The 71,929-nt window shown below is 45.1% G+C and overlaps 2 protein-coding genes across 2 annotated transcripts; one reads left to right on the top strand and one right to left on the bottom strand.

Annotated features, from left to right (window-relative positions):
* Window positions 1-17,364: 17,364 nt before the first annotated feature.
* LOC133818598 (uncharacterized) lies at window positions 17,365-45,007 on the top strand. The gene is made up of 6 exons (XM_062251567.1): window positions 17,365-17,825; window positions 24,278-24,573; window positions 42,616-42,826; window positions 42,944-43,409; window positions 44,436-44,527; window positions 44,642-45,007. Exons 1-5 carry the CDS (start codon window positions 17,510-17,512, stop codon window positions 44,491-44,493), a joined length of 1,347 nt encoding a protein of 448 aa, XP_062107551.1. The 5' UTR covers window positions 17,365-17,509; the 3' UTR covers window positions 44,494-44,527; window positions 44,642-45,007.
* Window positions 45,008-45,785: 778 nt separating this feature from the next.
* Window positions 45,786-47,421, bottom strand: LOC133814815 (benzyl alcohol O-benzoyltransferase-like). Its single transcript, XM_062247727.1, has 2 exons — window positions 46,972-47,421; window positions 45,786-46,712 (listed from the first exon to the last, which is right to left on the bottom strand). The coding sequence occupies exons 1-2, from the start codon at window positions 47,419-47,421 to the stop codon at window positions 45,786-45,788; spliced, it is 1,377 nt and encodes a 458-aa protein (XP_062103711.1).
* Between the last annotated feature and the right edge of the window lie 24,508 nt (window positions 47,422-71,929).

Below are 71,929 nucleotides of genomic sequence, written 5' to 3'. Positions count from 1 at the left end.
GGAAAAGAAAGAGAATTTCTTCTGTTTGAGATCAAGTACTCAAGTGCGGCAAGGACCACGTGTCATTCTGGGAATGGTTCTGCGACCAAGACGTGTGCGTGAGGCGACTGGTTGAGTATGCGTGCGTCAGTCATCTAACTAATGATTTGACGGTTTTTAATGGTACTCCGGGCCCGAGGTGGTGTAATGATGGGAAATAAATACTTTATTCCCATCCGAGGAGTCATAAATAGGATCGTCGCTTCCTCTCCAGCCGTTGGATCTGATGCACACGGAATGGGAAGATCGGGACCGTCCACTTGAGGAATTCGAAACGGCCTCTTCCCTGCTATAAAAACGAGGGAAAGGACCTTTCTTCCTCTTTACGCTTTTAGATTCTCCATCTTTAGGATTTTCAGATTTCCAAACCTTCGAACTCTCAGGCTTCCCAGCTTACGTTCCCCCGAACTTGCCATTTCTTTTGGTAAGTATCTGGAAACTTTTCTTTTTGATTTGGCAGTGGGTTTACTCCCGAAGTTCCTGGTTTGAATCGCCGTTCGTCTTTGCAGCTTTTACTTCTCGCGATCGTGCTGTGCAGTGATCCAGTTACTCCCTCAACCTCCAACTACCTGAACATCAGTAAGTATTTCTACTTTGCTCTTTCCTCCCAAACCTTAGGTTGTTGGTAGTTGTTAGAGTAGAGGTTTCTGCCATTATTGCTTATGTGCATTTGTGAATAGGGCTTTGGTAGGCATGTGATTGATTGTGAGTCGATAAGTAGCCTTTTCTGCATGTTTTGGCGATTTGCGTTTGGAAAGTCGTCCCGTGTTTTGCTGTTTTAGGGCATAAGCATGAACGCCTTTAGGGTGTCTTTCTCTGGAAAAACACTTCTTTTGGTGGGCTTAGGCTCGGGGTCTGAGTCTGGTTCCTTGCTGTCCTTCGGGTGGCATGGTGCCAACCCCTCGGTAAGCTCGGTGGGAGCCTCTCCAAGCAGTTTTCGAGGAGGGTCTCCCCGACGCCTTTGATACCACTAGGGTATGACAAGGGTGCTGACTGCTTAGAGTGTTTTCTTCTTTCTTTTCTTTTGTCCAGTGACGAACATCGCGAAGGAACAACTCCTTGCTGCGGGGGAGGCTGATTCTGCCCAAGAGAAAGGCTCTCCTGTCGCGGGTGGAAAGGGGAAAGGAAAAGCGAAAGCGGTCGCGGCTAGCCCACCAACCTCCAATAGTTCCATCTGGGAGATGGACCAAAAACCGAACCTTTTCAGGAATTATGGCATGCTAGAGCTGTATTCCTCTGAGGCAGGCCTGAAGAACATCCCAGGTCTGATGTGGCACCGTCTGTCGGTGCTGGGCGAGTCAGCTAGCCAGAGCCACGAAGGCTTTGGTGCCTGGAGTTGGGCACACATAGTGTGCGGAGCGCACTTGCCCCTAAGGAGTTACTTCGCCAATTTCTGTGTGAAGGCGGGGATTGCCCCCTTCCAGTTAATTCCTCCCAGTTACAAGCTCTTAGCGGGGTGGTTCATCTTTTGCAAGTCCCGGAGGCTGGAAGCTCCTACCCCGGAGGAGGTGCTGTACTTTTATGGGTTGAAGTCTCAGCCTATGAGGGCTCATTCAGACAAGGTGGGGTTTTATAGGCTAGAAAGGCACCCGGATGTGATGTGCCCCACTTGTCATACCGCGAGGGTTCCAGACCTCCGGGAATACTGGTTCCTGACGACTGGCTTCCCGCTGAAGAGGGTGCCAGCTCTATCTTTGGATTTCAAAATCCCTGGTAAGTGTTTCCTCTTTTCCTTTTCAACTTTGTTTCTTTGTGTTTGATTTGCCTTTTGGGAGGATCTCTAACGCTTGTATTTGATTTTTGCAGAAGTCGTTCCGCGGACACCTCGCTGCGCGGAGATGATAAGGAGGTCCAAGTTCTACGAAGGGCTTTCCGAGGAAGAGTTGAGAGTGGAGGGACTTGTGACCTCCGAATCGTTGAGGGAGTATGGGTTACTCGCCTCCTTCCAGAATATTGAGCCAGTAAGTGGTAGGGGGCAGACTCAGGTGTCGGCTGACATCCGGGAGCAGATTGCCCTGGAGCTGTCTAAGGTGATCACCCAAGCCGCTCGGGACGAAAATACTTTATCTCCTAGTTGGGAGGAGAGGTTCCCCGACCCCCAGCCGGAGGGAGAGGAGATCGAGGCTCGCCACGCCGCGGCTTACCCTAACGAAGGGGCTCCGGGGGCTAGTTCCTCCGGGAGAGGTAAGACTAGTTTTCGATTGATCCACACCCCCAGCCTGTCTGAAGTTTCCCAAACCTCTCAGATGGGGTTTGATCCTCGTTTCCTTAGGCTAGATCCGCGTAGGATACCTTTCGACAGGTACTGTGATAGGGTAGATGAGCTCCTCTGGTGTCTGAGTGATGGTAGTCTGCCAGAAGGTGTCATCATGGTTGACCCTTCTTCTCTCAGCATGTTCTTCCCGGACTTCAAGGAGTACGGGAGCTTCCTGGAGCAGGAAGCGATGTTTTGTTTTGCTCGGGGAAGGCCATCCACGTTTCTCGTGCATGGTCGTCCCTTTCAAACTTTTCTTTTTCTTGTTTCTTGTTCCCTGCTGGCGGGCTTGCTTGTACTTTTGTGTTGTTGATTGTCTTGTCTTCCGCTTATCTTCTTTCTCATTTCTTGTTGGTTCGCTAACCTTGCTTTGTACGTTTCTTGCAGAGTATCCCGAAGCCAAGATGTTGGGGAGGGTTACTTTGCTTATTAAGAAGGCTGCCACCAGCCAGGACCCGCCCACGGGGAAAGGACGGAAGCCCAAGGCTGGTAGGGGAGGTAAGGCTGCCTCCCCCAAGAAGACAAGTGGCGAGGCGCAAGCGTCCCCGAGGGTAGAGAAGTCCCCTGCTGAAGGGCCTTCCGAGACTATGATGGTCTCGAGTAGCAGTAGCGACGGGGAAGGGCTTGTGTTCCCCGTGAGGACAACTGGGGTGAGCAAGCGTCCCGGAGGAGATGCTGAGGGTGCTAAGAACAAACGCCTTAGACACTCTTCTCCCGGTCGAAGGCAACAACAACAGCAACGACAGCAATCACAACTACAACAACAGCAGCAACAGGAACAAGAGAGACAATCACCAACGCCGCAGCAGCAGCAACAGCAACATCCAAACCAGCAGCAGCAACAAGGGCAATTACTTCTGCTACCGCAGCAGCAAAAGCAACAGACCGGGGCCTTAATATCCCGGCTGCCTCCTCCTCCAGTCCAAAGGGGGTCCACCCTTCCGGGGTCTCCGTCTTCACAGACAACCAATCTTCCCCTGCCTGGCCTGAAGTTCCACTTTCCGCGGAAGCCGACCAGTTTTCCCGCTGCCCTCCTGGAGGGTGTAAGACGGGCCGATAGTTTTTTGAAGAGGCGGCTAGAGGCGGAGAAGGCCGTTACTCAGGGAAGGGCAGATAACTTGTCTGCCGTGAAGAGGGCTGAGCTGGCCGAGGGGGTGAGATCTCCTCACCCGGCCGGAGCGGTTCTGGATGGTCCAGCCTTGGAGAAGAGGCTGGTGCCTAGGCTTGGACGTGCATTGGCGCCGTTCGGAGCTGAGATGATGGAGGACATGGCCTTGAGCTTATGCGAGCTCAATTCTGAGAAATGGGCCATCAGTAGCAGCAAGGATCCGCTGTTGCTGACACACGCTGTGAAGCAGCAACTGTCCGGGGTAAGCCGTCGGTTGTTATTTTTTTTTTTTTTTTTTTTTTTTTTTTGGGATCACCTCTCTTTTGGTCCGGCTTTAGCTCATTCGGTTGTCTTTCCTTGCAGGCCTCTATGATCGCGGAACGCTCGTTCCGGGAGGTTGGTGCTGCTCTGGTTCAGCTGGAGGAGAGCCAGCTGGCTCGCCAGGCCTTGGAGGCGGAGAAACAGAAGCTGACCCAACAGGCCTTGGGGGCTTCGGAGAAGATTGATCAGGCCCGGCGCACGGCTGAAGAAGAGGCGGAGAAGAAATATCTTGCCAAATATCAAGAGTACCGGGCCAAGGCAGAGAATGAGTTTAGACAGCGGTCGGATGGGATTAAGACCGAAAACTCCAAGCTCCGGGAAGAGCTGTCCCAAGCCAAGGTGGAGAAAGATACCCTGGAAGCCCGCTTGCAATCAAAGAACGATCTCCTCCTTAAGCGGCAAGAGGAATATTCCACTCTTCAGAGTAAGCTGCACGACGAGGAGCAACTCCATAAGAGGAGCAGGGATCTCGTGTCTATGCTTCAGTTGGGGCTCGCCGAGAAGGATAAAGAGATCGGGGCTTTGCAATTCACTGCCAGGGGGCATGTGACCGAGAAGCAATCCGTGCTGAACCAAAATAGGGAGCAGCGCAAGGCGATAGATTCTCTTAAGGGGGAGCGGGATGCCTCCAAGGCCGAAATGGAAAAATTGAGGGCCCAACTAACTGCCGCGGAAGCACAGCTGGCAACCTCCGAGGCGGAGCGGTTGAAGGAGAAGGAGGATGCTGAGGTGATACTGAACAGGACTATTAATATATCGCATGTGGTCCTCATGCATCAACTCTGGAAAGTGAACCCGGAGGTGTTAGGCTATCTGGGAGATGATGCCGAAGCCATGAGGGAGAAGCTACTCGTGTGGGATCAGGGCCCAGAGGCGTATGTCCAAACTTATAACATTGACGATCGTGCTGAAGCTCCTGAGGCGGGATATCCCGGAGAGGCGGGGACTTCTGAACCTTCTCATGACCAAATTCCTCCTTCCAATGAGCCGACTCCGCCAGCCTCAGCTGAAACAGATGCCCCCGAAGCTGCGGTCGTGGACGCTGTAGTTACCCCCAATGTTTGAAGGGGTTTTATCTTTACTTATTTTTCATTTTGAGTTTTTCGTTGCGGACATTTTTACCATAATCATAGCATTCTCCTTTCTTTTCTGCCGAGTTCTTTATTTATCCTTGCGCTTAGGGTAGACATTTATACGGTAGAAACTGTTGTAGGGGCGTATGGGGTTTTGGTTCCAACGGCCAAAACCTATGCACCCCCCACTTGAAGCTTTAACGGATGATGTCTTGTTCCCATGTAGTTTCTAGGTTACGAAGGTTTCCTGGTTCCAACGGCCAGGCTCCTTTCACCGCACTTTATCTTTCCTGAGGCAAATAGTCAATCCAGGGACTTGTAGTTATACTGTTCGCTGGGATTGCTAAGGTGAGTCATTCCATTGTTTGGAACGGGAGTTCTTTTGGTGAGCGTCGCTAGACTTAAGGTTAGATCTTTGCGAAGCAAAACTAACTGTTGTTGCGAACCTTATTGTGGCTGACTTCAGGGACCTGGCATGGAGCCCTGCGAGGCAAGGCTTATTGCTGTTGGGGAAATCGCCACGCCCACCAGGTGTGATCCTGGAGCAGGGGCTTTGCGAAGCAAAGCCGGCTGTGAGTGGGGGGATCAAGTATGTCTGCTTCTGGGGCTGAAACTTGCAATGGCCATGGAGCTTGCCATGCATTATTTTGTGAGATCCGGAGTTGGAGCCTGCGAAGCAAGGCTTACAACCGTCGCGGATCTTGCCATCTTTCGCCTCGCTGGACCCGGAGCTGGAGCTTGCGAAGCAACGCTCTACAGCGCTCGCGGATCTTGCCATCTTTCGCCTTGCGGGATCCGGAGCTGGAGCTTGCGAAGCAAAGCTCTACAGCGCTCGCGGATCTTGCCATCTTTCGCCTTGCGGGACCCGGAGCTGGAGCTTGCGAAGCAAAGCTCTACAGCGATCGCGGAGAATTCTGCAAAGGACTTGTCAGGGAGTTGGGGGTGTTTTGGCGTAGCTCTATGAACGTGCCTCGACCCCCAGTCCCGTCCATCGCTGGGCTACACAGGAGATAATACTTATGATACATAATGGCAGGCATTTCCATGGCAATTTTCACATAAGCACATATGACACGTAATGCAAGCATGTTCATGGCAACAAATAACCCTAAGCTCAACAATTTAAACATTTCAAACAATTTAAAAATTTCAAACACAATGCTAGCACATAAGTGGTGTTCTGTGTACGTTTTGTTCAAGGGGCGTATGGTTATGCCTTAGCCATGTATACCCCCCAAGTGAGCGTGGGGTCCGGACGTCTCCGGACCGCGTGGTCACTTGTTAAAACGCAGCTTTGAACACAGGGATAAAAAGTGCAGTAAAAGCGGAGTGAATCTCTCCGTGTTTCATTGAATTAGCCTGCTAGGCGTGAGTTTTACAACAGGGAGGATTATTTCCACATTTTTCGCTTTTGTTATTTTCACCAAGGACTTCCGACTGGATGGTCCGGGGCCTACTGGTAGTAACGGCGGAGGTGCTCCGCGTTCCAGGCGCGCGGGACGTTAGATCCGTCGAGTCTCTTTAAGTGATACGTCCCATGGCCCACTTTTTGTTGGACTTCGTAGGGGCCTTCCCAGTTGGGTCCGAGGACTCCTACTCCCGGGTCCTGCGTAGCAGGAAATACTCTCCGTAGGACAAGATCTCCAACTTCGAATGTACGGCTCTGGACTCTCATGTTAAAGTGTCGGGCTATCTTGCCTTGGTACATTTTTAGTTGGACCTGCGACTGCTCCCGGAGCTCCTCGATCATGTCCAAGGACTCCTGGAGGAGGGCATGGTTCCGGGTAGGATCGTAGGTGTCTTGCCTGTGAGAGGGGATCATAGCTTCTACTGGGATGACGGCCTCGCAACCGAAGGTCATGGAATAAGGCGTGTGCCCCGTCGAAGTTCTCTCTGTTGTGCGATAAGCCCAAAGTACTCGCGGAAGTTCTTCCGGCCAGTGAGCCTTGCAGGCTTGGAGTTTTTTCTTCAACGTGGTCTTTAATATTTTGTTTACAGCTTCCACTTGTCCATTAGCCTGTGGTCTGGCGACTGCGGAAAAGCTTTTGATAATTCCATGCGAAGCACAGAAGTTCGTGAAGTGTTCACTGTCAAACTGCTTTCCGTTGTCGGACACAATTTTCCGTGGAAGCCCAAAACGACACACTATATTCCTGATGACAAAATCCAGTGCTTTTTTAGATGTGACCGTGTTCATAGGTTCAGCTTCAGCCCATTTGGTGAAGTAGTCTACCGCGACTATGGCGTACTTCACTCCACCCTTTCCAGTGGGGAGGGAACCTACTAGGTCAATGCCCCAAACGGCGAACGGCCAGGGGCTGGTCATTAGGGTAATTTCCGTAGGCGGCGCTCGCGGAACCTTGGCGTACCTCTGGCACTGCTCACACTTCCTGACATAATCCACACAATCCTTCTTCATGGTGGGCCAGAAGTATCCTTGTCGAAGGATTTTTTTGGAGAGGCTCAGCCCGGAGGTATGATCGCCACAGAAGCCTCCGTGAATCTCATGGATGATGGTGCTGACTTCGGTTCCGGCAACACACCTAAGGAAGGGTATGGACAACCCCCTGCGGTAAAGCTTTCCATCCATAACCACGTATCGGGGAGCTTGATACTGGAGCTTCCTTGCGTCCGCTTTATCGGTGGGGAGTTCTCCGGTGGTGAGAAATCTGAGGATGGGTCCTATCCAGGAGTGGGAATGGTCGATGATGGCGTTTATCCTTCGCGTCTCAGTACTGGGGGCTTCTAAGTGCCCGATGGGGACTAAGCCATACTGTTCAATCTCCGGGTCCGTTGCAAGCTTGGCCAGCGTGTCCGCAAGTGAGTTCTGGTCCCGGGGGACCTGGCGGATTTTGTAGCCTTTGAAATGCTGCAGTAGGCCGCGGGAGAGAGACACGTAGGCAGCCATCCTTTCGCCTTTCGTCTGGTATTCCCCGGATATTTGGTTTACCACAAGCAGGGAGTCGCTGTACACTTCGATTTTTTGGGCTCCGACTTCTCTGGCCAGTCGTAACCCAGCTAACATGGCTTCGTGTTCTGCCTCGTTGTTGGATGCTGGGAATGCGAAACGGAGGGCGCTTTGGAGCTGATGCCCTTGGGGAGATATTAGGATAACCCCCGCTCCAGCTCCTTTTTCATTTGAGGCTCCGTCTACGTAGACCTTCCAGGTGGGAAGTTCCGGGACAGGATCTTCTGGGAGGTCATTCATTCCCGAGCACTCCACAATAAAGTCCGCGAGAGCTTGACCTTTTATGGAAACACGCGGTTGGTAGTGGACGTCGAACTGGCTTAGTTCCATGGCCCACTTAAGCAATCTGCCAGAAGACTCGGGCTTCTGCAGGACTTGTCGGAGAGGGTGGTTGGTGAGTACTTTGATGGTGTGCGCCTGGAAATATGGCCTCAGCTTCCGTGAAGCGATCAGCAAGCAGAGGGAGAGTTTCTCGATCATCGAATATTTGGACTCAGCGTCCAATAACCTCTTGCTTACGTAATACACAGGGAGCTGGATACGGCCATCTTCCCGGACGAGAGCGGCACTTACTGCGTGCTCAGTCACAGCTAGGTACAAGAACAACGCCTCTCCTTCGACCGGTTTGGACAAAATGGGGGCTCGGGTTAAATGTTCTTTGAGGTTTTGGAAGGCCGCTTCGCATTCGGGGGTCCACTCGAACTTCTTGTTCCCTCGCAGAACATTGAAGAAGGGGATACACTTGTCGGTGGCCTTGGATACGAAGCGACTGAGAGCAGCTATCCTTCCGGTAACGCTCTGGACATCCTTATGCTTCCGGGGGGAAGGCATATCTATGAACGCCTTTATTTTTTCAGGGTTGGCTTCCACGCCGCGGGAGCTGACAATAAAACCGAGGAACTTTCCAGACGAGACCCCGAAAGTACATTTCTTTGGATTTAGCTTCATCCCGTACTTTCGGATCACGGCGAAAGCTTCCTCAAGGTCGTTACTGTGGTCCCCGGAGGTCTTGGACTTTACCAACATGTCGTCCACGTACACCTCCATGTTCCTCCCCAGTTGGTCCTTGAACATTCTGTTTACCAGACGCTGGTAAGTCGCCCCAGCATTCTTCAAACCGAAAGGCATGACCACGTAACAGTAGACACCCTTATCCGTGAGGAAGCTGGTGTGTTCCTGGTCCGCGACATGCATCTTGATCTGATTGTATCCGGAATACGCATCCATGAAGGATAAGAGTTCGTACCCGGAAGTAGCGTCCACCATCTGATCGATTCGCGGGAGAGGGAAACAATCTTTCGGGCAGGCCCTGTTTAGGTCCGTGAAGTCAATGCACATTCTCCAGGACCCATCGGGTTTCGGGACCAGAACTGGGTTGGCCAACCACACGGGATAGTGCGACTCCTGGAGAAAGCCTATGGACATCAATTTGTCCACTTCAGCTTTGACGGCTTCGGCTCTCACTGGGTCCAGCGGCCTCCTCTTTTGGCGAATTGGAGTTGCAGCTGGGTCTATGTTGAGTGCGTGGCACGCAACATTGGGATTAATCCCTGTCATATCAGCGTGGCACCATGCTAGGATATCCTGATTATCCTTCACAGTGGCCACGATCTTATCTCGAACGGCCGACGGCAGGTTTTTCCCCACCTGAATGACCTTGGTGGGTTCCTCCGGATTGAGGATCACCTCTTCGACTTCCTCCATCGGCTCTATTGCTTTCTCGATTCCCACTCTTGGGTCTAGTTCGTCAAAGTATGCCTCCTGAGCATCCCTAGTTCCTGGCAATACTTCCGCCAAAGGAATGGCAGCAAACGTCTCTCGGACCGTGTAGACGGCTCGGACGGAGACGTTATAACAGCTCCGTGCACTTCTCTGGTCTCCTCGGAGGGTGCCAATACGCCCATCGTCGCAGGGAAACTTCAAGCATAAGTGACGTATCGAGGTTATGGCCCCACAATCGATCAGGACCGGTCGGCCTAAGATGGCATTATACGCCGTGGGGCAGTCGACCACCACGAATGTGCTATGCTTGAAGGCACAAGCGTCGCTTTCTCCTCTGAGGGTGACCGGAAGTTGAATTTTGCCTAATGGCATGAGTGCGTCCCCATTGAAACCTTGAAGCTGGATGGGGCATGGGGCCAGGTCCGTCTCGGTCAATCCGATCGCGTGGAAGGCCGCTTTGAAGAGGATGTTCACGGAGCTTCCGTTATCGATCAAGATCCGTGAGACCTTCTTATTGGCAATCTGGGCTTCCACTACGAGGGGATCGTTGTGGGGGAAGTGCACATGTCGAGCATCGTCCTCCGTGAAGGTGATGGGAAGATCCATCATTCGGGGACGTTGAGCAGGTGATTGGACCAAAGCGCACATCTCCTCGGCGTGCTCTAACTCCTTCAAGTACCTCTTCTGGGAGTTGCGGGTACTTCCGGCAAGGTGTGGTCCTCCGGAAATGGTGGCGACGTGTCCGTCAACGGGTGGCGGAGCAAGGCCGGGTGGATATGGGTTGCCTGGTCCTGGAGCCAACAAGGCAATGGGCGCCGGAGCGGGTGGAGCAGGAAGTGCTGGGAACTGAGACCCGGGAGCTTGGGGGTGACCGGCTCCAGGTGCGCTAGCGGCCCCCCTCTGTCCCGGGGAATATGCAGCTCCGTGAACCACCCCCTGTCCGGGATAGATTATGGGTATTCTCACCCACTGACCGAGGTGTCCCGCTCTTGCCAGGGACTCGATCTCATCCTTCAGCTGAAGGCACTCATTCGTGGTGTGCCCCACGTCTCCGTGGAACTCACACCTCTTATTGGAGTCTCGCGGACGCCTTCCTCCGTGAGACACTTTCGGGGGCTTCCTGTAGTTGACCATATTACAGGTCGCCCGATAGACATTCTCTCGCGAGTCTATCAAACTGGTATATTCCGTGAACTTGGGCTCATAATCCTTTCGGGGTTTCTTTGAATGGTCTCCCCGGTTGGAGTTTTTTCCGCTTCGTTTGCTCCGCGATTGGCTCAAACTTCGTTCCGGGGCTTCCGCTTGCGGCTGCGGCATGCTAGGAGCGATACTACATCCGGTTTGTACTGCTCCATACCCAGAGAAATGTGTTTGACCCGGCGTCTGAACAGACGCGGAAGGCCCATACACACTCGGAGTGAATCGGGCTCCTGGAAGCGTGAGGACTGGTGCGGGAGCTTGCGAAGCAAAGCTCGGCGCAGTCACGGAAGGGGTTGGAGCCGGGGGAACTCCAAAGGCTTGCTGGTAGGCATCCTCAAGGTTGATGATTCCCTGAGCTTTTGACATGAATTCGGACAGGGTTTCTGCCCGTCTCCTTTGCATTTCTCCCCATAGCAGGGAGCCGACAGTAAGGCCCGATTGAAGGGCGATCAGCTTCATGTCATCGCTGACCTTGGTTTTTGCAGCAGCTTCCATCATTCTCTGAATGAAAGCTTTGAGGTTCTCAGTGGGTTGCTGTTTGATGTTGGTTAAGGAACCAACCTCCATGTCGTGGTCGCGGGCAGCAATAAACTGCCTCCTAAACGCGGACTGTAGCTCCTTCCAACTGTGGATTGATCCGGGAGCTAATCTTTTCCACCAGTCCTCCGCAGACTTGGTAAGGGTGAGTGAGAAGCACATGCATTTGGCGTCCTCACTGACGCGCGCCACTTGCATCATTTTATTGTATTTAGCTAGGTGGGTACGCGGGTCTGTCCTCCCATCATATAATTCTATGTGAGGCATTTTGAAGTTATCCGGGAGGGACGTTTCCGCGATCCTCCTAATACATGGTTCCGGGTCTTCCTCCTCAGAATCTGACAGGGCCCCACTTTGCTTCCGGACCAGCTTGGTCAAGGCAGCAATCTGTTCCTCGAGCCTCTTCGTATCACTTTCCGGGAGGTCACGTCCCCGGAGCTTGTCATTAATATGATTTCGGAGGTCATCTCCGCGAGGCCGGGCTTTTTCCCCTTTGGCCTTCTCATACTTGGCCTCCAACCTTCTTCTTAGGTCCACCGTGGACCAGCTATCTTCGGAGTGCGAGTTCGCAGCCCGACCGTCCTGATTGACGGAATCACTGGGGCGGTTGTTCCTTCCCCTAGGCCTGGGTGCCTTAGCACCGGGCCCTTTAGGCACAGAGTGCCCCCTTGGGGCTGAAGGGCGTCTGGGCTTAGGAGCGCCAGAGACCTTCTGCGCGCGGGGGGGGCAGTCGGCCTGGTGATTCTTGCCTTTAGGAGGTGCAGGGGCGTCAGCGCGCACAGGCTCTCCCACTTTTTCTTTGCCCTTGTTAGGGGCGGCTTTGGATGGTCCAGCAGCGGCTGGATCCGGCATGGGGGCATCAGCACCACCTCGAACAGAGGTATCCTCGTCCGAGTCGCCTAGATCTCCGAACCTACTTTGGAGGCGTTCCATCATGCGTTGCATTCTTTCGGAGACGCGCTCCTGCTCAGCAAGCTTGGCCTTAGTGGCCACCAGTTCTTCGGCTACTTGGACCAGTTCTGGGTCCTTCTCATAGTAGCAGCCGTCCTTGTAATAACCGTCTTGGACATACTCTTCTTCGTCTTCTAAGTATGTTGTATCTTCGGTACTGACCTGATCCTGGCGGGATGTCGGGTCTTCACCTTGGTAGTCTAAGGGTTCACTTTGCACCACATCTTCCATCACGGTATCGGGGTTGACCGTAGCATTTTTGTCAACAGCGGATTTTCTCGTAGTCACCATCTCTTTAGCACGAAGTGAATACAAAAACGTACACAGAAAAAGAGCTGACTAACAACTTCCTACAGCTCTCAATGAAAGCACCAAAATGTTTACCGAGTTTTTCGGAAACGAATAACTAACAGAATAATAAAAAGATAAGAACTGTAGAAATACTGAAATGTAACTAAACAAACAGTGTTTTTACGTGGTTCAGGCGTTAACAAGCCCTAGTCCACGAGTCGATGTTATTATACTTGGAAAAGATTACAGTAAGATGGCTGGTGCATAAGAACTTCACACGCTCACAATGTTTCTCTCGGGTGCTCTTGAAGAAGATGAAGCTAGAGAGATTTTAGTAGAGTTTTTTGCTATATCATTTGTTCGTCCCTCCTCTTGTAAAATGAAGGGGTCTTTATAGCTAGGGTTTTGGATTAGGGTTTTTCTCTACGTACATGAGTTTTAATTACACCAGCCATAAATAGGGATACAATTACTATAGTAGCATGGCTACAAGACTCTATGTGGGTATATTTACGTGAAAGTATGGGGAACACACAAAGTCAGCCGTCTTTTCCAAGTTGCCAGCGGAACAGTAGGCGAAAAGGTACCCTTAGGCGTGCTGGGATGTGTGCGGCTTTGACCTGACGGGCGTGTCAGGCGGGATCCTGTGTCAGGCGGATATCATTCCAAATATGCCTCCTCCAGGACTCGACCGTTTGGCTTTGTTCCGTGCGAGGCACGGAACTGCTTCCGCGGAGACCACTCGAAGAGCTTCTCCTGGAAGGAGCTTCCCCGATGGATACTCCTTCGGGAGCTCCGGGAGAGTTGACGAGTTTCCGTATGGTGTTTGCTTGGAGGAGTAATCCGGACACCAAGCGGGAGAGGTGAAGCCTTTCTGTATATCCGCGAGCTCTGGTCATCTATCGTGAAGGACATCGATAATTCTGTTTCCCCGAGGCCATCAATCTAAACGCTATTCGGAAATCTGGATAACAAGGGTAATATTTGGAAGTTACAAATTTGTAACACCAAATATGTTACATTATTTGGATATATCTAAATATTGTAACTCTCTATTATATGTTACAATATGTGACACTCTTTGTCATATTTATTTAATCTAAACCATTATAATATAATATAATATTACATTATATTATAAAATAATATAACAGTTTCTGATGCGACATTTTCTATAGGAGGTCGAATTTTAGATCCTTTTAGAAGCTTACTAAGCCTAATGATGGTCGAAGAATTAATTTGTCTCAATAATTGGTGGAGCAGATCACATCAACCCATCATCGTTCGAGACTATATGGATGAAGAAGAAACGCTTCAAACATCAGAGTATCTTGAGTAAGGTAATTTATTACATTTTATTTGGATTTTCATGGTCTAACTTGCAGCTTATAACTTATAAATATTTTTATTTTAAGTGTGTGAATGTTTTATAATCTAATATTTATCTTTTATATTAATAATATTTGTAGAGATGATCGATGATCCTACTAGTGTTGGGCCAGCCTCATCCTCTGTCAATGTTCAGTCTTCAGCGCCATCAATTGCACAACAATCTACTAATTGAAAGAATTGCTTGTAAGAATTTATTCGTGCCTTATTTTACTTAGTGTGTTGTTATTTATTATCCATGCTTTTTTTTCTTTAATTTTTTTTATTTGAACATTTGACTATTGAAAGGAAGGAAGGAAAGGAAGGAAGGAGTGGTTATATTTTCATGAACTTTATGTTTATGGTTGTAGAGTTATGAACTTTATTATGGTTGTAGTTAACTAGTTATGGACTTTATGGTTGTATGTTCGGACTTTTGACATTTTTATGTTTGTAATTTGGACTTTGGACGTTAGATAGTAGATAATAGATAAGTGATTGGACTTTGGACTTTATGTTTAAGTGTTTTAGTATATTACTTTTGTAGTTTGTTTCTTGAAATGCATTAAAATCACATTTCTTTTCTAATTTCTAATTTTTTATAAACTTATGTTTCATGATTATATTTTTTTCAAATTTTTTACTAAGACCCAATTTGTAAAAAAAATCAATTGAACCAAACTAACAACAAACTTTAAAAATTAAAAAAGTGTAAAAAAATGATATTTATGAAAAATTTGTAACAATGCCCATTTTCAGCCCAAAGCCCAAGGCTATTGCATTTTTTATCCCCCAGCGCCGCAACCACCATCAACGACGGAGAAGCCCTACAACCAAACCCCCTGCCTTTAACCGAGCTTGGCCCCAACCCAAATGAAGTCCCACCTCTCGATTGTTTTCTCGAGGAACCTATCTTCTTCTCCGAAATCGGTACATGGATCCAAACCCCATACTTCATACTATCATTACTTCCCACTCCTTTAGGCTTCAAGAGGCACTCTTTGAGTGGGTGCCCAAATATACCACAAATGTAGCATAGCTCTGGTAACCTTTCATACAACAACGACATGATAACAACAGGTTTGTCCAAAGCCAATCTACGTTTGATCACCCGGGAAAGTGGTTTAGAGATATCTAGCACAACACGAACTCTCATATATGACCCCACACATTCGCCTGAGGCCTTACAATCCACATCAACAACTTCTCCTACCGATTTACCCAACTCATACCCCCATCTCTTGGACATACAAAAAACATGGGCCTTATGGATTTAGATCCAAAAAGGTATCGCATCAAAGATCATGTCGGAGGGAACGCAGAATTCATCGAGCTCTTTGAGGGCTAAGAGACAATTCTCAAAGATACATGATCCTCCCTCCAAGACTCTCTTATGATTCGTGATCAAATCAAAGCGAAAAAGAAACGTGTTTTTGCCTTTCGATTCTACCATGAATGAACCCCGAATTTTCCAATAGAGTTTCACCGCATAAACCAGATTATCCCGATCTATAGTAATCACTCTTCCAACAATTGTCTTGGCAATGGACTCTGCACCAATATCCAAAAACGATTGATCGACAACATCACAGAACTCATCATCCTCTTCACCCTCAAGAGTAAGGGAGTAATAGAAAGAGACCAAATCATCGTTATTCATCACTTTCATGATGGAATGTGTTATTGGCGAAACAAATAATTTAGATATTAAAGTGCAATATTTTTTTTTGAGTATTATCACGGTCAATATTTGGAATTTTTATTATTATTGTTACTATTATACACACTTATCTAGTGGGCGAGGTTCTTAAATCCCTTTCACATAATATCTCTTGTAGGGGAAATTTAAGGGTCTGTTTGACATTGTTTTCTGTTTTTTGTTTTCAAAATTGTGTTATCAGAAATGAGAACAGAAAACTGTTTTTGTAGTTTTCAAAAAACAAGAGGTGTTCGGTTAATGTTTTCTAAAAATAATTTTTTAGTTTTTTTTTTAAATCTTAAATAAAAAATTAACAAATATATTTACACAAAGAAAAATATTTTAAAAGTTTGTAATAAATAATGAGATAAAATAATTTGAAAGAAAAATGATGAAAAATAAGGAGTGAGAAAGTAAGGAGATAAAATTTGAATAAATAGAAATTGAGAGGAGAGAAATTGATCCAAGAAAAAATGAGAGAGAAGGTGATGAGAAAGAAAGTGAAGAGAAAGAAGTGAGTAGAGAAAAAGTGATGAGAGAGGAATGATGAAAGAGAAAAAATGATGAGAGAGAAAATGAGGATATATTAAGTGATAAGAGAGAAAGTAATGATATAATAAGTGATGAAAGAGAAAATGATGACATAATAAGTGATGCAAGAGAAATAAGAAGATATAAAATGATGAAAGAGAAAATGAAATGATAAAAAGTGAGAATAGAAAAAATAGCGAGAGAGAAAGCAATGGGAGAGAAAATAAGGAAATAGAAAGTGATGAGAGAAAAAGTGATATGAGAGAAAGTGAAGAGAGACAAATTAATGAGAGATAAAATGATGTGACAATAAATGATGTTAGATAATAATAATTAGAAAAATAATGTGAGAAAACAAATAGATAAAATAATTTGAAAACTACTAGAAAATAATTTTTTATTGTTATCAAATTTTTTTGTTTTTTGTAACTTTGTTTTTATAAATTGTTTTCTAAAAACAACGCCAAATACAGCAACTTGTTCACAAAAAATTGTTTTTAACTTTTAAAAACAAAAAATAATTTTTTAATTAAGAGCAAACACTCTCTAAATCACTTTGACACAGATATTTTATTTGTGTTAATAAATCTAGGCTATTTAGGATTTTTATCCCCCGAACTATTACCACTACCGTATCATGCCCCCTAATTTTTTCAGGTCGTTAAAAATTCTCCCCGAAATATTCACAGTAATGTAAAGAATGACTTCCGTTAACTTTCAACACATGTGGCTAACAGAAGGCTGACATGACTCTTTATATGCTGAGGTGTCTTGGCCATGTGTGTAATTTTAAAATTAAAAAATCTATAATCATATTAAAAATTAATGAATTAAACACTAAAAAATAGAATTAATAAATTAAACCATTTTTTATACATTAAAAAAAATAAAAACCATATTTAAAAACAATAAAATTACACAGCGCTGACATGACCAAGACATATCAGTATGTAAAGAGCCATGTCAGCATTCTGTGTTGAAAGTTAACGGAAGTCCTTCTTTACATTACATTTCAGGGGAATTTTTAACGGTCTGAAAAAATTAGGGGGCACGATACGGTAGTGGTAATAGTTCGGGGGTAAAAATCCTAAATAGCCATAAATCTATTATGTAGTATATATAAATTTTGAAAAAATAAATGTTTATATTTTTCTTTTGGGAAGAAAATAAATGTTCAAAATTTCTTTTGATGAAAAATATTGATCAGTACGTTTTCTTTTGTAATGTTCTATGATTTACAAACACCGCATTGAACAATTTTTCATTTTTTTTTATTGATTTTATTTACAGATCTGAGGTGTACGGTTTTGGTCGGAGTGCTATTAGTTTGGGTAAATAAAGTCAATTTGAGAAGAGAGGTGTAGATAGAATAGAACCCTAGGCCTGATTGGCCACATAACCTGAGGTTGTTCCCAGTGTCGCTCCCTCTAACTCTTTGGTAACAACAATGGCCCAACCTCCAGCTCCGGCTCCGGCTCTTGCTACGGATTCGGTTCCTGTTACGGCTTCGGCGCTATCAGAATCTTTGGCGGTCGTGAAAGAAGAAACTCTTGTAGGAAATGCCTTCTTTGCAATTGAATCAACGCAGACTCACACCACGGCTCCAGCACCAGCTGTTTCTTCAGCTTATTTTCAACCTCCACCTGTGCTTCCTCAAGTTTCCAGCTCTTCTCGTGCGGGTGAGGCTCAACCTCCAGCTCCAGCTCCTGCTACGGCTTCGGTTTCTATTACGGCCTCGCTCCCTCAAGTTTCCAGCTCTCCTCGTGAGCATTTATTGCATTTATACGAATGTATTTATATTAAAGTTTTGGTTTTTAGACTTGTAGATGTAGCCACTGTTTCTTTAAATTCAGTTTATCATTATTTTTGTTTTTATCTTAATTCTGTTTGTGCTTATTCATATGAATTGATCAACTATTGAACAACTTGATTGAACCAAGTTGTAGTTAGACTACCATTGAACCAAGTTGTAGTTAGACTACCATTGAACCAAGAATCTTTTCCCCTAATTCTACTGTGAAACTAGTTTTACTCAGCTCACTAGTTTAAGACCAAAGAACGATACTATGATAGACTTTTCTTAGATTAGAAATAGTCCAAATAGAAAATACTCAAAGTAGTTGAATTCCCTCACAGATTTCTTAATAAAATCAGCGAAAGTTACAATTCCCAAGCTTTCGATACTTTTTCTCTCCTACTCCAAACTTTTAAGAAGTTTGGTCTCTCCAAATGAGCATTCTCCAGTAATTTTCCAGATCCCCTAAATGGAAAACCCTACCCTCTATTTAAAGGCATCAGTCGATAAAAGACTTAAGCCACCTAGGATTACAACTCAGCCAATAGAATTAAAACAAGTAAGAAAACAAAGAGAACCTAGTTACAAGTCAGACTAAATTTTTATTGCCTAGCTGTCAAACAAACTATTTTTCTATTTTGTGAGACCTGATAAGTCCTAGACCTATCAATACCCCCCTCCCCCCAAATAAAAAAAAACCTTCACCTTGACCTGAAGGTGGAACAAGGGAAATTGTTCATTGATGGTAGAGAAGGGTTCCCATGTAGCTTTGTACTCGGGCAAGGACTTCCATTTAATGAGGACTTCTGACGGCTGAGAGCATCAGGAGTGGCAAAGCGCTGATTCAAAACTGTTTCCAGTTCCACATGAAGCTTTAATTCCGATGTCAACTACAGAGGAATGGTCAGGGTGGCTGGAGCAGTACCGATGGCACGTCGTAGCTAAGAAATATGGAAGACGGGGTGAATTTTGGCATGGTTCAAAAGCTGTAACTTATAGGCTACTGAACCGATGCATTGGAGGACAAGAGATGGACCATAATAACGGGCAGAAAGTTTTCATTGGGCGTCGAGCTTTAGATTGTAGTCGATACAACCGTAATTTGAGGAAAACCATGTCACCAATAGCGAATTCATCTGGGCGCTGTTTAGTGTCTGCTTGGAGCTTCATACAGTATTGGGCGCGCAAGAGGTGCATGCGGAGGTCGTCGAGGATAGCATCACGGGATTCCAGCATTTCTTCTACCGACCATAAAGTGCTTTAAATGGCGTGCTCTTGAGGGAGTTATGGTATGAAGTATTGTAGGAATATTCTGCCCAAGCCAACCATTTGGACCATTGTTTAGGCTGCTGATATGTGAAGCATCTTAGGTAAGTTTCAAGGCATCTGTTAAGAAATTTAGATTGGCTGTCAGTTTGTGGGTGATAGGCTATACTTTTCTTAAGCGTAGTGCCTTGTAACTTGAAGAGATGGCCCAGAAATGACTTAAAAAAATTGTCCCTGTTCGTGATAATGGACTGCGGTAGACCATGCAAATGGACAATTTCTCTCATGAAATGTTCAGCTACGGTTGGAGCATAAAAAGGATGTTTGAGTTTGATGAAATAAGCATATTTTGAGAGCTGATCAATGACCACTAAAATAGTATCCCAACCCTCCAATTTAGGGTGTCCTTTAATAAAATCCATTGTAATCTCATCCCATACTTGTGCTGGAAGGGAAAGGGGTTGTAACAACCTGGTTGGAGAGGTGGTGAGGAGCTTATTCTGTTGACAAATTGTACAACTTCGGACAAACTGGTGTACATCTTCATGCATCCCTTCCCAAAATAGTTATACTACCAGCTGTTTGTAAGTTTTGAGCTCTCCTGAATGTCCTCTATATGGTGTATTATGAAATTCCTCCAAGATTTTAGGGATGACTTTCGATTTCCTTGGGATGACCAGCCGATTTTTGTAGTGGAGTAGGTCCTTGTGCAGCTGAAACCTTGCTGCCTGATTTGAGATCTTCCTAAATTTGGCTAAGAACGGGATCAACAGCGGTCTTAGTAGCTAATTCCGGCCAAATCTGCCATTTCGAGAGGGTAAAGTGTCCAAAGTAGCATTGTTTACTTGCCTTGAGAGTGCATCAGCCACCCTATTAATAGTACTTGGTTTGTATTCAATGTCAAAATCAATTCCCATATGCTTTGAAACCCTTTTTGATATTCCGAACCTTTAACCAACCCGTTGTTCAAGAAGGAACTTCAAGCTTTGTTGATTCGTTCTTACCAGAAATTTGCGACCCAATAGGTAAGGATGCCATTTGGAAACTGCATAGACTGTAGCCATCAACTCCTTTTCATATATTGATTTTTTTCTTACCTATGTCCCTAAAATCTGACTGTAAGAAGTGATTGACTTTTGGTCTTGCAGCAGGACAACACTTAATCCGTGTCCTGAAGCGTCTGTTTCAATGACAAGGCTTCGAAAAGTTAGGTAAATCCAATACAGGGACCGTGGTCATAGCCTCTTGCAAGCTCAGCCTCATTGCCCCATAAGAACTGATCCTTCTTTAGCTGATCGGGCAAGGGCTGGGCTATTCAGGCATAATTGGCGACAAACGCCCGGCAATATCCTGTGAGGCTCAAAAATCCCCGTTGTGTCGTGATGTTTTTAGGTAAAGGCCACTCCAACATGGCTTTAATTTTGTTCAGATCAGAAACTACTCCATGTTGAGAAATGATATGGCTGAGATACGCAGTCTGAGTTTTTCCAAAGTCGTACTTCTCACGGTTGACAAATAATTGGTGGTTGCCCAAGATGCCTATAACTTTATCCAAGTGTTGCTGGTATAGCTCCTTTGTCTTGCTATACAGTATACACCAAAATGTCATTGAAGAAAACCAACACGGATTGGTGCAAGCAATGTCTGAAAATATCATTTTTGAGCGACTGAAAGGTGGCTGGAGAGTTTGTTAGTCCAAATGGCATGACTAGAAATTCGTAATGACCATCATGTGTTCTAAAGGCCATTTTGTGAACATCCTCCTTTCGCACCCGAATTTGATGGTAACTTGATATAAGATCCAATTTAGAAAAAAATTAGAGGACCATTAAGTTCATCTAGCAATTCATCAATGACAAGTATTGGGTACTTAATTGAAATTGTAACTCTATTCAAGGCTCGATAGTCGACACAAAATCTCCATGACCCATCTTTTTTCTTGACAAGGACTGGGCTGGAAAATGGTCTGTTGCTGGGCTGTGTTTTCCCTGCTGCCAACATTTCAAAGATAAATTTCTCCGTTTCTGCCTTTTGGAAGTGGGGATATCGATATGGGCAGACGCTTATAGGTGCACGTCTAGGTTGAAGAGGAATAGTGTGCTCATGTAGGCGGGCAGGTGGTAGGCCTTCAGGCATGGCGAACGCGCCTTTGTGTTTGTCCAAGATGTCTGATAAAAATCCTGGTGCTTCACTAATGGAAATTTCCTATTCTTTCTTAATGTGATTTAGCTCCAATACCACTCCTTGTTCTCAGCTTTGAAGGTCTTCATCATTGTCTTGAGGGATACTAACGAACGCCCAAGTGACGAGTCTCCTTGAATAACTACACTCCGTTGTCCAAGTTGAAACTCCATGGTCTGTAATTTCTAATCCGTTTGGGTCATGCCGAGTGTAGTCAACCATTGCAATCCAAGGATGATATCAGCACTACCAAGTTGTAAGGGCAAAAAATCGTTCCAAACATCCACACCTTGGAAATGAACATTTAAATTCTTGTAGATCCTTATACATTTCATAGAGTCTCCATTGCCCATTGTAACTCCATACTCCTTTGTTTTGGTCACTGGACTATGCATCCTTGATATTAATTCCTTGGAGATGAAGTTGTGGGTGGCCCCTGAATCTATCAAAATCACAACTTCACAAGACCCTAGTTGTCCTTTCAGCTTCATAGTTTTGTTGGTGGACAACCCAGCCACAGGCTGCAGGGAAACTTTAGTGGCCTTCTCTACTTCTGTCGAATCTAGGTCTGCCCCTTCGTCAATTGCATCCTCCGAACTTTGTTCCGTGGGAGCGTCGTCAATTTCTTTTGGTACCATTAGGACATTCATTTCCTTTTTCTTACAGCGATGCCCAGGTGACCACTTGTCATCACACTTAAAAACAAAGCCCCTTCTGCCTCTCCGACTGAATTTGTGCATCAGTCAACCTTCTAACATCCCCGCTTTGCTGTACATTATTCCTTAATGGAGGAGCTTCTTGAATAGTGTTTGAAAACTGAAAGCTGGTGCGGTTGTAATTGGTAGTTCTTTGCCTGAATTGAGTTGGCGTCCTTAGTCTTTCTTCGATATCTTGAGCTATGTCCATTGCCTCGTCCACATTCTTTGGCTGCAAAACCTTTAATTCGGCTCGGATTGATGGCTGTAATCCATTAAAAAATGTTCCCAGCTGTACCTCTACAGGTATATTATCTAAGGGTGCCAACAATCTTATGCATTTCTTCTTGTAATCCGCGACTGAACATTCCTGCCTAAAAGCCAAAAATTGGTCATAAAGCAATCCTGACCGTGTGTCCCGGAAGTGGCGTAAAATTGGTCTTTATCATCTCTTCCCAGTTGAGTATTGCCATTTTCTTACTCTCATATTGGTACCACAACATGGCATCTCCAGAAAACGAAATGAAGGCTGCCTCTATCTTCTCTTTTTCATTATAGTTATGGCAGGAAAATATTGCTTAGCTTGTAAGATCCAACCATCCGGATTTTCCCCCTCAAATATCGACATCTTCAGTTTTCGTAGTCGTTGTTCATGGCGGTATGAGCTTCCTAATTGACTTCGGTCCTGTGGAACACTTCCCCCTATTCGATTGCCACTGTTTTGATCCTCCATATGCGAAGTCGTGCCCTTCGTTTGTTGATCCTGTTGTCTTTTGTTTGACCCGCCTGTTCAGCCATCTTCGAGTTGCTCCCATGAGTTTCTTGCTGCTTTCTTGATTGTTCTTGCTTTTCCAAGAAAGCCTGTAATTGTTGTTGCATTTGCCATCCCATTTCTTGGACTGAATCTTTGACTGTTTACATCTCCAACTTCAAAGCCTCCAATTCGTCCTCAACTCTTGCTGTCGAATCCCCTTTCTCCACAACTTTCTTTGGCCCCATATCCACTGCTCACCGCACCAATTTGGTAGACTTTTCTTAGATTAGAAATAGTCCAAATAGAAAATACTCAAAATAGTTGAATTCCCTCTCAAATTTCTTCTTAAAATCAGCAAAAGTTACAATTCCCAAGCTTTCGAGAGGCTTGTTCTTTCCTACTCCAAACTTTTAAGAGGTTTGGTCTCTCCAAATGAGCAATCTCCCATAATTTTCCAGATCCCCTAAATGGAAAACCCTACCCTCTATTTAAAGGCATCGATCGATAAAAGACTTAAGCCACCTAGGATTACAACTCAGCCAAGAGAATTAAAACAAGTAAGAAAACAAACAACCTAATTACAAGTCAGACTAAATTTTAATTGCCTAGCTGTCAAACAAACTATTTTACTCTTCTGTGATACACCTGATAAGTCCCAGACTTATCATACTAGGAGGAAATAGAGAAGAATGAAATAAAGTTTCATTCATTTCTAAACTGTACAAACAGAGGCCTTTTATACAAAACTACTGACTTAACAGAAATGAAAAGTACAGACCCATCTCAAACTTAGAATTGAAACATCCTCAATTCTATGTTTGTGTCTGAAATCTTGAAAACAAGAACTGATGGCTTTGGTTAAGCTATCAGCAATCTAGTCTTGTGCTGGCACATGCTTCACTAGACTGAAAATCACACCAAACAGTTGGAATTTTTGAAAGAGATTCCTTCAATTTAGAAAATAAAGATTATAACCATATTTGCTATTTGATTTTAAAAACAGTCTCATTACTATATATGAATACGGTAATGATTTGCCAACTCATGTTTGATATAATTTGTGGTTTTATTTTTATGAAAATAAATGCTAGCTTATTTAGTAGTTCATCAATCTTCTAACACAATCAAAGCACCTTTATATACGGCATTTAGGATGGGATTGTCTATAACCATGTCATGATTGAACTTTATATCTTTCATTGCTTTTGAAGTAGGCATTTTTAAGATTTTGTGCAGCATTTTGGTTTTTAGGTACATCAAATCTTATAATTTCGTGAACTTGAATTGCCATAGTTAGAGGATAATAAATGTTTTTTATGAGTTATGTTTGAAATTCATTGTTATGGTTGTGGATTTAATGAGGTAGAGGTAGATAACACCTTGAAACTAATCCAATATGGGGAAAAAACACTGGAAGACAACCATCATATTATAGTTTGATTGTGCATTTACAATGCTTGTGATTGTACATGATAGTTTATTTTCTATAGAATCCTTACCGATTATGAATTTGAATATGTATAGGCCAACCAGAACAATTAATGCATAAGAATCGTTTGCAAGAGTTCACACATAAGACAAACATACCGCTGCCTATATATCAAACAATCAATGAAGGATATCAACATATGCCAAAGTTTAGATCAACCGTAATAGTAAATGGAGCGAGTTATACTTCTTCAGATACCTTTTCTACCAGGAAAGCTGCTGAACAAAATGTTGCTGAACTTGCCTTAAAGTCTATAGCCAAAGAAACAATGGTAAATGAAGGACTTCCAACAAAAGAAATGGTGGATGAAGGACTTCCTCTTATTCATGAGGTTCGTTTAGTATTTAAATTCTATTTTTTGTTTAGGATTATTTTCTTGATGATAACAAAACTATTATTATTATTTTATTATGCAACCACTATCTTGAATTTAAGCAATTGCAATTTTCTTTTAGACAAAAATGGACGAATCAATCCACGGTACAATTCTTTCATTGAAATCCAATTCTAGCAAATAACCAAAACTTCAGCTTTTGTATATATGCCAGGAAAATTAGTAGCCATTCTCTATTAATTTATTTTGTTTACCTTCTGATCCACGTATCAGCCTTTTCACTTATCATCATCAACAACATCAGGCTGAACTGATTCTTCAATTCAAGCTCACATCACATGTACAATGATATTGTTCCTCTTGTAATCTACTTTTTTAGAATGAACCATGTTAATCGCCAACATTCCATTCACAAACTTGGAAATATACTATACAAACCCGGATATAGAATCATATAATTTTCCTCACAAAAAGATACATCTCCTGAAGAGTCCTTGGAACTGCTCAGAATCCCGGAGCTCTTGGAGATTATAGCATAAATATTATCATTCATCTTCTTTGCCAGACTCTTGTTCTTTCTTAGCCTTAATTCTCATTCAAAAGTTCCCCGAAGGAACAAAAACAGTGAAAGCAAGATCTTCAGGTAGCATTTCAATCTTTTTCTCTTCAAATGTCCCAATGTGGCTAAACCCATTCTTTGAACTTTCTCGAATTTTGTAGCAAGTTACAATGAATTGCCTTTCTCCCAATTAACACCTTTGGAAGCCTAATGACATGTTTACTTAAGTTGAATGAGAATCATCTGTGTGGGTAATGATTCTCATTCACTTGTTTACTAAAATAAGTAAGGGGAGAATCTGGTTGGATAAGGGGGAAAGGATCGGGAATACTTCTCCCCCCAATTAGCTAACCCCAATTAGAAGGAATGCCATTGAGGGTAATGACTTATATTTTTTTAATTTTTATTTTTTATAAATAAAAAAATTAAAAGACAATTTTGTCTTTTGAAAATATATTTCATAAAATAATCACTTTATATATTTTTTAATAAAAAAGAGTAATTTAGTCAATTTAAACATTTTGATTACGTTTCTTGAAGATGTAAACAATATAAAATGATTCAGATTCTTTTCCAAACTATTTTAGTAAACAATATAATACAAATAATGATTCTGATTCTTCCATATTTTATTCCTATTCATTTCTTGATTTATTCTGATTTCGATTACTCTTTAGTAAATGTGCCATAAAAGCAGAAATAGAATGACAAAAAGACGGTAAAAAGGCACCATTAGCAATACAAAAGTGATCCACCTCTTCAAAATGCTGGTCTTTGTTCATCTTCATATTTATTTGATAATCTTTAAACCGGAAATCTTGCACTCTTGAGTGAAGTAAAATTCCACTAGTTCTACAATATTAAAGTTGAAGTTAGATGTAGTGTCAAAATCCAATGTTTGACGAGTCAACTCCACCAATATTTGAGCTACTGTACAATATAAAATCCAAGAGTTCCTTTCTCAAAATTTCCCCAACTCTTCAAATTGTTGAAGAAAAGGATCATAAGCTTAACAAAGAGAAATTGTACATGTACTTCTTCTTAGCCACCATGCACATCAAAGTTTAACAAATAAGCCATTATGTCCAAGGAAAACAAACCATTATGTCTAAGAAAACCATTATGCCAAGTCATGCCAAAGTAAAACTTTCCCGTTGATGTTGTGGGTATCTTCCGAGCTATATCAATACTATAAAGTTAATAGCCATGTTCATGCGGTTCCTTATCGATTTGAATACTTTGTAAATTTATTTTCAATGAACAAATCTAATGATTAACCACTGGCATTTTCAACTTGGGAAAGAGACAAATGTTACTCTCCAATTACAAAAAGGGTCTTATAACACTATGAATATCAAATTTTTTGAACATCAACCTTTCTTTCCTAAATCTGGTATTCAGGAGGAGCATTCACAGGAATATCAGCTTTGAGAAACTCTTCAGGATCATCAAGCTGCATTTCCTCAACTCAATGTCGTGGCACACAAACATTAAAGTGCTCAATCTTTGCCTATCCCACCAGATCAGTCAATTGGTCATTCCTTGCCTTCTTTTCCTATCTAACTAGATCGGACAGTTGGTCCTTCCTTGCCTCAATTTGATATAGGTAACAAAGAACTTCGTGTTTATAGCAGGAGAAAAGTTGGGAATGGGAATGTATAGGTCAACATGCAAGACGAGTTGTTCAAACACTTATCAAAGCCCTCTCGAGCTTGAAAATCATGAAGGTAAGGATTCTATGACTCATGAGTTAGTTTTTCCTACTATTGGTGATCTCGACCTACCTATTGCTGATCAGAGGGGTGTTAGAGCTTGTACCAATCACCCCTTAGAAAAGTATGTTGCTTATGAAAAACTAACAGCTATGTATCGAGCTTTTGTCTCTTCTCTTGATCTTATTCAGATTCACTTAGACATTTATGAGACCTTAAAAGATCCTAAATGGAAGATTGCACTCGATGAAGAAATGAATGCTCTTGAGAAAAATGGTACTTGGGGTCTCACTGAGTTACCTCAAGGAAAGTGGACAATTGGTTGTAAATGGATTTTCACCGTCAAGTATAATTCAAATGAGGGTATCAACAAAGACTATTTGTTGCCAAGGGGTTCACTCAATCATATAGTGTTGACTATCAAGAAACCTTCGCTTATGTGGCCAAGCTTAATATAGTAAGAGTTTTGTTATCATTTGCTGTAAATTGTGATTGACTTTTATATCAGTTGGATGTAAAAAATGCATTTTTGAATGTGGAACTCAAAGAAGTCTATATGGAAATTCCACTGGGAATGAAGTCACACTCCAGTAGTCGAGTAGTATGCAAACTTCTCAAATCTCTTTATGGCATGAAACAGTCACCTCAGACATGGTTTGACAAATTTGCAAAGTTAGTTGTTAAATATGGATATACTCAGAGTCAAGCTGATCATACTCATTTAAGTTCCCTTCAACCGGGAAGCTAGCAATTATCATTATCTATGTGGATGACATAATCTTAATGGGAGATGACTTGGGGGTGAAATTTCAGATCCCAAAAGAATTCTTGCCTCAATTTGAAATTAAAGATTTAGGAACCCTCCAATACTTTCTTGGTATGAAAGTAGCTCGATTGAAAGATGGGATTGATATATCTCAGCGAAAGCATATCATAGATCTTCTAAAGGAAACTGGAATGATTGAGAGCAAGTTAGTTGACACTCCAATGGATCCAAACATGAATGTAAACCTAAGACCTAAGAGAGGATTCAGCTCTAGTAGTGAGAGGGGGGGGGGGGGGGGGGGGGAGTTATCAAAGGTTAGTGGGAAAACTAATCTGTCTCTCTCATACTAGACTTGATATTGCCTTCCCTGTTAGTCTTGTGAGTCAACATATGAACAGTCCTTGTGAGGAGCACTTGGAAGCAGTGTATCATACTAAGGTATTTGAAAATGACACTAGGTCTCGGTTTGCACTTCAGAAAACACAACAATCGAGACTTGAAAGTTTACACAGATTCTAGTTGGGTTGGAGAGCTGACCGAAAGACGATCAACAAGTGGTTATTGCACCTATGTATGGGGTAATTTAGTCACTTGGTTCAACAAAAAGAAGTCTGTTGTCTCAAGAAGTAGTGTAGAGTCAGAATATCGTGCTTTGGCTTTGGGTATTTGTGAAGGGATGTGAATCAAAAGGCTTATGATTGAATTGAGGTTTGTTTCCCCTGAGTCCTTAAAAATGTATAGTGATAGTCAAGCTGCAATTAGCATTGCTAAGAATCTAGTTCACCATTATAGAACTAAACATGATGAAATAGATAGACATTTCATTTCTGAAAAGGTAAATTGAAAGACCATTGAGCTCAACTACATTCTTACAAAGAAACAAATTGCCAACATCCTATAAAAGACCCTACCAAGAACAAGTTTTGAGAAATTTAATTCCAAGCTGGATTTGTATAACACACACAACTCAACTTGAGAGGGAGTGTAGAAATATTAGATAGGCATATGTTTTATCTTATTGTAAATACCTAGAGTGTGTTATACAACTAGGTTTAGGTTGTAATGAACTTAGGTTGTAATTTTTCTTCCTTATTTTTAGTTGTTAAGTCCTTTGTATTCCGCCTATATATAGGCCATTTTATTCATCAATAAAATCAGATTAGAAGTTGTTATCCAGATTTCCGGATAGCGTTTAGATTGATGGCCTCGGGGAAGCAGAATTATCGATGTCTTTCACGATAGGTGACCAGAGCTCGCGGATATACAGAAAGGCTTCACCTCTCCCGCTTGGTGTCCGGATTACTCTTCCAAGCAAACACAATACGGAAACTCGTCAACTCTCCCGGACTCCCGAAGGGGTATCCTTCGGGGAAGCTCCTTCCAGGAGAAGCTCTTCGAGTGGTCTCCGCGGAAGCAGTTCCGTGCCTCGCACGGAACAAAGCCAAACGGTCGAGTCCTGGAGGAGGCATATTTGGAATGATATCCGCCTGACACAGGATCCCGCCTGACACGCCCGTCAGGTCAAAGCCGCACACATCCCAGCACGCCTAAGGGTACCTTTTCGCCTACTGTTCCGCTGACAACTTGGAAAAGACGGCTGACTTTGTGTGTTCCCCATACTTTCACGTAAATATACCCACATAGAGTCTTGTAGCCATGCTACTACAGTAATTGTATCCCTATTTATGGCTGGTGTAATTAAGACTCATGTACGTAGAGAAAAATCCTAATCCAAAACCCTAGCTATAAAGACCCCTTCATTTTACAAGAAGAAAAACGAAAAAAATCAGATAGCAAAAACTCTACTAAAATCTCTCTAGCTTCATCTTCTTCAAGAGAACCCGAGAGAAACATTGTGAGTGTGTGAAGTTCTTATGCACCAGCCATCTTACTGTAATCTTTTCCAAGTATAATAACATCGACTCGTGGACTAGGGCTTGTTAACGCCTGAACCACGTAAAAACACTGTTTGTTTAGCTACATTTCAGTATTTCTACAGTTCTTATCTTTTTATTATTCTGTTAGTTATTCGTTTCCGAAAAACTCGGTAAACATTTTGGTGCTTTCATTGAGAGCTGTAGGAAGTTGTTAGTCAGCTCTTTTTCTGTGTACGTTTTTTGTATTCACTTCGTACTAAAGAGATGGTGACTACGAGAAAATCCGCTGTTGACAAAAATGCTACGGTCAACCCCGATACCGTGATGGAAGATGTGGTGCAAAGCGAACCCTTAGACTACCAAGGTGAAGACCCGACATCCCGCCAGGATCAGGTCAGTACCGAAGATACAACATACTTAGAAGACGAAGAAGAGTGTCCAAGACGGTTATTACAAGGACGACTGCTACTATGAGAAGGACCCAGAACTGGTCCAAGTAGCCGAAGAACTGGTGGCCACTAAGGCCAAGCTTGCTGAGCAGGAGCGCGTCTCCGAAAGAATGCAACGCATGATGGAACGCCTCCAAAGTAAGTTCGGAGATCTAGGCGACTCGGACGAGGATGCCTCTGTTCTAGGTGGTGCTGATGCCCCCATGCCGGATCCAGCCGCTGATGGACCATCCAAAGCCGCCCCTAACAAGGGCAAAGAAAAAGTTGGAGAGCCTGTGCGCGCTGACGCCCCTGCACCTCCTAAAGGCGTGAATCACCAGGCCGACTGCCCCCCCCGCGCGCAGAAGGTCTCTGGCGCTCCTAAGCCCAGACGTCCTTCAGCCCCAAGGGGGCACTCTGTGCCTAAAGGGCCTGGTGCTAAGGCACCCAGGCCTAGGGGAAGGAACAACCGCCCCAGTGATTCCGTCAATCAGGACGGTCGGGCTGCGAACTCGCACTCCGAAGATAGCTGGTCCACGGTGGACCTAAGAAGAAGGTTGGAGGCCAAGTATGAAAAGGCCAAAGGGGAAAAGGCCCGGCCTCGCGGAGATGACCTCCGAAATCATATTAATGACAAGCTCCGGGGACGTGACCTCCCGGAAAGTGATACGAAGAGGCTCGAGGAACAGATTGCTGCCTTGACCAAGCTGGTCCGGAAGCAAAGTGGGGCCCTGTCAGATTCTGAGGAGGAAGACCCGGAACCATGTATTAGGAGGATCGCGGAAACGTCCCTCCCGGATAACTTCAAAATGCCTCACATAGAATTATATGATGGGAGGACAGACCCGCGTACCCACCTAGCTAAATACAATAAAATGATGCAAGTGGCGCGTGTCAGTGAGGACGCCAAATGCATGTGCTTCTCACTCACCCTTACCAAGTCCGCGGAGGACTGGTGGAAAAGATTAGCTCCCGGATCAATCCACAGTTGGAAGGAGCTACAGTCCGTGTTTAGGAGGCAGTTTATTGCTGCCCGCGACCACGACATGGAGGTTGGTTCCTTAACCGACATCAAGCAGCAACCCACTGAGAACCTCAAAGCTTTCATTCAGAGAATGATGGAAGCTGCTGCAAAAACCAAGGTCAGCGATGACATGAAGCTGATCGCCCTTCAATCGGGCCTTACTGTCGGCTCCCTGCTATGGGGGGAAATGCAAAGGAGACGGGCAGAAACACTGTCCGAATTCATGTCAAAAGCTCAGGGAATCATCAACCTTGAGGATGCCTACCAGCAGGCCTTTGGAGTTCCCCCGGCTCCAACCCCTTCCGTGACTGCGCCGAGCTTTGCTTCGCAAGCTCCCGCACCAGCCCTCACGTTTCCAGGAGCCCGATTCACTCCAAGTGTGTATGGGCCTTCCGCGTCTGCTCAGACGCCGAGTCAAACCCATTTCTCTGGGTACGGAGCAGTACAAACCGGATGTAGTATCGCTCCTGGCATGCCGCAGCCGCAAGCGGAAGCCCCAGAACGAAATTTGAGCCAATCGCAGAGCAAACGAAGCGGAAGAAACTCCAACCGGGGAGACCATTCAAAGAAACCCCGAAAGGACTATGAGCCCAAGTTCACGGAATATACCAGTTTGATAGACTCGCGAGAGAATGTCTATCGGGCGACCTGTAATATGGTCAACTACAGGAAGCCCCCGAAAGTGTCTCACGGAGGAAGGCGTCCGCGAGACTCCAATAAGAGGTGTGAGTTTCACGGAGACGTGGGGCACACCACGAATGAGTGCCTTCAGCTGAAGGATGAGATCGAGTCCCTGGCAAGAGCGGGACACCTCGGTCAGTGGGTGAGGATACCCATTATCTATCCCGGACAGGGGGTAGTTCACGGAGCTGCATATTCCCCGGGACAGAGGGGGGCCGCTAGCGCTCCTGGAGCCGGTCACCCCCAAGCTCCCGGGTCTCAGTTCCCAGCACTTCCTGCTCCACCCGCTCCGGCGCCCATTGCCTTGTTGGCTCCAGGACCAGGCAACCCATATCCGCCCGGCCTTGCTCCGCCACCCGTTGACGGACACGTCGCCACCATTTCCGGAGGACCACACCTTGCCGGAAGTACCCGCAACTCCCAGAAGAGGTACTTGAAGGAGTTAGAGCACGCCGAGGAGATGTGCGCTTTGGTCCAATCACCTGCTCAACGTCCCCGAATGATGGATCTTCCCATCACCTTCACGGAGGACGATGCTCGACATGTGCACTTCCCCCACAACGATCCCCTCGTAGTGGAAGCCCAGATTGCCAATAAGAAGGTCTCACGGATCTTGATCGATAACGGAAGCTCCGTGAACATCCTCTTCAAAGCGGCCTTCCACGCGATCGGATTGACCGAGACGGACCTGGCCCCATGCCCCATCCAGCTTCAAGGTTTCAATGGGGACGCACTCATGCCATTAGGCAAAATTCAACTTCCAGTCACCCTCAGAGGAGAAAGCGACGCTTGTGCCTTCAAGCATAGCACATTCGTGGTGGTCGACTGCCCCACGGCGTATAATGCCATCTTAGGCCGACCAGTCCTGATCGATTGTGGGGCCATAACCTCGATACGCCACTTATGTTTGAAGTTTCCATGCGACGATGGGCGTATTGGCACCCTCCGAGGAGACCAAAGAAGTGCACGGAGCTGTTATAACGTCTCCGTCCGGGCCGTCTACACGGTCCGAGAGACGTTTGCTGCCATTCCTTTGGCGGAAGTATTGCCAGAAACTAGGGATGCTCAGGAGGCATACTTTGACGAACTCGACCCAAGAGTGGGAATCGAGAAAGCAATAGAGCCGATGGAGGAAGTCGAAGAGGTGATCCTCAATCCGGGAGAACCCACCAAGGTCATTCAGGTGGGGAAAAACCTGCCGTCGGCCGTTCGAGATAAGATCGTGGCCACTGTGAAGGATAATCAGGATATCCTGGCATGGTGCCACGCTGATATGACGGGGATTAATCCCAATGTTGCGTGCCACGCACTCAACATAGACCCAGCTGCAACTCCAATTCGCCAAAAGAGGAGGCCGCTGGACCCAGTGAGAGCCGAAGCCGTCAAAGCTGAAGTGGACAAATTGATGTCCATAGGCTTTCTCCAGGAGTCGCACTATCCCGTGTGGTTGGCCAACCCAGTTCTGGTCCCGAAACCCGATGGGTCCTGGAGAATGTGCATTGACTTCACGGACCTAAACAGGGCCTGCCCGAAAGATTGTTTCCCTCTCCCGCGAATCGATCAGATGGTGGACGCTACTTCCGGGTACGAACTCTTATCCTTCATGGATGCGTACTCCGGATACAACCAGATCAAGATGCATGTCGCGGACCAGGAACACACCAGCTTCCTCACGGATAAGGGTGTCTACTGTTACGTGGTCATGCCTTTCGGTTTGAAGAATGCTGGGGCGACTTACCAGCGTCTGGTAAACAGAATGTTCAAGGACCAACTGGGGAGGAACATGGAGGTGTACGTGGACGACATGTTGGTAAAGTCCAAGACCTCCGGGGACCACAGTAACGACCTTGAGGAAGCTTTCGCCGTGATCCGAAAGTACGGGATGAAACTAAATCCAAAGAAATGTACTTTCGGGGTCTCGTCTGGGAAGTTCCTCGGTTTTATTGTCAGCTCCCGCGGCGTGGAAGCCAACCCTGAAAAAATAAAGGCGTTCATAGATATGCCTTCCCCCCGGAAGCATAAGGATGTCCAGAGCGTTACCGGAAGGATAGCTGCTCTCAGTCGCTTCGTATCCAAGGCCACCGACAAGTGTATCCCCTTCTTCAATGTTCTGCGAGGGAACAAGAAGTTCGAGTGGACCCCCGAATGCGAAGCGGCCTTCCAACACCTCAAAGAACATTTAACCCGAGCCCCCATTCTGTCCAAGCCGGTCGAAGGAGAGGCGTTGTTCTTATACCTAGCTGTGACTGAGCACGCAGTAAGTGCCGCTCTCGTCCGGGAAGATGGCCGTATCCAGCTCCCTGTGTATTACGTAAGCAAGAGGTTATTGGACGCCGAGTCCAGATATTCGATGATCGAGAAACTCTCCCTCTGCTTGCTGATCGCTTCACGGAAGCTGAGGCCATATTTCCAGGCGCACACCATCAAAGTACTCACCAACCACCCTCTCCGACAAGTCCTGCAGAAGCCCGAGTCTTCTGGCAGATTGCTTAAGTGGGCCATGGAACTAAGCCAGTTCGACGTCCACTACCAACCGCGTGTTTCCATAAAAGGTCAAGCTCTCGCGGACTTTATTGTGGAGTGCTCGGGAATGAATGACCTCCCAGAAGATCCTGTCCCGGAACTTCCCACCTGGAAGGTCTACGTAGACGGAGCCTCAAATGAAAAAGGAGCTGGAGCGGGGGTTATCCTAATATCTCCCCAAGGGCATCAGCTCCAGAGCGCCATCCGTTTCGCATTCCCAGCATCCAACAACGAGGCAGAACACGAAGCCATGTTAGCTGGGTTACGACTGGCCAGAGAAGTCGGAGCCCAAAAAATCGAAGTGTACAGCGACTCCCTACTTGTGGTAAACCAAATATCCGGGGAATACCAGACGAAAGGCGAAAGGATGGCTGCCTACGTGTCTCTCTCCCGCGACCTACTGCAGCATTTCAAAGGCTACCAAATCCGCCAGGTCCCCCGGGACCAGAACTCACTCGCGGACACGCTGGCCAAGCTTGCAACGGACCCGGAGATTGAACAGTATGGCTTAGTCCCCATCGGGCACTTAGAAGCCCCCAGTACTGAGACACGAAGGATAAACGCCATCATCGACCATTCCCACTCCTGGATAGGACCCATCCTCAGATTTCTCACCACCGGAGAGCTCCCCACTGATAAAGCTGACGCAAGGAAGCTCCAATATCAAGCTCCCCGATACGTGGTTATGGATGGAAAGCTTTACCGCAGGGGGTTGTCCATACCCTTCCTTAGGTGTGTTGCCGGAACCGAAGTCAGCACCATCATCCATGAGATTCACGGAGGCTTCTGTGGCGATCATACCTCCGGGCTGAGCCTCTCCAAAAAGATCCTTCGACAAGGATACTTCTGGCCCACCATGAAGAAGGATTGTGTGGATTATGTCAGGAAATGTGAGCAGTGCCAGAGGTACGCCAAGGTTCCGCGAGCGCCGCCTACAGAAATTACCCTAATGACCAGCCCCTGGCCGTTCGCCGTTTGGGGCATTGACCTAGTAGGTTCCCTCCCAACTGGAAAAGGTGGAGTGAAGTACGCCATAGTCACGGTAGACTACTTCACCAAATGGGCTGAAGCTGAACCTATGAACACGGTCACATCAAAAAAAGCACTGGATTTTGTCATCAGGAATATAGTGTGTCGTTTTGGGCTTCCACGGAAAATTGTGTCCGACAACGGAAGGCAGTTTGACAGTGAACACTTCACGAACTTCTGTGCTTCGCATGGAATTATCAAAAGCTTTTCCGCAGTCGCCAGACCCCAGGCTAATGGGCAAGTGGAAGCTGTAAACAAAATATTAAAGACCACGTTGAAGAAAAAACTCCAAGCCTGCAAGGCTCACTGGCCGGAAGAACTTCCGCGAGTACTTTGGGCCTATCGCACAACAGAGAGAACTTCGACGGGGCACACGCCTTATTCCATGACCTTCGGTTGCGAGGCCGTCATCCCAGTAGAAACTATGATCCCCTCTCACAGGCAAGATACCTACGATCCTGCCCGGAACCATGACCTTCTCCAGGAGTCCTTGGACATGATCGAAGAGCTCCGGGAGCAGTCGCAGGTTCAACTAAAAATGTACCAAGGCAAGATAGCCCGACACTTTAACACGAGAGTCAAGAGCCGTACATTTGAAGTTGGGGATCTTGTCCTACGGAGAGTATTTCCTGCTACGCAGGATCCGGGAGTAGGAGTCCTCGGACCCAACTGGGAAGGCCCCTACGAAGTCCAAGAAAAAGTGGGCCATGGGACGTATCACTTAAAGAGACTCGACGGATCTAAAGTCCCGCGCGCCTGGAACGCGGAGCACCTCCGCCGTTACTACCAGTAGGCCCCGGACCATCCAGTCGGAAGTCCTTGGTGAAATTAGCAAAAGTGAAAAATGTGGAAATAATCCTCCCTGTTGTAAAACTCACGCCTAGCAGGCTAATTTAATGAAACGCGGAGAGATTCACTCCGCTTTTACTGCACTTTTTATCCCTGTGTTCAAAGCTGCGTTTTAACAAGTGACCACGCGGTCCGGAGACGTCCGGACCCCACGCTCACTTGGGGGGTATACATGGCTAAGGCATAGCCATACGCCCCTTGAACAAAACGTACACAGAACACCACTTATGTGCTAGCATTGTGTTTGAAATTTTTAAATTGTTTGAAATGTTTAAATTGTTAAGCTTAGGTTTATTTGTTGCCATGAACATGCTTGCATTACGTGTCATATGTGCATTATGTGCTTATGTGAAAATTGCCATGGAAATGCCAGCCATTATGTATCATGAAAATTATCTCCTGTGTAGCCCAGCGATGGACGGGACTGGGGGTTGAGGCACGTTCATAGAGCTACGCCAAAACACCCCCAACTCCCTGACAAGTCCTTTGCAGAATACTCCACGATCGCTATAGAGCTTTGCTTCGCAAGCTCCAGCTCCGGGTCTCGGAAGGCGAAAGATGGCAAGATCCGCGAGCGCTGTAGAGCTTTGCTTCGCAAGCTCCAGTTCCGGATCCCGCAAGGCGAAAGATGGCAAGATCCGCGAGCACTGTAGAGCTTTGCTTCGCAAGCTCCAGCTCCGGGTCCCGCAAGGCGAAAGTTGGCAAGATCCGCGAGCGCTGTAGAGCGTTGCTTCGCAAGCTCCAGCTCCGGGTCCAGCGAGGCGAAAGATGGCAAGATCCGCGACCGTTGTAAGCCTTGCTTCGCAGGCTCCAACTCCGGATCTCACAAAATAATGCATGGCAAGCTCCATGGCCATTGCAAGTTTCAGCTCCAGAAGCAGACATGCTTGATCCCCCCACTCACAGCCGGCTTTGCTTCGCAAAGCCCCTGCTCCAGGATCACACCTGGTGGGCGTGGCGATTTCCCCAACAGCAATAAGCCTTGCCTCGCAGGGCTCCATGCCAGGTCCCTGAAGTCAGCCACAATGAGGTTCGCAACAACAGTTAGTTTTGCTTCGCAAAGATCTAACCTTAAGTCTAGCGACGCTCACCAAAAGAACTCCCGTTCCAAACAATGGAACGACTCACCTTAGCAATCCCAGCGAACAGTATAACTACAAGTCTCGGGATTGGCTATTTGCCTCAGGAAAGATAAAGTACGGTGAAAGGAGCCTGGCCGTTGGAACCAGAAAACCTTCGTAACCTAGAAACTACGTGGGGAAAGACATCATCCGTTAAAGCTTCAACTGGGAAGTGCATAAGTTTTGGCCGTTGGAACCAAAACCCCATACGCCCCTACAACAGTTTCTACCGTATAAATGTCTACCCTAAGCGCAAAGATAAATAAAGAACTCGGCAGAAAAAGAAAGGAGAATGCTATGATTATGGCAAAATTGTCCGCAATGAAAAACTCAAAATGAAAAACAATTAAAGATAAAACCCCTTCAAGCATTGGGGGTAACTACAGCGTCCACGACCGCAGCTTCGGGGGCATCTGTTTCAGCTGAGGCTGGCGGAGTAGGCTCATTGGAAGGAGGAATTTGGTCATGAGAAGGTTCAGAGGTCCCCGTCTCTCCGGGATCTCCCGCCTCAAGAGCTTCAGCACGATCGTCAATGTTATAAGTTTGGACGTACGCCTCTGGGCCCTGATCCCACACGAGTAGCTTCTCCCTCATGGCTTCGGCATCATCTCCCAGATAGCCTAACACCTCCGGGTTCACTTTCCAGAGTTGATGCATGAGGACCACATGCGATATATTAATAGTCCTGTTCAGTATCACCTCAGCATCCTCCTTCTCCTTCAACCGCTCCGCCTCGGAGGTTGCCAGCTGTGCTTCCGCGGCAGTTAGTTGGGCCCTCAATTTTTCCATTTCGGCCTTGGAGGCGTCCCGCTCCCCCTTAAGAGAATCAATCACCTTGCGCTGCTCCCTATTTTGGTTCAGCACGGATTGCTTCTCGGTCACATGCCCCCTGGCAGTGAATTGCAAAGCCCCGATCTCTTTATCCTTCTCGGCGAGCCCCAACTGAAGCATAGACACGAGATCCCTGCTCCTCTTATGGAGTTGTTCCTTCGAGATGTTCGTCACTGGACAAAAGAAAAGAAAGAAGAAAACACTCTAAGCAGTCAGCACCCTTGTCATACCCTAGTGGTATCAAAGGCGTCGGGGAGACCCTCCTCGAAAACTGCTTGGAGAGGCTCCCACCGAGCTTACCGAGGGATTGGCACCATGCCACCCGAAGGACAGCAAGGAACCAGACTCAGACCCCGAGCCTAAGCCCACCAAAAGAAGTGTTTTTCCAGAGAAAGACACCCTAAAGGCGTTCATGCTTATGCCCTAAAACAGCAAAACAAGGGACGACTTTCCAAACGCAAATCGCCAAAACATGCAGAAAAGGCTACTTATCGACTCACAATCAATCACATGCCTACCAAAGCCCTATTCACAAATGCACATAAGCAATAATGGCAGAAACCTCTACTCTAACAACTACCAACAACCTAAGGTTTGGGAGGAAAGAGCAAAGTAGAAATACTTACTGATATTCGGGTAGTTGAAGGTTGAAGGAGTAACTGGATCACTGCACAGCACGATCGCGAGAAGTAAAAGCTGCAAAGACGAACGGCGATTCAAACCAGGAACTTCGGGGAATAAACCCACTGCCAAATCAAAAAGAAAAGTTTCCAGATACTTACCAAAAGAAATGGCAAGTTCGGAGGAACGTAAGCTGGGAAGCCTGAGAGTTCGAAGGTTTGGAAATCTGAAAATCCTAAAGATGGAGAATCTGAAAGCGTAAAGAGGAAGAAAGGTCCTTTCCCTCGTTTTTATAGCAGGGAAGAGGCCGTTTCGAATTCCTCAAGTGGACGGTCCCGATCTTCCCATTCCGTGTGCATCAGATCCAACGGCTGGAGAGGAAGCGACGATCCTATTTATGACTCCTCGGATGGGAATAAAGTATTTATTTCCCATCATTACACCACCTCGGGCCCGGAGTACCATTAAAAACCGTCAGATCATTAGTTAGATGACTGACGCACGCATACTCAACCAGTCGCCTCACGCACACGTCTTGGTCACAGAACCATTCCCAGAATGACACGTGGTCCTTGCCGCACTTGAGTACTTGATCTCAAACAGAAGAAATTCTCTTTCTTTTCCATACTAACACTCAGGCGGAGAAAAGGAACCCTTCCGGGAACACAGAAGGTGCCCCCTCGCCTAATCTAAGAAACCGATTGTACAAGCTCCCGGATCCCTCAAAGCTCCGTGACCTTGGGGGGTAAATGTTATCCAGATTTCCGGATAGCGTTTAGATTGATGGCCTCGGGGAAGCAGAATTATCGATGTCTTTCACGATAGGTGACCAGAGCTCGCGGATATACAGAAAGGCTTCACCTCTCCCGCTTGGTGTCCGGATTACTCTTCCAAGCAAACACAATACGGAAACTCGTCAACTCTCCCGGACTCCCGAAGGGGTATCCTTCGGGGAAGCTCCTTCCAGGAGAAGCTCTTCGAGTGGTCTCCGCGGAAGCAGTTCCGTGCCTCGCACGGAACAAAGCCAAACGGTCGAGTCCTGGAGGAGGCATATTTGGAATGATATCCGCCTGACACAGGATCCCGCCTGACACGCCCGTCAGGTCAAAGCCGCACACATCCCAGCACGCCTAAGGGTACCTTTTCGCCTACTGTTCCGCTGACAACTTGGAAAAGACGGCTGACTTTGTGTGTTCCCCATACTTTCACGTAAATATACCCACATAGAGTCTTGTAGCCATGCTACTACAGTAATTGTATCCCTATTTATGGCTGGTGTAATTAAGACTCGTGTACGTAGAGAAAAACCCTAATCCAAAACCCTAGCTATAAAGACCCCTTCATTTTACAAGAAGAAAAACGAAAAAAATCAGATAGCAAAAACTCTACTAAAATCTCTCTAGCTTCATCTTCTTCAAGAGAACCCGAGAGAAACATTGTGAGTGTGTGAAGTTCTTATGCACCAGCCATCTTACTGTAATCTTTTCCAAGTATAATAACATCGACTCGTGGACTAGGGCTTGTTAACGCCTGAACCACGTAAAAACACTGTTTGTTTAGCTACATTTCAGTATTTCTACAGTTCTTATCTTTTTATTATTCTGTTAGTTATTCGTTTCCGAAAAACTCGGTAAACAGAAGTATTATTCACACAAACTACAGAAGTTACACGGAAAGCCTGCCTTTTCTGAAGCATCTCAACATGGTAATTATGCACCTTTCAAAAAGGAACAATTAGAATTTCTCCAGCAACTCATACAAAAGGCCAATAATCCCACACAAAGCTCCAACAATTCGACACTACATGCAATTAAATCCTCCCCTCGTCTTGGATTGTTGACTCGGGTGCATCTGACCACATGACAGGTGACCATTATCCGTACGTGGTATACAGATTTTGGTCTGAATCATGCAGCAAAATTTCTGAAAGACTTGAAATGCCTCAAATTTCTGTTGAAGGAGATATACCCAAATGATACGTGTGTGATCATCAATAAAAGTTATGAACCCGCGTTTTGGGAGGGTCCCCATATTGACACTATGGATTAGGGAGAATAAAGTTGTTGAAGTATAGGATCCTTGAGGAAAAGAGGTCCGTGTGTGCTTAGCAATATCACGTCGGAAAGAAACATAACTTAAATTAGTGAATAATGATGGAAACAAACGTTGTAAGGAAAACTTGGGTGACCAAGTCTATAATGCCACAACATTATTTTGCTAGAATTAGAAACAGAAGCAGAACTAGATATATGAGATTGGTGTCTTATAGAATATTGAGTCTGAAAGAAATAAAGTCCATCATGAATCCTAGCACTGTCAATCGTCCTCCTCGATGATAGTTCCTGAAATTGACAAGAATTGGACACAAACTTAGAAACACAGTGATTATCAAAAGTCAGTTTCCTAATAGAAATCAAATTACACGTCAATGAATGAACATGAATAACTAATTTAAGGAGAAGCCTAGTAGATAATCTAATGGTGTCTATGTCTGCAACAGAAGATAAAGTACCATCGACAATATGAACATTAGATCACGAAGTGTAGGAGTCAAATAAATGACCAAAACCTGTCATATGGTCGGAAGCACCCGAATCAATTATCCATGGTACTTGAGAGCCTACCGAAGAGATTAGGGCAGAATAGAGATTACAAGAATATGCAACAGAACATGAACCTAGATTGTTCCCAAAGGGTGCAAGTGAGTGATTAAGAAGGTTGTACGAGGACAGAAGATTCTCTATCGTCGAGGCGGTGAATAGGTTGGCCTTCAATGATTGTTGGTTGCGGATGATGGGGGTCGCCAATGGAAACTAAGTATTGCCTAGTACAGCGAGCTCCAGTGAGTCCTTTTGGTAGCGACGACAAAAAAGATGAGAAGATTTCTTGAGCATCAGGCAGAGGGACTGCAATTGCATCTGAGGTTTGAAGAGAGCCAAGGGGCTCACTGTTCTGAGAGGAGGCTGCGTTGCTAGTGGCCATTAACGGAGAAGAAGAACAAGGCAACATGTGAAAAAGAAAAAAAAGAGAGAACCTTATGGCTATGATACCATGTAAAGATATTATGAGAGAATAATTCTTGTATATTGATTTTGAGAAAAATAGTGTATATTTATAGGCTGTACAGAATAAACTAAATCTTATAAACAATGAAAGTATATATGTATATAAAGATCCTACAGCTGTAATCAAATCATAATGATTTGATTTTTATTTTTATTTGATTTCCTTAATAAATCTATCTTCAATACTGATGCTGATTGGGTTGGATCTCCTTGTAACCGAAAATCCACATCGGGGTACTGCTCATCTATTTGGGGCATCTAGTGATATGGCGCTGCAAAAAGCAAGCAGTGGTAGCACTTAGTAGTGCTCAGGCTGAGTTTCGTGCATTAGCCTTGGGCATGTGACAAGGAATTTGGTTCTGATGACTGGTGAACGAACTTAAGATCGAAACTTTAGATTCTATCAAGATCATGCGTGACAACCTGTCAACAATTGCAATTGCCAAGAATTCGGTCCATCATGATTGGACTAAACATGTGGAGATTGACAAACATTTCATCAAATAGAAAATTGAAAGCAAGACAATCTCACTCAACTATGTTCCATCTAGACAACAAGCAGACATCCTAACTAAAGCTTTGTTTCGGCCCATTCTCACCAAACTAAGTGCTATACTTGGATTGGAGAACACATATTGCCTAGCTTGAGGGGATTGTAGAATAATAACCTAGGCGTGTGATTAGCTGTATCACTGTATAGCTGATTCTGTGGGATTAGTTTCCTAAAATATTGATATTTTATATTAGTCAGATTTGTGTATTATCTAGGTCCTAATTTACAGCAGATATTTTAGGCAATATGTACTACATACTTTATATATGTATGTACTCATCTCACGATTAAATCAGAAGCATTTTTCCAAAATACAGAAAGCTTCAAGTACTATAAAAGTTGTGTGGTTCTTGATGTTGCTCACTATTCAAGTAATAATTGTACTAAATTAATCTTTCAGGACACTGTGTTTTGCAAGTCTATCTTGAATGAATTTGCTACCAAGATGAATATGAAGATGCCCACTTATAACACCATTAAGCCTGACGGGTTGCTTCCAGTTTTCAAATCTTCTTTGGTTTTCAATGATGTTTTCTATACTGGCAGTGTTGGCAAAAATAAGAAAGAGGCTGAACAATTGGCAGCTCGTGTTGCTATTTTGTCACTTTTAGGTATTGTTACTGATACTATACGAATAATTATTATTTTTTTTGGAGAACAGTATGTATATGATGAGGTGTTTATGTTTGCACGTGTGCTCTTGTTGTTGACTATTGAAGATATTGCAGGTGATTCTGGAATGAGGAAGGTTCTTTATGACATCATTAAATCTAAAGTCAAACTATATGCGGCATTGAATAAAGTTGATGCTCGTGATAACATTCAAAATAGCAGCAGTGCACCTTTGTTGATGAACAAGGTGCAAAGTTCAGGAGTTTTATCTAGAAATGATGCCGGAGTTGAAATTGCTCTGCCTGTAGCTAATGCTCCAACAATTTCTGATAGTATTGTTCCACCAACTAAGGCTCTTCCGAATTTGTACTCTGGAGATGTTTCGATGAAGCATAATTTCAAAATAGCAAAACTTGGAACTTCTTTAGAAGCAACCGGTCTTCCAACTTCTCAAGGGACCAATTTACCAATTGAATTTGTGCATGCGGAAGCTGCAAATTCTGTGAATGTTAGTGCAAGTTCTTCAAAAAAGCGGCGTAAGAACAAGAAGAAGGCTAATAAAAGATTGTGCACTGGTGCCCAGTGAGTTTTATTTTTCTATTTCTCAAATTAATTTCAATATACAATTTGTTTTGTAACCAACTTCTATGATTTTGTTGATGATGTGAGTACTTGGTCAGTTTTAGCATTACAAATCTCTTTGATTTATGATCGCTTAAATGTCTCAATTTTTTAATTTCACTTCAGCATAAAATTTATTCTCTTTTGTGCATCTCACCTATTTTTTGTGTATTTGATATGTTGAAATGCTACAAAAATACTTTCTTTTTTGGTTAAACTTCTCTCTCTTGTATGACTTATTTGGTCAATCGCTAAGAAGCTAAAATGGAATTTGCTTTAGCTCATAATTGATGTTAACGTGGTTGTATTATTTGTGTATTGTACCACTGGATATGTGAAAGTAATGTTAGAGTGAGATATTTGGTGCATTATCTAGTTTTTGGACCTCTTATTTTGTTTGATAAGAAAAAAATGCCTGATTAAGAAGACAGAGAAAAGAAAAAAAAGAGAAGTATGCTTTTAATTTATTATTATTTATTTATTTTTTCAGTTCATTTTTACTGTTTTTTTTGGTTGAGCATAAACACTCTTTGTGTTAATACTGACCAAACATAGTAGGAAGTGTTTTAAGAGCGTTTATTATATTCTTCCCTTTAGCTGTAATGAAATTATGGAAGCAACATCTGTTTGTATAATTGCAATGAGTTGATAACTCTATTTTGTCTGCCCCTGTGGTGCTCAGAATCATCTCAAAATCTTATGTATTTTATGTACCGTGCTCTACCTATTGATGCTGTTTTGAATGTTAATGCTTGGAAAGAGAAATAGATGGTAGCTTGTGTTATTTCTTTTTAGTAAACTCACTCTTGATTGCTATCCCTCTATACCTGCTTAGCTTTCGCATAACCCAAGTGGTTGACCTATGTGAGTTGCATATTCATGTGTGCTTTGTATGAACAGACAACAAACCTATGTATGTTTTCCATATTGCCATTGCTTAGAAGAGTACTTATGGTGCACGGCTGAAATTTATTGTGAAATTTGCAGGATGCAGATGGCTTCATCTCCTTTAAATCAAGGACCACCTTGTTCAGTAGCACAATGACCAGAATGACTGTAAATTTACATCAGTAGATTAGGTATGAATCAAACTTTGTCCTTGCTGCTTGATTTGAGCCCAACGGGATGTTGTGGAAATCTCTTTATTATTGTCTGCTTCTTGTTTCATTTCATCCACTATTGAATTGTGGCAGCTTGTTAGGATCACAGAAATCAAGAATTGGCTCTTTCTCCACAATATTGTATGTATTGGTTGTGGAGGCTTCATCTTTTCAATTTTTGATTACATGCAATCAGCCGGCAGGGGAATTGTTTCTGTACTTCCTACTATGAATTGTAGCGTAAGTTTACCTTTGAATCCATCGGAATGAACATGTAATGTTGACTATTATTGGGAGCCTTTCTGGTTTGTGACCACAATTTATGTAAAATCACTTGAGTACCATAATTTATGGCTGTTGATAACAAACCAAATAGCCCCTTAAAAAACAAACAAACCAAATTGCTTTATCACATTTTGTGAAAAAAGAGAATAACCTATTGAGTTGATTGATGGTTCATGCATACTCTTAATTCATATGTAGATTCAGGTTGAAAGGAACTTAGATGCCACAGTTTTGTTATCAATACCTGATTTTGATCATATTTATGATATCACCTGGCTTATGCCAGTTATTTGTCGAGATAATTTGTTTTCATCTTTGTTAGGTCTCTCATATTTAATTTTATACTCTTTGATTTATATTATTGGATTAAAAGATCACATGTCAATAGATTATTGTTGTTAAAATAGTCCTGCTTTCCTGAAATTTATGATCATATTTCTATACTTGCATTTTAACTGTAGCTTCTGTAGACAAACATCCAATGGCAAATAAATCTTGCTTGAGAAAGAAATTTCTATTATTTGATTCCCAGACATCAAGATTAGAACTGGTTCATGAAGCTAGCTGCTTCGAGTCGACAGAAAATAATACCATAAATCGAGAATGTGTTATTGTGGAGGATGCTACTAATCAAACAACCATTCTATCTGCTTACACACACTTGAACCATTCTTTTCATAAGGCCATTTTTAAGCAAACTGGTGGTCCATTTAACAAACGATGTTGTACAAAATTACAAGCATGGTGATTACAGTAAAAATAATGTAGCATAACAAGTGACTGATTTAGTTTTCTAAGGATAGCCAAATTTGATCATCGAATTCAAACTTGGAACACAGTACTAAATGAGGACTAGATCTTGATCACTACATATGTTGTGATATTGCGATGGTGGAATTTGTCCTATAATCCCTCTTTGTTTTGGTAGAACTTCCATGGATTTATATGTTCCTTACAGTGCAGAAGAAATGAAGCTTGAAGGAACAAAATTATTAATTTCTTTCCTTATCTCTTTGTGGAACCTCTCCATTAATTCTAGAGGCAAAGAAACCAGAGCCAGCACTCCTTCAACGCCCTTGTCATTCTTATGAGTTATAAGAGAAGTAACCATTATAGGAACCAAGCCAGTACCAGCTCTTGCTGGTCCCCCATATACAGCTTGGCCCCAACCAAAATCCACATCGGTGAATCTCAAACGAGTCATGTCTGAAACCACAAATGCTCCTTCAGCACAGAACCCTCTGTGCTCATTGGCCTCGATGAAATCCAAAACTGAAGCTCGATACTCATCCCCAGTGACCCCCTGTTTCACTGCTGAGATCAAACTTGCAGCATAAGGCAATGGTTTCTCAATGAGTTTGGCTGCCTCTGTAATGGCACAGGGGAAAACCACAGCACTCCCATAGTAACCATTGGGAAGCAATGGCTTGTATCGAAAACGGGTGTCAATTGGAAAAAGAAGTCTTGTTGTGGATTTGGGGCTGAGGAGGGTTCGAGTTCTAGCCCTCCATAAGCATGCAGCAACTGCATCGAAGGTTGGAAGTTTCTGGTCAGGAATTTGGCTCTTCAGAAGTAATATGTCAGTGCGAGAGAGAAATACTGATGTTTGAGCAAATTGTTTGAATTGTGTCTCAGTGAAAGTGATGTTGGGACTGTGGGGAGAACTGTCGTATTCAGAATGAGGGTAGGAAATAATGGGAGGCGAACGGGGTTTCAGAAGTTCTCTTCCCCAAGATGGTAAAGAGGAAGGAGATGTTCTGTTGGGAATTCTGCAGAACTCTGATACAACTTGCATGAACATGAATGCACCATAAGCATCGCATATGCAGTGGTTGAATGTGTATGCCAGGACAAAGCCTCCGCAGGCAAGTCTTGTTACCTGCAATGCAACATAGATATTACACATCCGATACTAAGAATTACACAAGTGATCTTAGCATATATTTACATTTATCTTTCTTGTGTACAGTGATGATCTTGAACTGTCATCTTTTTTATCAAGTACAGTCAAATTCGTATATGAACTGAAGACGTACATGTATTATGGATAGAAGTGGGGTGGAGTAAGGCAAACTTAAGTTGCAACGGCCAAAGAGAAATGCAATACAGATGAAATCCTGGTCATAGCCATTACAAACCTGTATGCGAAGCAAAGGAGAATCACTGATCGAGTTGCTTCCCCAAATGTCATCAAATAACAGCTTATCAAACTGAGGAAACGGTGGCCTCAACCCGCCATCAACTTCACGCAGCTCAGCTAACTTGACATCCGCATCAGCCTCGCGAAAGATCACACCTTCACCATTACAATCCACAACGAGCTTACCATTGTCAGAATTCCTGAGCCGCCCAGCCATAGGGTAGTAGTAAACGAGAGCCTTAGACAAGGCCAGTTTTATCAGCACTGCAGGGTCATGGCCCTGCATTGCTTTGCTTGGGAGATAGAATTGGACAAAGGGTATGTGGTTTCTTAGGCCAATTTGGTCGTCAATGTTTGATAAGTATTTGGTTTCTCTTGGTCCCAGTTTCTCTGGCTGGATTATCTCTGGTGCACTCATTTGGACTTGGAAGTTAAGTGTTTTTTCCATGTGTTACCCTTTTGGACTGCTTGTGTATGTAACTTTGGAGTTCTGAACTGAGTTTATATGTTGGTTTTAGTAATACTACTCTTTTTTATAGAGCAGACCAGATACAATTTTTTTTATTTTTTTGTCCCATAATTAATATTTCATGCAATCCGTTTAAAATACCAGAATGTTATCATCAACCAAGTTTTCCGAAGTTGTTATAATTGTTTGTTGTTATTACGTTTTTGTTTTGTTGCTTCTTGAGTGTGTCAAGAATTAAAAAGACTGCCAAAACTTTAAACTAAATGGAAAGAAAGAATATTTTAAAGAAGTCTTTTCCACCCTTTGTTGCTTTCTTTACTACAAAATTTGTATAGAAAGAAGAAAGATTTTAATTAAAGGAAAATAAAAACATGGCATGAAAAAAGCAATAGAAACATCATTGTACTATATAGGAATTGTCAATAAAATTTGCATAAAAATATTTATTAGGAACTTATTTGATATTCCTTATAGCACTGTTCATATTATAAATTTAGAAAGGGTGGAGTAGCCGTTATCTTAGTGAAGTTCCATATTCACTGAATATAAAGCTGCCCAAGATTTTATAGAACTTGTATATGTTAGAAATTCATACCAATTTTAATTTATTAAATTTTCTTTCTTTTGATATAAAAGGTTTATAAATGGAGTAAACAATTTTGATAATGCGTCCAATTGATATCTGTTAATTGGTATTAGGTGTGTTTGAGTATATTAAAGTTCAATTCAATATCCCATTATTCATTCACAATAGAAGCTACAACAAAACATAGCTGGGAGCAAGGGATAGCTTTCACCGCCAGTAACAAGTCAGCCTCAATAATAGATAAGGAAACACCAAAATTCATGGCAAGTCGAATACTTTCCCTAATAGCAAGCAGTTCATTAGTAAGAACATCAAACTTCCCAAGAAGGGTTTATTTATGTCATGTATTATTAACAGAAAATGTAATTGGAGTTCTTGGCATAATGCGGTGAAATTAAGAATGAAGAGTTGAGGCTATCTATTAGGTCAATACTCCATGAATTGGAAGCTGAAAAAGTTACTCTTGTAACAGAAAAGACGCTGCTTTTATAATAAGATGCCACAGAAGCTATTGCAAGTTGGGACTTTGTGTACAAGAACTTCTCTAAAGATGTCATATTCAATACACCATACACGTTTGTCAATCGGTTATAGCTTTTTCTTTTCGTTCACTGTCAAGCTTCTAATCCAAATTTCTTTATTCTTTTAGTTTGTTAGAAGGAATATTATTGATCAATATTATTGGTAGTGGAATTTGTGACGTTGCAAGACTCAGGTATATATGATTACTAAGGGCTATTTTTGATCACCTACATTGAACATTTGTTGAGTTTTTATGATGGTTATTTGAAGAAACCACTAAAATTGATCCAGTACAATCACCACATATATAAATATATATTTTTCCTTTCAAGAAACAATGCTATCTATTATTCCTGATTTTTAACCGAACAAAGATCCACATGTGGTTTTTACATTACACACCTCATGATTATCTTCATGAATACATTATGGTAGGATAATTTTGTCATTTAAAACGTCTGATTTATACATGGTACCCAATCTTCATTAAACAAAAAAAATCATATTTTAAAAGTATTTTTATATTAAGTTTTTATTTTAAATTTAGAAAAAAAATGATTTGGAAACTGGCTACCAACTCCCATTCTATCTTGTGCATTATATGGGTTATTGTCCCTCCAAGACGAAGCTCGGTTAGGTGGGACGTTCCCATTATCGTGCAAGATTGACAGATCTCCCTTCGTTTGAGTGTAACTCAGATCATTGTAACGAGATGATTATCCTCTTTGCATGCTTATATGTTCACATAGATCAGATTGGGTATTGGCACGCAAACTTTGGGCGGAGCTCAACTGATTTCTCAAGATGCTCTCATGTCTCTGGGAGGGTGTGTTGTGTACACTCCCAACTCTGCCTCCATGATGGCTCTCCGTCCAATAACTACCATTCATGAAGCTTACTGCTTGCGGCTGAGTTCACGGGGCTTGATTATTCCCACGAGGTCGCAGGACATACGTCTCTCTTACGGGTATAGAATGTCTCCTTTCATTTCCGTGACCAGAAGCATTCTTCTATGGGCATGGTGGTGTTGGATGACGTATAGGTGAGAGAGGATGCCTTATTAGTGAAGAAATTCGTGTCCCATTTGGACGGACTAGATTAGTTCATCCATGATCCACTCCCATTTCCTGAGTTGGTGACAACATATAGTTGTTTCTTTGTATCTGAGCTGCTGGTTGAGGTGCTGGTGGATTCAAAGGGACCTCCGCCCTTCTCGATGCGGTCTCAGCTTGCTCTGTCTGACTAGGCTGATTTCTGCGAGTGTGAGTCGCTTGTTCATTTCTGCGATTATTAGAAGGAGGATTGTTTCTAGGAGTTCGTTCAGAAGGCAAGGAGCTCGGTGTTGACAGAACGACTCATGTTGGGTCGATTGTCTCTATGGAGCCGAGATATGTGGGACCCACTTTGCCTCTTTTCGACATACTCGTCAGTCGTAGGAGGAGGTAGTTGAGCCATGATCTCGTCTATTCGCCTTTTAGCCTGGGTGAGGTGGCTCCTTAGCTTAATTTTATTAGTGATATATTAATTACAACATTACAAAATTAGTGAACAACATAAACCATAATTATAAAATTAGTGATAAATTAATAATAAATTTGGATTTCTAAAATTATTAACAAAAATTAAAAAATCATTATGTAAATTTTTGACTGCCTTTTTCGCTATCAACCTAATCTGAGAGTTTAAAGAAAATAACAAACAAGAACACAAGGATTTTACGTTGTTCAGGCTATAAAAGAGCCCTAGTCCATGAGTCTCTGATATTTAGTGAGCTTGAAGCTTGTTTGAATAAGCTTCAATGGTGGTTCTCAGACATCGTATATATTGCACCGAGTTACAGAGTTTCTCTCTATAAAATTTGGACTCTCTACATGGAGATACACCAACCCTATTTATAGAGGTTGTGGTCATTAATGTTAATCGTCTATCATTAATACAAATTCCCCCATTCTGGGATATTAATTAGAATTAATACAAAAAGGGGTGCACTAAATAGAGACTACTGCCCAGGTGGATTTCACGGGGCCCATTGCAGAAAGTTGTCCACAAGCTTTATGGGGAACATGCCCTTGACAGTGTCAGAGTGCGACTGCACATTTTCTCCATGTCAAGCGGCATAATGGGAAATGTCGATTGTCGAGTGTACAACTCGACACCACTACTTGAGGATCTTCCAAAAGGTTGTCAAATGATCTTCTGGTGGCTCTTATGCGTAGCGTCAGACACCTGACAACTCGTCTAGGTCTTGAGGAGAAAATCCTGGACCCGGAGGACAACTGACTGAAGGAGGCGCGAGGACCTCTAAACTGGTCCTCGAAGCGTAATCTCACTTGGAGACATCCACACCTTGAGGACGAACGTTGAGGGGTGGCCTCCCTTGGATACATCCGTGCCTGGCCGGCTCGGGGTATGTAGAGGAGCTCACACTCTGGGAACATCATACTTTGTCTTTTCGTTAATTACTCCTAACTGCCACATGTCGGGTGGTGAAAACATGGACAACATTTGCCCCCCAAGTCTTCAATCATCCTCAGACAGTGGAGACTTAGATTGATAGGAGTAATTTGAAAAGGACTTTGGGGGGAGACATTTGGACTTACTTCTTTCCTTTCCTTCTGAGAACTTAACCATTTTGTTTTCCTTGTCGAGAAAGCATGGGCCTGTATGGATTGGTCAGGTTGAAGCATCGGAGGGTGTTAGGACCCTCTTAGATTGACCTCCCGACGACGTCAACCATAGCATCCACGCCCCTGGCTATGGCGCCTTCAGCCCCGGTGGTCCCAGCTACTCCATTGGTCCTCACCCCGAGGAGAGTGGCTCCTGGTGAGGTCATTGACCTCGAGGTTTCCACCATCATGATGGGGGATCCTTTAGGAAGGGCAAGGAAATCTCTTCAAAGGTGCCCAACTCTCCTCTGGCCAGGGCACCTTGCTTAATTGTCTTCCCGGAGCATTATGAGGGGGAAGACTTCAAGAAACACAAACAGATTGTTGAGTACTACAACACCCGTATTGACGAGGGCAACGAAGACTTCAGACTCCTTTCTAAATTCTTGTGCGAGGACCGGCCGCAGGATTCTATCGCTCCTCCTAGCCACGAGGAGTTAGAACCTCTCTTTGTGGGGAGAGTAGGAGGGAAGATTGCTTCGCTCGCTACAGAGCTACTCCAAAGGATAGCAGGGTCCCTGTGCGAGTTGCCTTCCCACAATTTTTCTCTTTGTGGCAGAGACAGCGAGGTTTCACTAATCGTTGCTAGCTGCCACTCCTCCGTAAGGGTAAGTCTTCAAGCATTTATCTCAGTCTATTATTGATTTCATCAGCTTCTTTTTACTGATTTGATACTCTAACTTGGCACAGACTGCAACTTTCAATCAATGACTTGGGGACATCGTAATGATGCGGTCCTTTGAGTTGAAGAAGGTTCAGGAAGAGCTGGCGCAGGCTCGAGAAAAGCTAGAGCGATTATGGGAAATCGTGGTCTCACTGGAAGAGCACTCACGACTCCAGAAGAAAGTGAAGGATACGAGGGCACGTGTCCGTGAGATGGAGACTATGCTGGCCACCGAGCGGTCAAACTTGTCCACTTTAGAGGACATCTCCTCTAAGTTTTTAGAGGATGCCGCGGGTCACACCCGTGCGATGGAGGAGGAGCTGCCTAAGGCCCATGAAGAGCTCTGGCTGAGCCGAGTGGAGTCTTTGGTCTGCGCCAAGGAGCTGATCAAGGCCAGAGAGGACACTGCATGGGTGACTATTGGCTACTCATGCCGAAGTTGCCGCCAAGGAGGCCGAAGACCTCCATCTCTGAGCAGAAGAACTGGAAAAGGACATCGACATGATAGCTGATGATACACTCGTTGTTGCATGACAGAGAAATAGAGATATGGGTCTCTCATTGACTGAGGAGCCCAACATGAGGACAATGCTCAAGGCACACCTTGAGACAGAGGAGGGCAAGGTGGTCCAAGAGAGGGAAGCTGCAGTTGCGGGTCACATCCCCGAAGTCGATCATATGATTGAGCTGGTGACAGAGGTTCCTCCAGAACAAGGGCCCTAGTAATTTTGTTCTTTACATGTATATTTAAGCTAAGTAGGCTTGCGTGCCATAGTTTATTGGGGTATAGACAATTAACGCTCGAGCCCCCGAGCACTATTGTAAATATTTTTCCATTTAAACATATGTAGCTTGCACTACTTTATTGCCATGATTCCACTATTATCCTCGAATTGACACTTATTAAATAGAAAATTTGGACTTTGTTAATTTAACTCAACGTAGCCTAACTCACGAGAGTCCCAAGTCATTGACTTAGGTCTTGTGTTCGAGTCTTGAAAACTCGAGTCTTTATCGACTTCTCTTAGTACTTAGACAATTTTTAGGCATTTAGTGTTGCTGTAGGCTCGCGACCCTCTATAGTAACTTTAACACGAGGTCAAGTGATACACTTGATGTGACCTTTCGTCCCTGAGTTCCAACAACCCAGGATGGGGCAAGCCTGCTGTACTTAGAGCTTGAGGATCCTCTTACTGGTGTCTAGATGCTTGTGCATTTAGTGTTTCTTCTTAGGCTCGTGGTACTAAGAGTAACTTTCATGCAGTGTCAAGTGAGAGCAATTGGCTATCCTACACCTTGAGTTTCAATGACTCAGGATTTTAGGAGGTCTGTTGCACTGTAGAGTTTTTTTCCTTAGTGTTCGACGCTTAGGATATTTAGTGTTTTCTTCTAGGCTTGATGTCCATGAAAATAACTTTAATGTGGTCCTGTGTCCTCGAGTCTTAATGACTCGGGCCCTTCGAAGGTCCTTCGCACTAAGCTACCTGCCCCGGTATGCGGTCACCGGTGGGTCAGCTCGGGCCTTAACCATGTGGAAGTCATGAACTCAACATCCTAGGTTCAGATAATCAAGTTCCCCCACCCTTAGACTAGGTTTTTGCTATACTTGAGTTTTAGCACTCGAGGTCTAGCTCCGAGTTTCAATGACTCAAGCTTCCATTTGCATCTTAAGATCATAGGACTAGGTCATTACTCCCCCGACTCGATGTCCTCGAGAGGTAACCTCATTTCGTACTCATTCTACTTTGTTAGGAAAACTTATACAAGATCTTTATTTATTTTAATGTAGATCTAATCTTAAACAATTAATATGAGATAACCTAGAACATGTTTCTAAAATTGAATTCAAAGAGAAATAATGAATAGCATCTGACCCTTGGGGTTTCAAACGTCACTTGCTTGCGTCAATAGTCGATGGTTACGCCATGTCCTGCTAGCCAGTTCATGCCCAGTATTACGTCAAAATCCTTGATCTTTAGCTATGTCAGGTCTCCTTCTAGCTCCGTGTCCTCAACTTTGATTGGTACTCCTTGTACTATTCGTAATGATAGAACGATTTCGCCCGAAGGCAGTTCCGTAACAAACCTATTTCTAAATCTTTCACAAGGTTTGTCTAGTTTCTCTATCATTCTTGATGAGATATACGAGTGTGTTGTTCCCGAATTAAACAATACTGAACATATATTATCGAGGATAGGAAGCTGACCTGTGATTACCTTATTACTGGTTTCAGCTTCTCCTTGGGTCAAAGCGAAGACTCTGGTTGGAACCATCTTGTTATCTTTCTTCTCTTCTGCTCTTAGCTAAGGGCATTCTCTTTTCAGATGACCTTCCTGGCCACACTTGTAGCAACCCTTGATGTTTGCATGACACTCCCCAGTATGTCTCTTCTAGCACTTGGAGCATTGGGGGTATTCCACATAACCCGACTTGTTGTTAGTCCGTGCGCTTTTGTCGGTGTCAGTCTACTTTTTATCGGGATACGTCCTTTTCTGTCCATTATTGTTATACTGGTTGTTGTGGTTCCAACCATTCTAAGTTTGATTTTGTTGCTTGGGGTCTGACTTGATTGCCTCCTCCTTGCTAAAATTTCCCCGGAGCCTTTCCACCTCTATAGTCATTCCAGGACATCGATGTAAGAAGTGGTTTTGGGGTTTGCTAGCTTAACCCCTAAAGCGATCCTTGATCTGAGCCCTCTGGAAAACTTGATTACCTGCAAGTAGTCATTCGGGACTAACTTTGGTGCGAACTTTGCTAGCCGATCAAACTGCCAGGCGTACTTGACTGCCGAATTGTAGTACTTCTTGTGAAATAGTTCCACAAATCTGGCCCAGGTCATGGTGGTGATATCGTAAGACTGCTGCACCAGATCCCACCAGATTCTGACATCCTTTTTCAGTAGAGAAGAAACACAGGATATACGATCTGCGTTGCCATGGTTCATGTGTGTCAGAATCGGCTCTACATTCTTGAGCCACTCCTCAGCCTCAAAAGGGTCGGTTGTCCCTTCAAATTTCAGAGCGTGCTACTTTCGAAAACGCTCGTAGACTAGCTCCATGTATTGAGCTGGATAGGGTGCAAAATTTGCCATCGGCCATACCCCGTACGGATATCCTCCATTTGGATAGCCGCCATTTGGATGTCCTCCGTTCTACTCTGGTTGGGGTGCTTGAGCAGCTAGCTGCGGCTGAGGTTGTTATTGTTGCTGTGTAGTTCTTCTACTTGTGGTCGTAACCGGATGAATTCAACGTCGTTGTCAACCGGAGGTGGTGCGTTCCCATTAGTAGCAGCAGTGGCAGCAAATCTTACCCTTCTTCGGACTGGAGGGGTCTCGAGGGTCTCATTGGTGGTGGCATTGCCGGTAGTGCGTGCAGACCTTCGGAGTGATATCTTCGGTAGAGTTCTAACAGTTGAGAGAAACATGTTAGAACTTACCCTAATAGTTTCTAAGGCACAAACTTAGTCTAAGCAAACATAACTCGGACCTACTAGTTATGATTTCTTATGAAAATTTATGTAAGTCATCTTTATAAATTAAGATGTGTTTCTATACTTAGACTATTAGGCCATCTTTATTATTTTCTATCTCTGTTTCTAACCACCCTATAGACTTAATTCTTAGGCTCGAAACTTGTCGCTGTTCCGAAGTTAGCCATATTGAGAGAGGGCTGAGATCAGTAAAATCGTTCCCACCACTATGGCCCCCTAAACTCTTAATACAGAACCCGATCCATTGATTTGAAACCACCTCCACCGAACTCAACCATTATTTATTGAATTATTCTAAATTAATTATGATTTAAAAAATAATTCACATTTCATACATCCCAAAAAAAAAAAAACTTTGTTGACCCTCGAATTAGTCAACAACATGGAGTCAAGTAAAACGACAGAAATGAGATGAAATCAAGACAAAAAGATAAACGTCACAAAAGATTTATAGTGGTTCGGCCCCAGTAAAAGGTAACATCCTACGTCCACTTAGTGTTCTTATTGATGTAGAATTCCAAGAACTGTGATCAATGAACTAGGGTTCACGAGTTTCACAAGCTTTCTGATGAATACAATTGTTGACGCGGTTCTTCGCCAACAGGTAATTAAGAAAAGAAGAGAAAGGGATTAGTGCTAATGTTGAACCGAGACAGATATATGATCTTAGAAATGAAAAGGTGACTAAAGCCACGTTTTTTAAGTGGTTCAAAGGTTAAAATCCTTCTACTCCACTAGTCAGTATTATTGCTATATACTGGATATTTGATTACATGGTATTTCTTACAAGAGATAATCCAACCCTTATCAACTCCCAGGGTCTCCATATTTATAGGAGAAGGCACTGGGAGTTGGTAAGAAGGTCATCCCGTGACCTTCTTACCTATCGTATCAACTCTGTGACATTCATGATTAATTCCTAAACCTGACACATAAGTGTGGTCAAATCAATAGGTAAGGAGATAATGGGCTGCACGGCCCAACCCAGTTGTGGGTGTCTGAATACGCACGTTCCTGCTGCGTGTCAGAGAAGTCAGGGGCATATTAGACACGTGATGTCTGATATATGCACGTTTACCTTGCGTGTGTTGACTTTACAAAGAGTCATAGCTTCCAAATCTAGCTCGTTCCACGAGCTGGATACCTGACTCGACCTTTGGCCTCCAGAGTCTGGACTCAAGTCTTAGGCAATCTTGGCGAACCCTTGGGTTACCTTGAGCTAAGGAGGTATGATCTTATGACGGAAGCTTCGGTTTTGGGGATATCCACGAGGTAATCACGATTAGGCCGCAGCTCAGCTCGCTAATCAGTCCGTATGAAAATCAGGGCGTACATCTGCCCCCAAGCCCCAGCTCGTGGTAAACGACGTCGCATATGGCCACAGTAGGCGCAGGCGCCTAATACGTGGAACATCGTGGTTGGTGATGGTACGTCTTCCGAGAACCGCATTTAATGGCCTAGCCCATGCCCAGCCGTCGTTTCGTATTTCGAGTGGAGGGCCTTGGATCCCACATCAGGGCCATCCAACGGACCTCTATACGTGATCCTTCATGTATATAAAAGGGGTGGCCACCATACGCATGGGCCACCCTTTCATTTGAAATTTCTCAGAACTTCTTTCCTTCTTCTCTCTTCATCTTAGAAGAAAAAGAAACCCTCTTCTCTGCGACCGCCAATCTCAGTGTTCAAGAAGCTCAGGCGTGAGGATTCCTTTGAATCTTTGGAGACAGTAACTCCTACGAAGCTCCAACCTAGGCGACACCTTCATTCTCCTCCCAACCAAACACTCTGTAAGTCTCCTGACCATGCGTGTTTTGAAAATACTTTTCACTGTAGCTTAGGTAAATATTTACTGTAGCCACATGCAAGGGTTTATTAGTTTTTGTGGGTATGAAGGGTGAAAGCCTTTTACGTTAGGGTATTTTTTGCTGTAGGAAATCGTTTAGGAGTACGGTTTATAGGATGCATTTTCTGGGGAAAATTTCTTGGTAGGAGTTTTGGAATTTTGGGTGCAAAACCGGGTAGCTTAGGGGACACTCTTCACAGGCGGTTTTGCCCTCTTTGCCTACTGAAACTTTCCCCCCAAGGAAAATTCTATCCTGACCCTCCTGACACACGAATTCTGAGTAATCGAGGATCTGTTGGGAGCACAGGCGCGTGTTCATTGAACCCCGTGGTCCCACTCTCCATGGGCTGGGCTTACCTCAGCTCGTGCAAATAACATTTGATTTTTCCTCATGCTTGGGTCACCTTTTTTGAAATATTTTCTTTTGTTCACTAGGCGACCAGATGGCACCGAAGAGGAACACTCCCAAGCAGATCGTCGGCAGCTCATCCTCCCAACAAGACAAAGGAAAGGCGGTGATGCCGGACTCCCCGATCCCCACCTTTGGGCCGGCAGTGGAGCAGGAGCTCGAGGTGGCTCCTGATGCGTTCTTCGAGGCGGAGAAGATCGTCTCAAAGATTACCGACCAGACGAAGATCAATAAGATATTCCTCTCCCACAACATCGGGCTAGGGAGAGCGTCAGTGATTGCCCGACCTCCCGCGGAAGGCGAGCGGAGCTGCGCGCCGCTTGACGAGGCAGTTGCGGCCTGGAGCGGTGAGCATTTCAAGGCGGGGGCATTCCTCCCGCTGGACCAGTATTTTGCTGAATTCCTAAATTATGTGAAGTTGGCCCAATTCCAGCTCCCCCCAACTCTTATCGGTTGTTGGCGGGGTTGAGATATTTATTTTTGAAGCACGAGTGGGAGGTCCCCACTCCAGCGTAAATTTTGTACTTCTTCTGCCTCAAGGCCAGCCCGGACCAGCGGGGGCGAGGCGACAGGTTTTACTACTTAACCCGATTTCCCAATACGGCTGCGGTTATCGAGCTGCCCAGCCACCCCAACGACTTCAAGGATCAATTCTTCATGTCGACGGGGTTCAGAAACTGCGAGCTCCACTACTTCAATCGTCCTCGTAAGTGTTTTTTTATCCTTAGCTCGTAAGTTAAGTGTCGTTTTAGCTCCTCCCGTATCCCTTTCTGACTTAGACTAATCCTGCAGCCATCTTCGCAAGGACAGAGAAATCTGTGACCCTCGGGACCCAATACGAGACATTGGTGGGCTTGCCCCCCAGTGAGAAAGATAACCGCGTGCTCGTAACAGACGAGACGATGGTAGCCTGCAAGCTGATTTTCCCAAATCAGACTTTGAACCTCAGGAGGCCCCGGGGGCTTCCCCTAGCTTGCGACACCAGACCCATCATCGTGGAGGAGGTCACGGGAGATGAAGATGAGGAGGGCGAGGACGACGAAGTTCTCCTCGTGAGGAACAAGAAGCGGGCTTTGGAGGTCGCCCAGAGGACGGGCGAGGAGAGGATCCAATCCGGAGCAGCCGCGGGTCCTTCTGGCCAAGGTAACCTTTACATGTTTAGGAGTCTAGATAGGGCCACATCAGACCCCCAGCTATCTAGGTTCAATCCTAGGAAGCTCGTCCATCGTCATCGAAGTGATCCGAACCTGAACACAACCCTGCTCCACTGTGTCGATCGGCTTGTGCTGGACTACCAAGATAGCTGGCCTAGGGGTACCGTAGTAGTAGATAACACCCTAGCCTTTAGGTCGATCCTATTCAAGGAGTATGGGACCAACCTTCGGTCATGGCCATCACTCCGGAGGGGTACCGTAGCTTCGGGGCTTAGGCAATATGTAGAGGAATCTAGCCCTGAGTCAGCCTTGGACCCAGAACTTGCGCCAGCTCGAGAAGTAATCAACTTAGATTCTTCTACTAGCTCGGGGGGTAGGATTCCCTTTAGCATACATATACTTGAATTTCTCTCATTACCCCTTTGTTTTTGTTTCTGTATGATTGCTAACTCTCGTACTAACCATGTTTTTGTTTTGACAGAAGAGATGTCTCAGCTCGAGGAGAGCCTGCGAGGTGCGTTCTTCGGGGGGAACCCCCCCAGTAGGGGCCGCTGGGCCAAAAATGAAGAGGCTCCGGACGTCCAAGCACGCCGCCGGGACCCCCGCCAAGTCTCCTGCAAAGGAGAAGGAGCAAGCCCCAGCTGCCCAGGCCGTGGGAGCGGTTCCTCCTGCTGCGGGGGGAAGCAACATGCCTCCACCCCCTCCGCGAGCTCCGGCCGCCGCCCGGGACGCAGGAACGGAGCTCGGGACTTCGGCAATTGTACCCTCCGAGGTACGCATCCCAGTCAATCCCCAGGACCTGGGGAAGATCCCCGAGGCCTTCCGGGGAACGGTGTATGAGTCGGCGAACTACGCCATCAGCCATATAAACAAGTTCACCGAGAAGGAGCTCCGGGCCATCGAGACAATGAGCCCGGTGGGCGTGCTGGAGTCTTCACTGGGCATGGCCATGACGGTAAGCTAACTAACCTTTTTGTGGTTTTTATTATTACACTTTGCCCTGTATTTTCTTTCTCTTTTTTCTAAGGCAATTGTCCTTTCACCTTCGCAGAGCACCGTTGCCCTTCACCAGAGCATCGCCAGGACCAAAACTTAGCTCGAGGACCTGAGGAGCGAGCACCAGACTACTCTGCAGGCGGCTAAGGATGCCTTGGCGGCCTCGCAGGTTGAGTTAGAAAAAACCCGCTCGAAGGTCCAAGAGCTCGAGACCTCCCTCGCCACCTCGCGGACAGACCTAGATGTCGTGAGGGCTGAGGCCCAAGCCGCCCAGACCGCCCTAGAGGCCGAGCGGACAACTTCAGAAAAGTCCCTGGAAGACCTGTTCTACCATTGCTGGGCCTACAATCCAGACGCTGACTTCTCCTTCCTGTCAGCGAGCCTTTGGGAGAGCTTGCTGGTGAAGTTCCAAGCTCGCCTTGATAAAGAGGCGCCCTCCGAGATCAGGGAAGGCTCTGGCGCAGCTGAGCAAGGTGAGACGGCGACCTCCAAGGGGCCACCTGACGGAGCTTAGGGCGTTTCTTCTCTTGTGCCCTTTACTATTTTTTAATATTTTTTGTGTAACCTTTGCATGGGGTGCTTCCACCTCGAGACAATTTGATTCAATGCTTTTAATTGATCCTCTTTCTTGCCCTTACGCATTTTGGTTACAGTTTTTTGAAAAACTTAGTTCGCATTAATCCTTTATCCATATCTCGAGCTCTTTAGGAAGAACAACGATCAATAGATTTAAATCAAATTCTAAGTTTTATGACCCGGTTATGACCAGGAACTTAATTTGAAAACTTAGTTCGCGTTAACTTTTATCCATATCTCGAGCTCTTTAGGAAGAACAACGATCAATAGATTTAAATCAAATTCTAAGTTTTATGACCCGGTTATGACCAGGAACTTAATTTGAAAACTTAGTTCGCGTTAACTTTTATCCATATCTCGAGCTCTTTAGGAAGAACAACAATCAATAGATTTAAATCAACTTCTAAGTTTTATGACCTGGTTATGACCAGGAACTTAATTTGAAAACTTAGTTCGCGTTAACTTTTATCCATATCTCGAGCTCTTTAGGAAGAACAACAATCAATAGATTTAAATCAACTTCTAAGTTTTATGACCTGGTTATATCCAGGATAGGACTTAGTTAGCGTTAATCCTTATCCATATCTCGCGTTTTTTAAGAAAAACAACGGTCAATCGATATGAATCAACTTCTAAGTCATTAAGGAGACCTAGTTATATCCAGGTACCATATGCCCCCCAAGTAACTGGGAAAGGGTCTTTCGTGGTTACTTTAGATTACACTTGCAAACATGTACAAAAAGCTGATTCTCATTAATACATAAAAAATGGCCCTCCAGGCCTTACAAGTGAATCATTGATAATATTTCTTTAAATGGATGGTGTTCCAAGTTCGCGGGACTGCCCCTCCATCAAGTTGAGCTAACTTATAAGTTCCCTCCTTAATGATTTCGATGACCTGGTACGATCCTTCCCAGTTTGGTCCCAAGACTCCATCTTTGGGATCTTTCCCAGCCAGGAAAACTCTCCTTAGGACCAAGTCACCAACGCTAAAGGCGCGCTTTTTGACTTTGGAGTTGAAATAGCGAGTGATTTTCTGCTGATAATGGGCGAGCTGGAGTTGCGAATCTTCTCGCCTTTCATCAACTAGGTCAAGGGAATTGCACAGTAGCTCGTGGTTGCGGTCCTGGTCGTAAGATTGGACCCTATGCGAAAGCACCTTAACCTCCATGGGGAGGACTGCCTCACTCCCAAAGGTTAGGGAAAAAGGAGTATGACCCGTAGGAGTTCGATGTGAGGTCCGATATGCCCATAGGACCTGGGGGAGCTGTTCTGGCCAGACCCCCTTCGCTTCATCTAATCTCTTCTTGAGGCTCGCCTTTAGAGTCTTGTTGACAGCTTCGACTTGGCCATTCGCCTGAGGATAGGCCACAGAGGAGAAACTTTTTACAATTCTGTACCTTTCACAAAACTTGGTGAACAGGTCGCTGTCGAACTGCGTACCATTATCGGAGACGATCTTCTTGGGCAGGCCGAATCGACAGATAGTGCTTTTAACCACGAAGTCAAGCACTTTTTTGGACGTTATCGTTGCCAAAGGTTCTGCCTCAGCCCACTTCGTAAAGTAGTCGATGGCTACCACGGCATAACGGACCCCGCCCTTTCCAGTGGGGAGGGCGCCAACCAAGTCTATCCCCCAAACGACAAACGGCCATGGGGACGAGATCATATTTAGCTCAGCTGGAGGAGCTCGGGCAATTGCGGCGAATCGCTGTCACTTGTCGCACCTCTTCACGGATGAAATCGAGTCTTTGGACAGAGTTAGCTAGTAATACCCTTGCCTCAGGACCTTTAAGGCCAAGCTCTGCCCCCCAGTGTGGTCTCCGCAAAAACCCTCGTGCACCTCCTGTAGGATGGCCTTTGCTTCACCTAGAAGAACACATCGTATGAGAGGCAGGGAGTGCCCACGCCGATATAACACCCCATCTACTATCGTATACCTGGGAGCTTGAAAGAGTACTCGCCGTGCATCATTACGCCCTTTAGGCAGCTTTCCCTCGACGAGATACTCAAGGATGGGGGTCATCCAGGTCGGCCTGGCATCGATCATCTCGACCTCCGTCCTGACATCTACTATGCTTGGTTTCTCCAAGAACTCTATTGGCACTAACCCCAAGGTCTCCGTTTCCCCAGAGGTGGCGAGCTTGGCAAGAGCGTTTGCATTGGCGTTCTGCTCCCGAGGTATCTGTTCGATCGAGCCTCGCTCAAACGCGGACAGCTCAGCTTTTACCTTTGCTAGATAGGCGGCCATCTTGGGTCCCCGTGCTTGATATTCGCCCAGAACCTGGTTTACCACGAGTTGGGAGTCACTGAAGCACTGGACGGAGCCCGCCCTCAACTCCTGGGCTATCCTCAGCCCGGCCAGCAAAGCTTCGTATTCGGCCTCGTTGTTGGAGGCCTTGAATCCAAACCTCAGTGCCGAGTGGAATCTATGTCCCTCGGGGGATATCAAAATGATCCCAGCTCCAGAGCCGTTCTCGTTGGATGAACCATCCACAAAGATCCTCCACGACGCCCGGGGCGAGCTGATTTGGGGTAAGTCTTTTGCGGGATCCTCCTGGAATCCCATGCATTCTGCCATAAAATCGGCCAGGGCTTGACTTTTTATAGCAGTTCGTGGAGTGTACAAAATCTCGAACTGACTGAGTTCGATTGCCCATTTTAACAAATGTCCCGATGCTTTAGGTTTCTGCAAAACCTGCCTTAAAGGTTGATTGGTCATGACGTGTATCGAATGGGACTGGAAGTACGGCCTGAGCTTTCACGAGGCCGTGATGAGGCAGAACGCCAATTTCTCCATCAACGGGTATCGAGATTCAGCCCCGAGAAGTCTCTTACTGATGTAGTAGACTGGTTTCTGAACTCGGTCTTCTTCTCGTACCAACATGGTACTAGCTGCATCCCCAGTGACAACCAGGTAGAGAAAAAGAGGCTCTCCTGCTTTGGGTTGGGATAGTATGGGCGGCTCGGCCAGATGTGCCTTCAGGTCGAGGAATGCGCTTTCGCACTCTTCTGTCCATTCGAACTTCTTGTTTCCTCGGAGCAGGTTGTAGAATGGCAAACACTTATCGGTGGACTTGGAAATAAACCGATTGAGGGCTGCCACTCTTCCTATCAGGCCTTGGACATCTTTTCGTGACCTGGGCGAGGGAAGCTCGAGCAGTGATCTGATCTTGTCGGGGTTTGCCTCGATTCCTCGGGTATTGACTATGAAGCCCAGGAACTTCCCGGACGCGACTCCAAAAGTGCACTTCTGTGGATTAAGCCTCATGCCATACTCCTGTAGTATCTTAAAACATTCTTCCAGGTCGGAAACATGGTTATCGGCAGTCTTTGACTTGACTAGCATGTCATCAACGTAAACTTCCATGTTTTTCCCGATCTGGCTTGCGAGCATTCTGTTTACTAACCTTTTGTAGGTAGCTCCGGCGTTCTTCAGCCCGAACAACATGACCTTGTAACAATAAAAGTTAGTCGGGGTCATGAAGCTGGTGTGTTCCTGGTCCGCCGGATTCATGGCAATCTGATTGTAGCCTGAGTACACGTCCATAAAAGACATGAGCTCGTGCCCCGCCGTGGCATCTACCAGCTGGTCAATCCTTGGTAGTGGAAAACAATCCTTGTGGCAGGCTTTATTCAGGTCGGAGAAGTCTATGCAGGTCCACCACTTTCTGTTGGGCTTCGGGACCGGCACGGGGTTGGCGACCCATATTGGAAACTTGGCTTCACGGATAAAGCCACATTTCTTGAGCTGGGCCACCTCTTCTTTTAGGGCTTCAGCCCGAGCTGTTCCTAGGCGTCTTTGCTTCTGGGACTTGGCAGGAATGCTTTTATCCAGATGAAGTGTGTGCATGATGACACTCGGGCTGATTCCCACCATGTCCCCGTGGGACTAGGCAAACACGTCCAGGTTATCCCGCAGAAACTTAGTCAGCTCTGCCTTCCTCTTGCTACAGAGGTTTTTCCCGAGCTTGACCATCCGTGATGGATTCTGCGGATCAATGTTCACTTCCTCGAGCTCCTCAATCGCCTGGAGCTCGGATCTGTCCTCGCCTATTCGGGGGTCAATATCCTCACTTAAGACGACATTTTCCCCTTCGGCACTTTGAGGTTTTTCAATCTCAGGATTAGCTAAGGGTTCCTGAGATTCCTCTTCACCATCTTGAATGGTCATTGCCAGCTGCTCGGGTTTAGATTTTCCCTTCATAGAAATGCTGTAGCATTCCCTGGCAGCGAGCTGATCGCCACGAACAGTGCATATTCCCGTGGAAGTAGGGAATTTCATCACGAGGTGGCGAATGGAAGTGACGGCCTCAAACTCCATGAGCGTAGGTCGTCCCAAGATCGCGTTGTATGCAGCAGAGCAGTCGATGACCATGAACTCGAGGAGCTTGGAGACTGTCCGAGATCCTTCTCCTAGAGTGATCACCAGCTCGATCGTCCCTATTGCTGCTGATCCCTCTCCCAAAAAACCATACAACATCATGGAGGTCGCCTTTAGCTCGGCAATGGTCAAACCCATCTTCTCTAACGTGGATCGGAATAGGAGGTTCACCGAGCTCCCGTTGTCGATCAGCACCCTCCTCACTCTCTGATTGGCGAGCTGAACTTCCACGACCAAAGGGTCATTGTGAGGGAATTGGACATGGCCTGTATCTTCCTCCGTAAAAATGATCGGTTGCCTCTCCAATCGCTGCTGCTTTGACTGACGCTGCTCCGGGACGAACTCTACTCCGTTATGAGCCTTTAGTTCGTTCACGTATCTCTTCTGGGCACTCCTGCTCGTGCCGGCCATATGCGGACCTCCAGAGATGGTGGATATCTCTCCTCCAACCACGGGAGGAGGGATGTCCTGATCTACCCGAGGCCCGGGCTGACTGGCCGGGACTTCTGGAGCAGGTCGACTTGCTGGAACCCTGTTCCGCGCATACTGAGCCAAGGGGCCGGCTCGAATGAGAGTCTCAATCTCGTCTTTTAAATGCCTACAATCGTCGGTATTGTGGCCAACATCTTTATGAAAATGACAAAACTTGGAGGTGTCTCTCTTCCCCTTGTGGTGCTTTAATGGCTTCGGCCTCTTCCAGGGGACTCGAGTAGAGTTAGCTAGGAAGATATTCTCCCTAGACTGGGTGAGCTCTGTATAAGTCGCGAAGACGGGCTTGACTTTGTCTACGGACTTATTCTTCTTTTGGCCGTGCTGACTGTTTTCACCATTTCCCTTTCTTTTGCCTCCACCGGGCTGGTTATTCTGTGTGACGTTTTGGGTCGCTACCACGACCTTCGTCCCCACTCCAGCGGGCTGTTCGGGGACCTGCCTGGTTCCCGCAGCTGAGGCTTCGGCTTCCTCCAAGTTAATCCATTCTTGGGCCCTGTTAAGGAATTCGTTAACCGAGCTGACTCCCTTCCTTTGTATATCCTTCCAGAGATCTCCTCCGACGAGGATTCTAGTTCTCATGGCCATGAGCTTGGAGCTATCATCCGCATCTCTGGCTCAAGCAGCGACGTTCACAAATCTACTCAGATAGGCCTTCAAAGTCTCACCGGGCTGCTGCCTCACGTTAGCCAGGGAGTCGGCCTGAACACGGGCGGCCTAGGAGGCTCGGAATGCCCTTTTGAAGTCTGCCGAGAAAGTCTTCCAGGAGCTGATTGACTATCTTTTACTTTGCTTGAACCATTGCCTGGCAGGTCCAGTCAGTGTGGAAGGGAAGATTAAACACCTCAGCTCGAGGCCAATGTTGTGGGCCATCATTAGGGTGTTGAACATCCCTAGATGGTCCGATGGGTCTCCGTCCCCATTGAACTTTGACAGGTGCGGCATACGGAAACCAGATGGGTACACCGTTGCTGCTATGCTGGGGGCGAAGAGCTCCATCTCGTCCCCTGAATCATATTCATCTTTTTCTTTTTCTGACAGGAGCTTCCTCATCAGCTCCTCCATTTGAGTCAGGCGCTCGAGGGTTTGGTCCTGATGTCCTTGGTTATTCCGGGGCTGTTCAACAGCTCCGGACCCATTGTACATATTTGGTGGGTTATTGCCCCTCCTATCTTGAGATAGGTTATTTGGGACATTCCCTCCGTTACGTACTTTGGACAGGGCCCCCCCTGAGCGAGCGTGGCCATCTCCTCCTGCTGGTTCCCGCCTATGAGAGTTAAGGCGATCTCAAAGGTCGCCTCCCTGGGTGGTTTGATGACTTTGCGCCGAACTCAAACGCTGACGCAGGTCTCCCCTAGAGAGATTACTCCGGCGACTGCCGGTCCAGTGGCTCCTACTAGATAGGCTTGGAGTCTGCCTTTGGTGGTGAGGATCTGGGCTTTCCCTTGGCGCCCTGCTACGCTGGGAAGGTCCAGCTAATGGCGGGTTTCTCTTACTACTCCCATAGGCTGGGATATCTCAGACGGGCCGAGGAGGAGACAGATATCTGATTGGAGATGGAGGATGCCTGACTGGAGAGGCGATCCTAGTTCCGTCAGGACAGATCAAGTTTGGTGGGGGCCTTTCGGCCCTGCCAACCTGCTGGTCCCGCGCCTGCTGATCTAGACGAGGCGCAGGACAGTTGTTGGGGACGGGCTGATGCTGCGAGCCCTCCCCGGATCTCCTTCGGGAATTTCCTCGAGCTCCCCTTGGCGCTCTCGAGGATGGTTGGGAGTTAGGAGTTGACGTTCTGACCGAACGGCTGTATTGCTGTTGCCCGGCTCCAGGCACTTCTTTGAAGTTTGCCTCTCGATGGTGTGATGAAGGAGTGGAGTTGGCTGTCGGAAGTCTATCTGAGCGGCTATGCCTGGACCGGTTACCCCGACGAGACTTAGGAGCCTCGCCTTGCCTCTCTCCGACGTTAGCGTCGGTTGTGAGAGGGGGTAGTCGGGCCAGCACATCCTTGATCTGCTGGTTAGCTATTGCTAGCTGGCTCCTCAGCTGAGCGTTCTCCATCTCCACCGCCGTGTAATAACACGGGTTTGGATTAGGTGGCCGGGGGGCCGAACTTCTGGTGTCATCTTGGCCCACCGGCTGCTTTCCTGGTCGTTGCTGGGCCTCAGGAACTTGTTCTCCAGGGGTGGCAGTATGATGAGCCTCCTGCCCATCATGCTGTTCTGTCTCGTTACCGTGCCTGGATTGAGTAGTCACCATAGTTGGGTGTTTGCGACAGCACTAATCAAACTTGCTCTCAATGAAAGCACCAAACTGTTGACGCGGTTCTTCGCAAACAGGTAATTAAGAAAAGAAGAGAAAGGGATTAGTGCTAATGTTGAACCGAAACAGATATATGATCTTAGAGATGAAAAGGTCACTAAAGACACGTTTTTTAAGTGGTTCAAAGGTTAAAATCCTTCTACTCCACTAGTCAGTATTATTGCTATATACTGGATATTTGATTACAGGGTATTTCTTACAAGAGATAATCCAACCCTTATCAACTCCCAGGGTCTCCATATTTATAGGAGAAGGCACCTGGCAGTTGGTAAGAAGGTCAACCCGTGACCTTCTTACCTATCGTATCAACTCTATGACATTCATGATTAATTCCTAAACTTGACACATAAGTGTGGTCAAATCAATAGGTAAGGAGATAATGGGCTGCACGGCCCAACCCAGTCGTGGGTGTCTGAATACGCACGTTCCTGCTGCTTGTCCGAGAAGTCAGGGGCATATCAGACACGTGATGTCTGATATATGCACGTTTACCTTGCGTGTGTTGACTTTACAAAGAGTCATAGCTTCCAAATCTAGCTCGTTCCACGAGCTGGATACCTGACTCGACCTTCGGCCTCCAGAGTCCGGACTCAAGTCTTAGGCAATCTTGGCGAACCCTTGGGTTACCTCGAGCTAAGGAGGTATGATCTTATGACGGAAGCTCCGATTTTGGGGATATCCACGAGGTAATCATGATTAGGCCGCAACTCAGCTCGCTAATCAGTCCGTATGAAAATCAGGGCGTACAACAATTATGGTGGGTAAAAACACTATATTTCTCTCTTAGAATTTTGAAGTCAAAAGTCCCCACTCTTGAGTCATTTGATTCTTATTTATAGGCTCAAGGAGTTCTACATGGGCCGATGGACCTTAATTACATTTAATATAGGCGTATCTAAATAATAATGGAAATCGCAATTAATACGTAATTATAAGATTACACATCTGAAAGAAATAAATGAAAAGATACGACCAGACTGGTCGCCCATAAATATGATGTCTGATGAGCCAATTCTTTTCTGGTCGATGGTCGAACATATCATACTCACTTAAACTGTCATGTGTATCCCACGTGTAGGCTAATTCTGCAACATCATCAGGTAGTCCTTTTTTGGGTAAACATTTTCCCCAAGTTTATTTTACTGTGACCAGCATATAATAAACTTAATCGACCGACCTTCTGTATGACCTGTCACATCTGTCAGCGCCTTTCTGAAAAAGTAGCTAATTGTGGTCGTTGCAGTTTCCCAAAAATGTTTTGACGGCTAACACGATTCCCCACGTTTTGAAAACTCATCCCCATCATTACCTTTTTAACTATGCCACGATCAATATAAATAACTAACTCTTCTCACTTTTTACCTTTTACCACTCTTCTTTTTCTCAAGAACTCAGAAGAGAAAATCAAGAAAAACTTAGAAAAATTTGGTGATCCAAGGTGTGTCCGTCCAGCCGCAAGCATCAACGCTCGTGACTTCGCTGCAATCTTTCATTCAAGTAAGTTTCTTGATCGATTAGTCTCTGCTATACCATGCAACATTTATTTCTCTAGTTTTCTGATATTCGAGCTTTGAGTTTTTGAATGTTCTTGAGGAAAAATGATTTCGGGGTAATCAGGCTCGTAGGTAGTAACATTCGTTTTTTATGCTTTCTGAAAAATCTAGGTTTTTCCCGCCTGTTTTCCGAGTTAAAAAGTTTCCCCGAAAAAACTTTTCACTTCCGCTTTTCAATTTTCCAACCTGTTCGCATGACTTTAGTGTTTATGTTAGAATGTTGCTGGTCGTATAAAAGCTTAGCTTTTATACACAAGCAACATTATCCTAACGTTTCCACTTCTTTTATCTGTTGGCCGTAGATTATCATCTCCCCTTTTCTGTTCCTAGATTTTCATGCACGATCCTTGGGGAGGTGAGAGGTCAATCGACGACGATCTTCTCGCATTACTGTTCGAGGGTCAAGAACAACCGTCACTGCCGTTTTTAGAAGTCCCATTTTCTCAACAAAACCTAGCGACTAGACCTCCGCCAAGTCCACTGAACATGGGTCGCGTGAAGTATAGTGCTCGTAGAAAGAAGAAAACAGGCAACCCTTCTTCTAACCAGTCTGCCCCTCGCACCGTGGATCCTTCTATAAACCCTCAACCTGTAAATACTGTACAACCCAAAATTCAACCTAAAGCCCGACCTCGTGACGACCTTAGGCTAGAGGTCGAATGGTACGTTGCCCCTCCTAGCATCATATCAGCTAGGATGGTGAATAACTATCTCAAGAAGTACGGTCTTCCTAGGATAACCCTAATCAAACCTTCACCCGACCAGAGGGCAAACATGCCCGAAGGCGCCTTCAGCGCCTAGTCGAGGTACCATATCGAGGCAGGGGAAATCTTGCCCCTACACGAATTCTTTCAATTCATGGCCAATTATTTTGAGGTCGCCCCCTTTCAAATTACCCCCAATGGATATAGAGTACTATCTGCACTCTATATCCTTTATAACCATAAGAAGTGGCCAGTACCTACACCACATGAGATCAACTACCTGTTCGATCTCAAATCCAACCCCAACCACAACAACACGGGGTTCTTCCACTTCTACCATCAAGAGTCCGATCGTACCTTCCTGAGTGACATCACCTACAAATCCAATGTAGGGAAGTACTTCTAGGAGTACTTTCTTACAACGGACTTGGTCGCTGATAACCTGGCCTTCACTCGAGGAGGTAAAACTTTTACTCACTGGTCATATTATTTCTTCTAGCTTTTCTATACCGTCTTTAGAACTTTGGTGTTGTTTAGGTCCATGGTACCGACTAGACCCTACTCCAGAGATGGAGATAAGGGCAGCAATCTTGGCCAGCATGACGAACATCAAGAAGAGCATTAAAGAGCTGGTTACTGAGAGCAACTTAAGGTTGGTCGACCTTCTTACACCTCACCAGGAAGTGAGGGAGTCTACAATAGGGAGTGCCACTGGAGGAGAGATCCCCGAGCAGCAACAAGATGTGTCATAGCCCCAGAGACGGCAGGCAACAAGAGTGACCATCAGGGAACCCTCCAGCACCCCATGAGCTGCTGCTACCCCTACCCAACATGGGAAGGGTAAGCAAAAACTTCCAGAATACCCCGAGCCCATACTCGAGTCTTCTGATGAGAACGGTACTGACTTCTCACTTTTAGACAATTTTCCCATTCCGTATCATTTATTTGACGGAGACGACAACTTTAAATATGCGATCAATAGTTTAAATTCAGACTTCTTCGAGGCAGAGAGTGAGTGTAGCAGTAGTACCATAAATAATGTATCAAATAATAATAATAGCTTGGTGTTGACGTGATTCTTCGCCAACAGGTAATTATACGAATAAATAGGATGGATTAGTGCAAATTGGTGAACCGTAATATGAAAATAATTATATTCTGGATTTGAGAAACTAAAAGCATGGGAAGATGGTCACTCCTTTCTTTTTAGGTGGTTCGAAGGTTAAAATCCCTCTAGTCCACCAGTCGATATTATTGATATCTCTTGACTATTTCTTATGGAGTGTTTCTTTACAAAAATATGCCAACCCCTTGCACTCTCCAGGGTCTTGGTATTTATAGGAAGAAGATATCTGGGTTGGCAATGGGGTCATCCCGTGATATCTTTACCCTTCACGTCATCTCTGTGACACTGATGATTAATTCCTAAACTTTACAGTGAAGTGAGGTCTAATCAACAGGTAAGGATTGGGTAATGGGCCGCCTGGCCCAAATCCGATACGGGACGTCTGAATGCGCACGTTTATACTGCGCATCCGAGAAATCAGGAATAAAACAGACATGTGATGTCTGATATATGCACATTTATATTGCATGGTTGAATTTACAAGGATTCGGGTGTCAGATCTCTGCCGCATCATGAGCTTAATGTTGCACCAGCTCGTGACACTCATACTGCTGAGACGATGCCTCCGAGTAGCAGTTAACTCTCTAATCAGCTCGGGCTGGACAGATGGAGCCTCGTAACAAAAGAGATTCGGGTGGACGATTAACACGTGGCAGATCGAATTAGGCCCTTTTCTAGCTCGCCAATAGTGCGCAGATATTTAGGGCGTACATTTGCCCCCCAAGCCTCTGCTCGTGACCCATGACGTCATCTGTGACCTTCACAGTGGGGGCCTTTAAGTTTCCCTTTCGACTCTTCATGTCCCGCCCACTGCGTGGGTATCAGACACGTGGAGCGCTGTGGTTGGCGACTGTTCGGTTTCCGAGAATTTCATTAAATGGCCTAGCCTGCTTTCGGCCGTCATTTTGCCTCTCGAGTTATGACCCTCGTATCTCGCATTAATTTGATTGAACAGTCCTCGTTCCTTTATGTCTCTTACGTATATATAAGGTTGGCCATCTTCCGTA

This window comes from Humulus lupulus, chromosome 2 (assembly GCF_963169125.1).
Source record: "Humulus lupulus chromosome 2, drHumLupu1.1, whole genome shotgun sequence".
NCBI classification, from domain to species: Eukaryota; Viridiplantae; Streptophyta; class Magnoliopsida; order Rosales; family Cannabaceae; genus Humulus; species Humulus lupulus.
Note: the sequence above shows the minus strand (reverse complement) of the source record. Positions and strands in the feature narration are given on the sequence as shown.

What these genes read in the sequence shown, in the direction of transcription:
- LOC133818598 (XM_062251567.1), top strand. Translation starts at nt 17,510, where the DNA reads ATGGCCCAACCTCCAGCTCCGGCTCCGGCTCTTGCTACGGATTCGGTT. An exon ending in TCAAGTTTCCAGCTCTCCTC is followed by an intron (nt 17,826 to 24,277) that starts GTGAGCATTTAT and finishes GAATATGTATAG; the next exon opens with GCCAACCAGAACAATTAATG. An exon ending in GACTTCCTCTTATTCATGAG is followed by an intron (nt 24,574 to 42,615) that starts GTTCGTTTAGTA and finishes TTAATCTTTCAG; the next exon opens with GACACTGTGTTTTGCAAGTC.
- LOC133814815 (XM_062247727.1), bottom strand. Translation starts at nt 47,421, where the DNA reads ATGGAAAAAACACTTAACTTCCAAGTCCAAATGAGTGCACCAGAGATA. An exon ending in CTCCTTTGCTTCGCATACAG is followed by an intron (nt 46,713 to 46,971) that starts GTTTGTAATGGC and finishes GTTGCATTGCAG; the next exon opens with GTAACAAGACTTGCCTGCGG.